The sequence below is a fragment of the Coffea arabica genome, chromosome 2e, assembly GCF_036785885.1.
Source record: "Coffea arabica cultivar ET-39 chromosome 2e, Coffea Arabica ET-39 HiFi, whole genome shotgun sequence".
In the NCBI taxonomy this organism is placed as follows: Eukaryota; Viridiplantae; Streptophyta; class Magnoliopsida; order Gentianales; family Rubiaceae; genus Coffea; species Coffea arabica.
The window spans coordinates 7,199,236-7,252,505 of NC_092313.1; the positions used below are offsets into that span (position 1 = coordinate 7,199,236).

At 36.0% G+C, this 53,270-nt stretch overlaps 5 protein-coding genes and 1 long non-coding RNA gene across 6 annotated transcripts; 3 read left to right on the forward strand and 3 right to left on the reverse strand.

The window, feature by feature from the left end:
• Positions 1-2,117: 2,117 nt before the first annotated feature.
• Positions 2,118-10,012, reverse strand: LOC113730557 (uncharacterized). Its single transcript, XM_027255300.2, has 18 exons — positions 9,616-10,012; positions 8,748-8,969; positions 8,385-8,480; positions 7,934-7,986; positions 7,703-7,799; positions 7,406-7,479; positions 7,118-7,235; positions 6,273-6,383; positions 5,690-5,766; positions 5,457-5,523; positions 5,158-5,223; positions 4,045-4,152; positions 3,700-3,830; positions 3,554-3,620; positions 3,353-3,420; positions 3,189-3,279; positions 2,876-2,946; positions 2,118-2,780 (listed from the first exon to the last, which is right to left on the reverse strand). The coding sequence occupies exons 1-18, from the start codon at positions 9,763-9,765 to the stop codon at positions 2,402-2,404; spliced, it is 2,046 nt and encodes a 681-aa protein (XP_027111101.1). The 5' UTR covers positions 9,766-10,012; the 3' UTR covers positions 2,118-2,401.
• A 4,796-nt stretch (positions 10,013-14,808) lies between these two features.
• On the forward strand, positions 14,809-17,130 carry LOC140036599 (chalcone--flavanone isomerase-like). The gene is made up of 4 exons (XM_072078556.1): positions 14,809-15,001; positions 15,271-15,429; positions 16,092-16,315; positions 16,716-17,130. Exons 1-4 carry the CDS (start codon positions 14,893-14,895, stop codon positions 16,983-16,985), a joined length of 762 nt encoding a protein of 253 aa, XP_071934657.1. The 5' UTR covers positions 14,809-14,892; the 3' UTR covers positions 16,986-17,130.
• A 2,154-nt stretch (positions 17,131-19,284) lies between these two features.
• LOC113730559 (receptor-like protein kinase HERK 1) lies at positions 19,285-22,532 on the forward strand. The gene has a single exon (XM_027255302.2). The coding sequence runs from the start codon at positions 19,777-19,779 to the stop codon at positions 22,252-22,254; it is 2,478 nt and encodes an 825-aa protein (XP_027111103.1). The 5' UTR covers positions 19,285-19,776; the 3' UTR covers positions 22,255-22,532.
• A 2,016-nt stretch (positions 22,533-24,548) lies between these two features.
• Positions 24,549-25,449, forward strand: LOC140037177 (uncharacterized). Its single transcript, XR_011841105.1, has 2 exons — positions 24,549-24,893; positions 25,100-25,449. It is a non-coding gene; the product is annotated as an uncharacterized lncRNA (long non-coding RNA).
• Positions 25,450-28,037: 2,588 nt separating this feature from the next.
• Positions 28,038-32,753, reverse strand: LOC140037178 (uncharacterized). The gene is made up of 5 exons (XM_072081367.1): positions 32,520-32,753; positions 31,268-31,323; positions 29,520-29,603; positions 29,125-29,215; positions 28,038-28,304 (listed from the first exon to the last, which is right to left on the reverse strand). The coding sequence occupies exons 2-5, from the start codon at positions 31,316-31,318 to the stop codon at positions 28,114-28,116; spliced, it is 417 nt and encodes a 138-aa protein (XP_071937468.1). The 5' UTR covers positions 31,319-31,323; positions 32,520-32,753; the 3' UTR covers positions 28,038-28,113.
• A 12,014-nt stretch (positions 32,754-44,767) lies between these two features.
• On the reverse strand, positions 44,768-52,974 carry LOC113730560 (uncharacterized). Its single transcript, XM_072078557.1, has 8 exons — positions 52,869-52,974; positions 52,375-52,734; positions 52,013-52,239; positions 50,772-50,831; positions 47,861-47,917; positions 46,353-46,551; positions 45,987-46,196; positions 44,768-44,964 (listed from the first exon to the last, which is right to left on the reverse strand). Exons 1-8 carry the CDS (start codon positions 52,869-52,871, stop codon positions 44,893-44,895), a joined length of 1,188 nt encoding a protein of 395 aa, XP_071934658.1. The 5' UTR covers positions 52,872-52,974; the 3' UTR covers positions 44,768-44,892.
• Positions 52,975-53,270: the final 296 nt, after the last annotated feature.

Genomic DNA, 53,270 nt, shown 5'->3' on the forward strand with positions numbered 1-53,270 from the left:
GACTTCGGTTTTGACATTTCTTTGGAAATCAAATCAAGCCACAATGTTTAATTCTCTGTTTTCTTCTTCACCATTTAGATTAACCCAATTTTTTTAAGAAAAAAAGACTAGAAGAAATGAAAAAAACTGAAGAGGGGGGGGGGGGGGGGGGGCGCATATCGTCAAACCTTTTAAGCAACTGGTACCAGATAATTTGTTTGTCTTGCTGGGACGTGTTCTCGAACTAACATACACGCAAGAAACATATCAGCCCATTGTTGTTTGAAAGCTACAAGGCTTTTCAGCCATCCCTGTGACATCTTCATGTGAGCTTCGATGTAATATGTCACCCATAGTACCGTACGTTAAATAGTTTTTGTTTTATGTTTGCTCAGATCCTGCTTTTGCTTTTTGTACAGGTAAATGGCTGTTAGGGTTTGAAACCTCGCATGAAATGCAGATATTTTCTTATTCACTTTTTGGCTTTTTGCAAATAGTAAATTTTTGTATGTTGTACTTGTACCCCAATGACAAAAAAAAGAGAGAGACAATTCCCAGTTACGTTAATCTTATTGAACTAGCTAGTTGATTAATGCAGTCAATTTCAGTTGCGCTTGATTAAGTCTAAGAGAGCTTTCTTTTCTTTTCGAAACCAACTCAGCCAGCTACTCGTATTAATTAAGCCCATAGATTTAGTTTTATGCCAGTTGTAATCTCATGTTCAGTCCCTTACCCTACACCCCATTCCTTTGCCTGGATTGGCTTGACAGACCCTGTTGATGGACAGAAGCTCGTTTTTGTAGGACTTTTCTGTTCTGGAAAGATGGATCATTTGTCAAATTGCATGTAAAGATTGACCTACCTCTAATAGTTGTTTGAACTTTTTGCTTGGTGCCAAATTTGAAGACCCTTAAACTGCTATTTTTAGGCTTGTTTGTCCCTTGGTTTTTTCTCTTTTTTCCAACATAGATCAATCTTCTCTGCCGAACCTTGAGATCAGAAACCCCAAGCCTTTCTTTTCACCGACCCTTGCAGAATCTAGTGTGTGTTCTTGAGTTGTTTACTGCTCAAAATGGAAGTCTTTTGTTTCAAGAACTTACCCTTGGATGAGAAAACATATATTTTTATGAACACTTGTCCATTTTAAACTGAAAGGATCTGCAAGAAACGGGGTATGAGCATGACCGTCCATGTCATTTGTACTGCTAATAATTCTAATACCACTAGAGCACTCCCTTTATCTACTTTTCTTCCTCTTCTCTGATCATATTTTAGGGTCTGGGAACCACAAACTTAGATTCACCCATCCAACTAAGTAATGAATTCAATCAATTTTCATCACAAACCAAACTTTGCGTTGTGTAACTGAAATTGGTGTGCATTCGGAGATGCCACAGGAGAAAATCTACCCCGGAATAGTTTGAGAAGCAAAAGGAAAAGAAGGCATCAAGCAACCATAGCCACAATACATGTCCCACCACACCAGAAAATCTGGATGTTTTTTTCGTTGGTACGTATCAATCAGCAGCAAGTAGAGCCACTGTCAGTCATTCGATTAAAGGGGCCTTCATTGCTGGGTATCCCACCAGCACCACACCCAGCAGATGGAATTACAGTTTCAAACAATGCTTATAGGATGTCCATTTTCCAGCTGCTTTCGGGGATTCCATATGGCTTTGGTTTCAAGTCCACCATTTTCTGCACCCTTGTACCGACAGCATTAGAGCCCACACAGTGATGATGGTGCTCATCAAAAGATAAGACAAATCCTACTTCTATATGAGGAAATGTTTTAGTCCATCCACTGAGGAGCATATATCTCCAACCCCACCATCGCACTCCTCCTTTTAGCTCTGCCTTCATCAGGTAGCATGACAGAGCCCTTTCCCTCTCGCCAACTGCCGGAATGGCCCTCCCTTACTGTTTGACGTTCTCTGCTGATCAGCATCTGCCATCACATGTCGACCATTAACCAGTCATTTTGAAGGAAGAGATCACGCTTACACCCTCCACGAATGCTATGCTAGCAAAATCTTTGTATCAAGGAAAACATTTATATCCACATGCTTGGACGGCACATAGTTACTCCACAAATACGATAAAAGTCCTCGCTTACACTTGTAGAAGACTTGCAATCATTTCCACAAAAGCAATAAGCTCAGACAATAACTTGTAATCAGATTACATGTTCCCCCAAATACACAAATTTTTGTGTTGATTTCATTAATCATACAAAGACCTTAACTAAAATGATACAATTTAGAGCATTTACACAAGAATTAACTTAAAATGGACAGTAACAGAAACTCCTTGGCTAAATATTGCTCGCGAGGAGTTCAGTGTAATCTATCTAAATCATACATGTGAGACCGCCAACCGTAGTAAGTTCAGCAGAAAGAAATGTCAAAATCTTTGGGTTTGCTTATTTCTTTGCCGCTGAGTCGCCAGATCTGAACTCTTTCTCAAGCTCGTCAAATTCCCAGTCACCAATTTCTTCACCAGAGTAATCCCTGTTAACCTTGCCAAATTCAGATTCCAGCTTTGCTAGTTCTGCCTCGGTGTCAAGCTGCTGCTCTGACTTGACTGCTGGTGCATCAGCAACTGGGATATCCACAGCCACAGTGTCCTTCGCAGACTGGCTTGTAGGATGAGATACACTTTCCTGTTGCTTCTCATGAGATGAAGACTCAGCCTCTTCAACAGGAATCTCCATTTCCAGATTTGGTCTCTCAATAGCTTCGAATTCTTCTCTTAGCTTTTCAAGCTTGTCAAATAACTCTTTCACCTTTTTGTCATCCTTGCTGGAATAACAGAGACCACTTAATCCAACTTAGGAAAAGAAGACATGGTTTCACAAGGAAAAGACAAATCAAATAGAACTGTCCATCAAACACACCTGGATACTTTCCCATGCTCTGAATAAAACTGCTCTCTCATGTTGTCAACTACGCTGAATGTGGTTATAATCTGCAGTTACAGTATGAAAGACAAACAAACTCAATCAAGTCTCAGGCATGGCACCAAACTAAAACTGATTAACCCCAGCATAAGGTCCACAAGAGGGATGGTCAGAGTACGCAAATATACCTACCTTCCTTAAATTAGAAGAGGAAAGTGGAATATCAATAAGAATATCATAATAATCCAGGAGGATGCCAAGTCTATTTCCAGCATTCTTTTTTTCAAACTTTGCCCAATTTAGATTGTACCTTAGCTTCGTAGCCCAGGTACTCCTCCTCTAGATTTTTCCTTGGACTTGATGCGCCAGAATTATCTTTATCACCTGATGCCACGACTGACCTGCTTAATGGCATGAAAAATTTTCAGAATGCAACAAGCATGCATAACAATGCCAATGCAAGAGAATCATTACCCTTCACTTAAACTCTTCAAGTTCTCAACATATTTCCCAATGCGATCAATGGAAGGCTTCAAATCTTTCTGTACAGAAAGCAAAAAAACAAATTCACTTTCTGTGCTCTTCTCCTTCGAGTGATTTTGGTTTGGTGCAGGATTATTTTATGAATTGCTAGTTTGCTGCTAAAGGATCATTGTAAAGAAAAAGTCTACCTACCTCATAAGAAGAGAGCAGCTGAATGACCAAATTCACAAAGTAGTGCTCATGTCTCTCCAATTCATCACTACAGGCCCCAACAAGCAATAAGCAACAATAGAATATCTAAATATGTTTTAAGTAATATAAACATTTTTTTGACATACTCGATCTCTTTATCCTTGGTCTCTGCACGTGAAGATTGAAGAACCCAGGTGTCTTCTAAAAAATTGATCCAAGTACCCAGAACATCCACTTCCACTCTGCATGACCCAATAGATCTCGAAAATTCGTCTTCCTAATGATTAACAGAGAGATCAAAAGGAAATAAATAAGTAAAAGAATGGCCAAAACAAAAATTTTGAACCAAAGAAAAAACTGGACACCTGATCCTAGTACATACCTGAGGAAAGATCTGGAAAAATAAAATCAAGACACCAAGGAAAAAGGTGGAAAATGACCAGAAAATTAACCAACAAAAGAAAGCTTAAGAGGACAAGGAGAAAGGAAACCTTAGATTTCAAATGGGCAACAATCTGATCATTAGCTTCATAAAATTGGTCTCTCTCCTCCCTAACATTACGGAGGCGTGCTTGAGCAGCAGCCAAGGAAATATTGACCTAACATGTTACATCAGAAAAATAATTTCAACAGTATAAGTTCAACTGAAACAGAACAGTCAATAATAAAAATTAAAGAACAACCTCCTGTGTTTCACGAACACAATCACTAATGACCAGTCAACATTTCATGAACACAATCACTAATGACCAGTCAACAAACACCTGAAAACCATTCATTTGACTGCTAACAGTTTTCATTTTCTTCACACAATTCTACATTTCACAGTTTCTCTTTTCAACCATTCTTGACCCATTGATACTCCAAAAATTCCCACGTAAAACAACTTAGAGAAAATAATCAAAACCACGCTTCCTTTTACTGTTATTACCAAACCACGTATAAATGGACAGATCCACTAACGATTTTAACACGAGAGCTCCTACAGTGTTTTCTTGCCAAATTATTTTATCATAATTAATAATTTACATTGAATATTGGAAGAAAGATAAAGCAATTAAAGTCTACAATATGCTCAACTGCTACTTGTTATGAACCCCATGTATACCATGCCAACATCACTTGATTGCAAACAGCAATTAATTGTGACTCTTGTATAATTAGCTAGCAGTCTTTTGTCGGTCAAGATCCAACAAGCCCTTAAGGACCAAAGAACATACATAACCATTCCAATGCCCCTCTATGATTCAACTGTTTTATACTGTTTACTAAGCCACAATCACATGATTCAAAGAAAAATTAAACAGATGACACTTATCCATCAAACAGTTTCCTCCCTAGGATACTCTTTCTTTGGAGGGTATAGAAGAGCAATAGCACCATTGTCTTTCTAAGATCTCCTTCCAAAGGAAGACCTTCACCAAAGGCCCAATGCTTAAAAAGGGCTTGAAGAAAAAGACAACAGAAAGGTGACCATGTCATATCCAGGTTGCTTATTAGAATCAATTAAAGATGCAACAGAACTTGAGTGATACCACATCATCAATTTGCAGAAGATAAATCATCACGTCTCAAACTCATAAACAGGAAAAGATGACAAAGACCTTTTTCAGTTCAGCTTCAAGTTGATTTCTTTGGGTCTCAAGCTCCGAAATCTCAGCAGATATTTCCTGGATATTTTATAGAAAGAAAAAATGAGACAGTATCTCTTTAGCAATCAAACTAAATGCGGTAAACACAGAAGGCATGTGCATATAATCATGGGGAACCAAAATAGGCAAACACCAAGAAAGTATCTTATAACTTTAAGATTTCCCAGATTGTTTTCACTGAAATAGATGTCTTTCTTTTCCATACAACTTCCTACATCAGTGCCAATCAATATAACTGTATGCATAAATACCTTTTCTATTTCACCGGTTTCACTTGCTTTTGTCACACGAAATTTTAATGCTTCCTCTTTTTGAAGTCTATAAAAAAAAAAAGTTACAGAGATTATAACTAAGAACAATACCAAATAATTAAAATTAAGAAAGACAATAACCATCTATCAAGGGATTGTTGTTAACTGCCTCTTCAATGATAAAAGCTAAAGACAGAGCACCTATGAACATCTAGCTATAAGAACTTCAATACCTGTTCTCCGAGATGCGCTTCTCAGTTTTTGAGGTTGAGCTAGATAGAGATTCAGACAAAACTTTCAACTTATCAACCTGCAAAAATTTAGAGGACGACAATAGCAACAGATATTCCTCCAGATTAGAGAAAAGCTAATGCATGTTCACCTTATAGCCCATGCAAATTTTTCTATACAAACCGTCTAGAAAAAGGAAAAGACAAAATAAAGCCCGAAAAAAATGGCCAGAAGAAAAGAAAAAAGTAGCAACAAAAAAAAAAGCTGAAGAGGTACAGAACTTGAATAATACAGCTTCCATATGCAGAGTCAATTGCTGCAAATGGAAGGTAAAACCTCCAATAGATTATCACAAACTGACAAGCATTAAATCAATATGCCATCTCGAGTAATGAATCAGAAATTCTGAAAATGAAAAATCCTCAAGTAATAAATTATCCAATCTCAAGTTATGAATCGCTATGAATTAAGTCAAAGGAATGAAAACCAACACGTGTAGAAACAAGCAAACAGTATATGTTTGACTAATTACCAAAAATGAAAGAATTCAGTAGCAAAAATGCAGCACAAACAGAAGAAAAATACCTTCTGAGCATGAACTTCTGGAGTGTCTCCGTATTTAATAAACTTTTTCTTCAGTAGAAGTCCTTCTAATCTGGAACAAACTCGGATATGCGAAAGTGCTTCTTTCAAAGCCTACTTGAAAAACTTAGAAGATCAGATCTCACCTTATCAAACTTATTGCATGTTTCAACAATATGCCACAAAAAAGTAATATATAACTAAAAAATGTACTAAAAATGCAATTATTATAATCTGCAATGACACATGTACACATATGCTCAGGCATGAAGCTCACAATAAAAGAAATATTTTCATGGATTAAATCTGTAACTTGTTAGTAAGCATGCATTACCACCGTACCAACCACATCTTCAGCTAAAAGCGATAAATCCATGCTTGTCTAGAGATGAAGACATTTGAGCTAAAAGTAAAAAATCAAGCAAATTATTTTTCAACCCACAGCCACCCTTTCCAGAGTTGAAAACTCAATTGAACTACATATTGGACCTCCCTTCCTCCCTCTGTGAGAAACATACCCAAAGGGATATTTAGAAACCATGTTTCACACAGAAACACACTCAAAGGGATATTTGGAAACCACACTTGATAGTAAGACAGTGATAAAACCAGTTCCCAATTTACACAAGCATGGTTTTTTTTTATGTGATTCAACACAAATATAATCACAATAACTCGATACAAAGAAAAAGGACACCAATAAAGTGAAAATAGGGAACCAGCTTTTAATCCCTGAGGCACGGAAGCAGTAACTTTTTTTTCTCTTTTTTTTTCTAGATAATGATTTACGCCTATAAAGTATCAAGAAAGTTAAAGAGGAGAAAAGATTAAAATGGTGCCAAACTTACCTCTATTTCTGGAACAATCGTCTCTTTTGAGCTTGTTTGATCAGTTTTGCCCACAAGATCCTTTGATACACTTCGTTCGTCAAGCTTTTTTTTCAATTTGGAGACCTCAGCATCAATTCTTTTGCAGACATGAAAATCAAATATCGTAAAAATGTAAACGTGTTGAATATAATAAGTATGCTTATGATATTCTCCATTCCTTTATTTCCTCTTATTGAACCAATAAATAGAGTGGAAAAGAACAATTGCAGATTTTGTGTCATATGTAGCAACAAATATATTAAAGACCTTTCAATATCAGCATTTATTTTCAACCCAGTGATTGCACCCTCAGCAAACTGGAGCAATTCCTCCCGCTTCACCTGCCCCAAAAAATTAAGCAACATCAATTTCAGCAGAAAAAATAAACAACAAAAAACTTGGCCTACAATTTTCCAGTAGCTATAAAGAAGAAACAACTATGCCTACAATTTAACAGCATTATTTTCTACTGATAGGAGAATTAGGTTCTTAAAGTCACTAAAACTTTGGAGTTTCTCGAGCTTGTTTACATAATGTAAAAGCATGTAAAATTTTCAGACCTACCAGCACTTCATCTTGGTAGCTTGAGAAAGCTTTAGCCAGATCCTGTATACTGCTTACTATTGCGTTATGAACTTCTTTTCCACCAGTAAGACAGAGCCTGCAGGCAACTAATTATTAGTGGAAAGCTTAGACACATTGCTTTGTGTACCACCAACCAAGCTGTATTGTCACTCAAGAAAATCTTCTAAACAGGATAAACTCACACTGAACCAAAGGGATGAACAAGCTTACCCAAATAATTCAAGCAGAAGAGAAACTTCCTCCTCATTTGGTGCTTCAAGAATCTAAATAACAGATAATAGTCAACCTCTGGATAAACTCTATCATAAGGAAGTAAACAGGCCTACAAGTAACTTTAGAACATCAGTGTGATTTTTAAGTTGAAAATATGACTATCCTCATGCAAAGTACAATACCCTAGCGACAATCAATTATCAAATCTAACTAAGCAACGTACAAAAGGAAAAAAGAAACATTGTTTCTGGATAAGGAAAAGAATCCTAAGATAGGATTCCATACAGCTAATTATGACCATTAGTAGTACTTCTTAAAATGTCAAATGCAGAAAGTAAAGCATAATTGCAACCCATAAAGGTGCAAAAATACATAGTGCTCTGAATAATGAGAGAATATAATTCTTTAGTTTGCTATAGGCTAATGTACAAAAGTTAAATTCACATACCATACATATCGTAATACCCTCCAGAGCTTGACTATAGAGAAAGACATCACGGAAATTCATTGGTTCAACCCCCATGTCAGGGTCATAGTATAGAACCTATCAATCACAAGACAGGGTCAGATCAAGCATAATTATCCAGAAAATGAGCATTTGAATGCCTAATCTTCCATGGGAGATCAGACATTTAAATGAAATCAATAGGGACATGATGGGTCATGCAAACTGTCTCCTGAACAGGAGGACCATCCAAAAAGTCAAAACAAATAACTCAAGAATGTACCAAATTGGCTAGAGCAAGATGAAAAATGCTTGTTCAATGAAAAGAAGACAGCTATAAGCAAACAAGAAGATTAGGTTGCTCACTAGAGACTGTTTCCTTGGACTGCCTTTAGGTTCTTCAGAAGGAAGATGTTGCTCAGTATCTTTTTCTCTTTCTTCAACAGGAGCCCCAGACAACTTTTCAACTTCATGAAGAGCTACTAACCATCTCCGCATCAACTGAACTCTTTCTGGTCCCCTACAAGAAACAGAAGCTTCTTCCAATCTTTTGACAGTCTGCTTGAAGCTTTTGAAATTTCGAGCCGCCTAACATGAATGAGCAAGAGAAATAAATTTTAAAGCAAAAAAATGTCAAGAAGTCTAATGGTTAATTTCCTCCAACATCTATAGTGAAAATTCAAAAAATCAACTCCTAGTTGCACCAGACTATGGTTCTCTAATCCTTCAGAAGTATTTCCAGCTCCGTGCTGGCCAGTTAAACAAATTCATGACAGAACAGATGCACATCAAACTTTACATTCTAGACAGAAATTGAGAAATTGAATCATTTATCCGAATCCTACCAGATGCCATGGCATCTTCTTATCTAATTCTCTCTATAACATCAGCTAATTTTCTCCTTCAGTTCAAATTTGTTTTTTGTTATTACTCCCAGAGCCAAATATTAAATTCAGGAATGAACCTGAACATTTAACGCAGTGTTGCATTCCTTGTCTTGACTCTTCCAATACCAGCAGCATCAAATGATAAAAACAAAAAAAAAAAAAAAAGGTACTAAATGCAACAAGTAGTTGCCAGCCGAAAATAATTAACAACAACTGATGATAATTATGAAGCTTATTACTATAAATTTTCCTCTGTAGCTGGCAAACCTCTATAGTGACAATCAAAAATCAGACGAGCGTTAAAAATAAATTTAAAAAAAAAAGGAAAAGCAAAGAGGAAATGTTACAATGCGGTCTTGGAGAATTTTGGCTCCCTCGGCAACGGCTTGACCGGCCTGTTGGACGACGGTGTCGGCATAGTTCTTGACGGTGCGAGTGAGGTTGTTCTTGTTCCCAACCTCAACGGCTTTGCTAACCGCCGATCTAAACCACGACATTTTGCCTCAAGAATCAGCAATTCAGCGGCCCTCTTTTCCAAATTAATTGCTCCAGTTAGGGTTAGTTCAAAAACTTTTTAATTTTTTTTTAATATATTTTGTTGTTGTTTGGTGAAGAGAGAGGAAAAAATAAAAAGGATGAACAAAGACTTGGAAAACGTATTAATTGGCTCATTTTTGTACAGTCAAGCAAAGGAAAGGAAACGAAGGGAAGGAGGCAAAGGGGTAATCAGGTAATGTCATGCATGCACCGCGAGTATCTGTTTTTTTTTTTATTTTTTTTGGGTAGTTTTTTCAATTCAGTTTTGGACGCTTCGCAATTGAAAAATGGCACCTGACAAATGAAATAAACGTCAGACTAGGATTAGGATCGGTAGTAGTAAATGGTAAGCACACTCATGGCCGTTCCATCCGGCGCCGACATTTATCAACGGGAAAAGAAAACTTCTACAAGCGAAGATAAAGAAGTTTTTATCAATGGGAATACACGTTTGAATGTGGAAGCACGTTAATGTTTACGCATTCTATAGATGAGCACAAAAATCTTGCACATAGAAATTTTTGTGTCGAGTCAATCTCTAACTTCGAATTTGGCTCAATTTGAATAAACATTTAAAGTTTACGTGTAAAAGGTTTTAAACTATTCGAATTGAGTTTAATAAAATCTCACTTACATTTAATTCGATGAATTCATATACAAATAAATTTGAACATTAGATTGTTAATTTGATTAATCTCGTTTTGCACTCTATTTAGGGTAAAGCACCTAGGGAACTATTAATTTATTCTCTTTGTCAAGTTTTAATCCTTAGTCTAAATTTTATCTTAAAGTATCTGTTGAATAATAAAAAATGTATAATTTAAGCATTTTTAGCCATTTTGATTATTAGTGTAGCTGGAATAAAGGGCATTTTTATTCAGTCATGTAAAGCCATACGGTTGGGACCAGAGTTAAAAGCCCTAAGGGAGGAAAACACTTCATTCTTGTCTTCCTAGTTTCACAATTAGATAGCTCCAAAAACATATATATACATAAAATTTCTTCTAAACTCTACCTACGTTCAATTAATTAGTTGACTAGGACAGCTGGAGGCTCCATGGGCTTCATCCTTGCTTTAGGGCTATACAAAGCCTCTAGTTTTCCTAGTCGACTAATTAATCGAGCAAAAATAGATGGTAGAAGAAATTTTACGAAAATATTTTGGAGCCATGTAATTGTGAAATTTGAAGGCAATTGGTCCAAACACTGGCGAAGTGGGAAATTGAATGTTGTCCCCTGCATTAATGGGATAGAGATTCGAAGGTTCTTTTTTTTTTTTTTTGCCCTTTTTTTTAGTAAAAATATGGGATAGAGATTCGAAGTTTTTTTTTTCCTTTTTTTTTTGGTTGTTTGGTTAAAAGATTCGAAAGGTAAGTAAGGTAATAGGTTACAGCATGAAGGGTGTTTGGTAGCTGTGGATTAGCTTTGAAGTTGTTTTTTTTTTTCTTTTTTTTTTAATCGTATATCAACATAACCCTCACAATAACAACATAATTCAAACGTACGACCTTATTGTAAAAAAGGTGGTTCATCCATATCAATTGAATCAACAGCCTATTCTTACTAATTAAGTTAACTTGCGTTGGCGAAGTTGTTTGGTAATACTTTAATGATGACCCCTTTAATTTTTCTTTTGGGCCTTCTTCCGTAATTGTTTTGTACTACATCGTACAAAATGCTAATCAACTACCAGCGACTATGCCAGATTTACTGTCGGTTTTTGTGGTTTCCTGTGGATTAAGGATTGTAAATTTATCAAAAGTCTTAATTGGCTTTGACAAAAAAAAAGACTATACCAGATTTACTAGGTCATTTGGTTCACGAACCGATTGCGATTCAACCCAGAATGTGATGCAGTCATGAAAGAGTAGCAGCTGCTCACTTTTCATATCCTGGAAGGAGGTCGTGTTTGAATTGCAATTTTCTAGAGTTGTTGTAAAAAATATTCTATAGCAATTTAATATACGTGAGATAAAAAAATAATTAAAAATGTGTTCACAAAAAACGCAGAATTTTTTGGTGGAAAATCCCTTTACAAACAAGGCCTAAGACCATTGCACATCTAACCCACTGTACAATGGATGTAAGCCTATTTGCTTGCTTAATTACTTAGTGTCACTCAAGGGCTCTTCTCGTTTGATAATTGAACCCACTTTTAGCTTTTCATTTTCAAAATTCATTATGGATCAATTGATTTTAGGAGTTTAAAATCTTGTACATCTATTCAACAATCGACATTTTAAGAGTAAATTTCAGCTTTAGTTTCATTCTAGCAATAATAATCTGTTGGCATTGCAAGATTTTGAGACTTGCGAAAATAGTCTATGATCTCGAGAGATGAATGAATTCCACACGGTGAAAGTTGGCTCAAGGGAGGAAAAAAAAAATCTGTTTCTTTCCTTTTTTTTTTAATAACTTTTCCTGCCATTCTAGTCATTTTTATCTTTAAATTAATAAAGATAATATAATGTTAGAACTACGAATTGATCCAGTTGGTAATAATATCTTCTCTTAACCCATTGCCTTAATATGACAACGGATGTCTGCTCTTAGTGTCTACATCCATCTCCATGTTGGACATACACAAACTCAATTTGACTTTGATAATGAGTGATGCGTGAAACTACGCCCTATTTTGCCCAAATTAGAAATAAAGGACGAGGCCAAAAGGAAATATAAGTAAGCAAGCTGAGATGATAATGATGGAACTTTTTTTTTTTTTTTTTTATAACACCCCCAACAATGATTTTGATAATGATTTTTATAAAGGACTTTGATAATGATTTTGAATATTTGTTCAAGACATTTTTAAGGATAAAATAGGTATTTTAAAAAAAATTTCACAAACTTCCTCCAACTTTCTCTCCACCAATTTGGGAGGAAAAATTTTGCCTACTATTCATCTTCTTAAATCCTTCCATTTTTTCCTTCTTTTCTTTTCCACTAAAAACTAACAAATGAAGGAAAACTTAACTTTCTCTTCTTTTACTTTCTTTTCTGTCCAAATCCTCCACCAAACGAACCCCAATTGCGGAACCTCTTTTCTTTTTCTGTAGCTTCATTGACGTCAATAAATCGAGCAACCTCAGATAGGGCTTTCCGCATCGCATCTATGAAACTTTTTATCAACACAGCATAAAGAATTTTTTTCTCAAATTGTTGCAAGACCCCTTTTCCGCCCCCAGCCTATCAATTATGAACAAAAAAGGTGAAAGGAAAATTAATTTGATGCAAAGGCGAAGACCAGAACTGGAGTTCTAATTGCTGCCCTTTTGGTACATGGACCCCAGGTACTGAATTTATGCGAAAATCAAATGTATCGTAAACTACTTAGACAGCCCTTGAATTATTTCCGTTGTTAAGTTTTGGCCCTAATATAAATTCTGTTTCAAAGTATTCCCCAAATGATAAAAAAGGTATACATTCCGCCCATTTTAGTCATGAGCGTAGTTAAAATTAAAGGGCATTTTTCTTCAACCATATAATACAGCAATCGAGACGAGAATTAGCAGCCCTAAAGAGAGAGAAGCACATTATTATTCTTTCAAAATCAAAAGAATCATAAAGAAGTTGAAATGGGTTAAGTTTCATGAATTTTGCCTTCCTTCAGGTTTTTAATGAACGGTGCGTGCGTACCATACTTTTTATTACATCCAAATTGAGTGATTAAACCCCCAGATTTAGTCTAAATTAAGTAATTAAACGTTAATATCCCTAGTTAATAAAAATCAAAACTTAAGGAATGAAATGCGTTTTACCTGAAACAATATAAATTTTGAATTGCCAAAACAATGGGGATGATAAGTGCCATTTTCTCTTCCTTACAAATTGTTTGACGTTTCGATCTAAACCAAGCCCAGGTGCGAAACCCAGGAAAGTTGCTCTGGACCAGTGGGCTAAACATAGCCCACTATCAACATCAACATCAAAAAAAAACAACATCAACATCAAAAAATCAAATCCCCCAAAAGACTTTGACCGACCTGGTTGGCGAACCCATGGCCACGTTTTAACACCTACCAAACTAAACCCCCTGCAACAGCTGAATCTACTCGTCACTCTCGCCTTCATTAATTTCCCCATCAAAATTTCCAAACTCCTACAGCGAGTTTTCGTGTGTTTGCATAACTTCGCCGGCAGTTTAGCGTCGGTGTCATGGTACTAGGCCATCCTACTCTCTGGGGAATTACTCTACTGCATTTTTTTTGGGTCCATACTCCCCAGCTATATATATACTCCCTCCCTTTTTTTATAACTGACGTTTAAGGTTTTGCACACCAATTAAGAAAAGTTTTTCATTGCTTAAATCTATACACTACTTTCCTTTTGTACCCTCATTAATTGTCCAATTCACCCATGTTTTCTCTCACTAGAGTACTAAATGGTGCTGTTTTACTAGGCCAAAAGCAATGCAAACTAACTCCCACCAAACTAATTACTAGGAGTAGTAATTAAGAACCCTGTATTAGAAAAGAGAGATAAAAGGGTAAAATTGTGAAAAAATAATTAATACTGTATAGGGATTATAAAACGACAGATAAAAGTACACTAGAACAAATTTCTTAAACGTCAGTTATAAAAAAAGGGAGGGAGTATATATAAGCCATAACCTGACCCTGCTCTTTTCCAATAACAAGAACATTTTATTGATGACAACAGATATCGTCCATTCCTCCTACTTTTTTTTTTTTTTTTTTTTTTTTTTTCTGACGGAGTTGGTGTCCGGGTCAAGTCCTTAAAGGCGGCGCGATTAATCCCACTTCGCCCCGGCCCAGCGCCCCAACCAGACATAGCACGTTAGATTGCCTACTTACTCTCCTAATTTCTCACTAACCAGTCCACCCATCTCCAATTCTCCACCACCCTTCGGTCAATTTTGCTTCTCTACCCAAAAAAAAAAAAAACCAAAAAAAAAAAAAAAGTTTCAATGTCCAAGGCTCCAAATTCTGCCCATCCCAACTAACCCCTTCGTTTTAAACGACTCTATATATAGCGTCATACCACCACTACCACTGCTACAAACTACAAAACTCACAGACTACCAATTCTTCAAAGGTGCCGCGAAATCTCTGAGTGCTAGTTACAATATGTCCCTCTCGCTCTCCGTTGGTGAAGTTCATGTTGACGGCCACGTTTTCCCTCCGGCCGCGAAGAAGCCTCCTGGCTCTGATCAAAACTTTTTTCTGGGAGGAGTAGGTTCGCTATTTTAAAGCTCTCTAATCGCTATTTTCACTACTCTCTTTTCAATGTCGTTGGAATGTAATTTTTTGCAATTTCTCTTCTTCTTCTTCCAAGGTTTGGGGGGGTAAGTGAAATATTGCTGTGCGGGATAAATGAACAATGGAGAGAGAGCAAAAATGGGGGAAGCAGTTGTGGGACTAATATATAATCACCTTGTCTAATGACATTGCACTTTTCGTTAATCAATTATTTAAAAATATTTTTTAATTTAATAATGTGGGCAGGGGCACGAGGATTGGAAATTGAAGGCAAGTTTATTAAATTCACGGCTATTGGAGTTTACTTGGAGGAGACCGCCATTCCGTCACTGGCCGTTAAGTGGAAGGGCAAGACTGCAGAGGAATTAACGGAATCCGTTGAGTTCTTCAGAGACATCGTTACAGGTGGCGACGCCTTCTATATCTAATTTCATCGTTGTCGCATGGTTGATATCGGCCTATCCCGGCCCAGCCTCAATTGCAAATCACCACCATTCCAAATCTATTAAACTATGTCGTTTTTGATAGTTTGGGATTAAAGGGTATTTATGTAATCTCACTGATGTTGAAACACTCGTAGTTAGTGTGGAGAGCTCACTTGGGCCTGGCTCAATGACTACCCAATACTAAGTATAAATTAGTTTGTCAACCCATGACGTGACGTCACGTGGGCGGGCAAATGATGGATCGGGCCAGCCTTTACCAATTGTTGCTGCAGATAGCCTGTTGGTCTTGGACAATCGGTCTATCTGACCAATTTCTCGAGTAGGATCTCTGTCTGCTGAAAAAGTGTACAGCTTTCGATCTGAAACAAGTTGAGCCCATGCCTAAGCTACTACTGTCGGATGACTTTGTCATCTCTTCCTTTGATTCCTCCCCTGCTTGCAGATTTGAACTAAGAAGAAAGTTAGATGTGCTCGTGAATAATTGATCGAGCATTATAGTTAATTTTCGTAGCGTTCAGTTGAATGAATTAGTCAACGTTCATTTATACTTTTGGAACTGTTGCATATTTAGAAGGTCTTGAAATTGATCATGACGGTAGTACTTTGCCTGTGTGCTTTTAGGTCCCTTTGAGAAATTTATAAGGGTGACGATGATCTTACCCTTAACGGGTAGGCAATACTCAGAGAAGGTTGCCGAAAATTGCGCTGCTTATTGGAAAGCAGTTGGAATTTACACTGATGCAGAGGATAAAGCCATTGAAATGTTCCTTGACATCTTCCAGAATGAGTCCTTCCCACCTGGAGCCTCTATTCTGTTCACCCAGTCACCTCTGGGATCATTAACGGTGTGTAGTTATAATTGCTGAACAAGGTTTCCTTTTTCGTTTCTTTCTGCCTTTCAGCTGATGTTAGACAGCAATAGACATATTATTATTTTCCATGTTATAAGTTTCCTCGTTGATGCTTGATGTGGTAACACGATGCTTGCTTTCCTGGAGATCTTGCCATGCTTGTTGAATTTAAGAACACTAGTAAGATCCACAAAGCTATATTTGCTGGTTCCGTGATGTGTGCATTGTTGGCAATGCCAAGTACAGTTGAATATCTGAAGAAACCAGGAGATGTTTAAACTGCTCAATCGGCATAGGGAAAAACTTTTACGGATGACCATTTTCTGATTTGCACTATGTACATCTTGCATCAAACTGGCTAAAAGCAAAGTTTGACTTCTTCTTGCAATTACAGATTAGCTTCTCGAAGGATAGTTCAATTCCTGAGGTCAGCAATGCAGTTGTAGAGAACAAGCTACTGTCAGAAGCGGTGTTGGAGTCCATAATTGGCAAAAATGGTGTTTCACCTGACACAAAGAAGAGTTTGGCAATACGTTTATCAGACTTACTGAAAGTGTTCGACAATAATAATAATAAGAAACTTGAGGCCGACGGGGCTATTGCTGCGGAAGCCCCGGACGAAAAGCAGGTTAATGGCGTGCAAGTTCCGGTACAAGTACCTTAAGCTGAATGTAATGTGGCCTACCTTTCTATTGCATTCTGCTTTGGAAGAGTATAAATGAACTCTCTTTCCACGTCTTCTTGTAGATCAGCTTCTACTATGTACTTGAATAATAGTTACAGAGTTGATATTGTCATGGTTTTACCTATCTTTAGCTTGCAGCCATATTGTCGCTGAAAGCCTCATGGCATAGTGTTCAATTGTCAACTAACATATCTGGGACATGCTCATATTTAACAAATTATATATATTAATTTTCAGTGTGCAAGTTGTTGATCCGGAAGTTCTCATCTACCTGTTGATCTGAAGGTTTTCATCTAATCATCGAAGAAGCTTGGTCTAATTGGCTCATTCATTAGAAAAAAATAAAATATTAACATGGTTATTTATTGGTTTATCAAATAAAAAACTAATTATTTTCTCTGGAGTTGTTAGCAGACATCTTTTCTATAATTTGGTCCCCCTAAAATTTAAATACGTGCTAGCTTAGTTTACTGACTCTTGGTTTGGTTAGCGTTTGACACTAGCCATCGTCGCGATAAGGCTGGTTCAACTAAAAGGAGGGGTACAGCTAGAATAGATGGGGAAAATACACAGGGAAGGGGGAAAAGACTAATGAAAAATTTGTGTGTTTTTATAAGCACACTATTTAATTATTTTTTTATCTCGCATTCATTAAATCGTTACGGTATACTCTCATACGAAATGCCCAAAATATATCAATTCAAACGACACAACCTTAGTGCCATCTTAGCCACTGAGTCATTCTCAAGCTAAAATCCAACCTTGCAATATATTAGAACCAATAATATAGAAGCTTGGTGCAACCAAAAAATTGTAAAAGAAGATGCGCAGTAGCGTAATGAGAGCAGACTATTTTCAAGTAGTAAAAAATTTCCGCAGATTTTTCTAATTGCAATAGCAACAATAATAATGAAAGACTGCATTTCTGTGAGATACGGAGTATAATTTCTGTCGTTTTGAGCAAAGACTGCATTTCTGTCTTACTAGTTACTGCTACTATGAACATAAAATTTTACCCCCTTTTTCTTTTCCCCTTTCCCTTGGGATTGTTTAGGCCAAAAAGTAGAAAAGGAAGAAAGAGGCCAAAAAAAAGAGCTCCCAGTCATCACTCATCACCATCAGGCATAAACGCGGTTCCCGCTATTCACGTTAAAGAGCGTGATAAAAGTCCAAATACTAGGGAGAAAACGCGTACACATCATCCATAACGATAGACAGTGCTGACAAATTTGCAGGTATGCACAGCTGCTGACCCCGCCGCTACAAAATTATGGTCCTCCAAGAAGCATCACGGAACGCCGGTCACTGCCCAGCCTTCTAAGGCTTGGGGCCGAACCCTTGACCTCTCATCAAAAATTGTCACAATATATCACGATTTTTGTGGCTCATTTTCGACAGAATTTCTACTCACGTCGAGTTCCCTTCCCTTTTCCCTTAATTAGGTTAATTTAAATTAGAGGAATCCTATCGTTGCGACAAAAAAAAAAAAAAAAAGCATCACGGAACAACCATTGCTCAATAGCCACTAAAAGGGGACAAGTTTCTTTTTGAATTGTAGATCGAAGTTCAAATCTCACTTACAATGAAAAAAATTTAAAAGTGATGTCAGAGCACTCCTTTGATCTTTATAAAAAAAGAAGCATCACGAAACCCTCCCCCTCCTTCCCCCAGTTTAACCTTACTGTTTAATTTAATGTTAATCACTCAAACCAAACCATTATGCTGCTTCTCTAACTTATTCACTTGCTCACTCTCATAGATCATTTCCAATGAGGTAGAATAATAGTGTGTGTATTTATCCTTTTAGAGATGATTGGATACAAATGTTAAAATTACAATTGAAAATTATTTTGCTTTCTTTTCTCTCTTATCTTGTCCAATTGAGATAGTGATGAAAGCCAAATTCCAACATATCAACCGCAGGAGGTTGGATTGATGCATATTACCGCAAGGGTTGACATTTCTTTTTCTTTTTTTTTAATGATTTTAGTGTACTAGGTTAAAGAATCTATTGTTGATATGTTATCGTTCAATTAGTAAGGTTATTGGCTAAAATTCAATGTCACTTTTCTTTTATCAACAGAAAAGTCTATGCGTGCCACCAACGTCGCCCCCACCCTCCAATATATATATATATATATAGTGTATCAAATCTCTCTGTCTTTCCAAACTTTTGATTCGTGCTTTGTTTAAGTCATCATGGTAATAGGAAGAAACATGTCAAGTGCCATATGGAACAGGTGACCCCCCATTCTCAATAGCTGTCTATCATTTTGGATTACTGTGGAAGGCAAAATCATACTACATGATGATGAGTTGAACCCTTGACTTTCGTTATCATTTAACAACTTTTGGTTCCTTAATTGTCTACTGACGAATTTGTCAAATAAAACATACTTGCCAGTTTAGTTTGAATGTCTAACCAAGTCAGTGAGAAAAATCAAGGGTTGTTATCAATGTCGACAAAAGTGATGTGAACACCATAAATGCTAGTCTTCCAGGGGTAACACTATTCTATGTACAAAGAGCAACGGTTTCCGTGCCTTTTTCTTCCTTTCTCCCTTTGTCAACTAAGTTGAACAACAAATTCTCTGTTTATGGTAATCTTTGTTCTTCTGTTCACCACCCCCGGTTTCAGAAATAAGATTTACTACTTGAATTTCTCTCTATCCATTGATGCTCAAGTGTGATCAAAGGCGACCCTTCTTTTGTCCTAAGATTTCTTTTTCTTGATTTGATTGCTTTCAGTTCATTGTGCACGTCTTTATGCATGATGAGAATCAGCACGTATCAATTCCTTATCAGAGTGTTGTTGCCTTTTTGTTTGGTTCTTACTTCGTTAGAATTTGATCCTGAGGATAAGTATTTAATTGACTGTGGATCACTTGATGATACATCTGTTGGTGATCGGGTTTTCTTGGCTGATAGCTTGAATTCCAGTACTCTTTCAACCCCAGAAAAGATATTCCTCAATGCAAGTTCAAATTCTATTCCATCCACCTATGGTAAAGCTTTGTATCAGACCGCAAGAATTTATAATGGAACCTCCCGCTACCCATTTACAATGAAGAAAAAAGGGAGGCACTGGATTCGTCTCTATTTCTTTCCCTTTGTTAATCAGTATCTCAATCTGAGCACTTCTAAATTCTCTGTTTCCGCTCAAAATTTCACTCTTTTGAAGGATTTCCAGCCATCAGGTGCCCCTACAGTTAAAGAATACTCACTGAACATGACTGACGACATTCTGGTCTTAACCTTTACTCCTTCGACCAATTCTTTTGCTTTTCTCAATGCTTTAGAAGTAATTTCACTCCCTAATGAGCTGATCCCTTCTGGTGCTAAAACTGTTGATTCAAATGGAGAGAACCGAAATCTAGAGAGACAAGCTCTGGAGACGGTGGCCCGGATAAATATGGGTAATGAAACAGTGCCTCCTCAAAATGATACCTTGTGGAGACTTTGGACATCTGATTCTACATATTTGGCAAGTTCTGCTCTTGTTGTGTTTGTATCGAATATTGGATTTGTCAATTACTCAAGCGGAAGAGTTAGTGAGAATATTGGTCCCTTTTCAGTCTATGGCACTGCCACGAAACTGAATACTGTCTCAGATGAAGGTTACATGATCAACGCAACCTGGCTGTTCCATGTAGATCATGGTTTTGATTACTTTGTCCGTTTCCATTTCTGTAATATATTGAATCCTGTTCCTGATAATTTATACTTCAATGTTTTCCTGAATTATGAGTTTGCTGCTAAAGATCTTAATCTGAGCACTTCTGGTGTCCCTTACTACATGGATGTTGTAACAAGGGCAGATAGTGTTGATCAGCTGAGCGTGAGCATTGGTCCATCAAGTGTGCTTAATACATTGCCAAATGGGATTCTTAATGGTCTGGAAATCATGAAAGTAAGCAATTCTAAGGACAGTCTTGATGCTTCAGATGCTGAAAGTCAGTTCAAGACGACCACTTCCAAGTCAAAAGTGTGGGTGTATGTCGGTTCTGCTCTAGGGTCGTCAGTTATTGTGATCGTCCTGGTTTTGGTTTTTGCTCTTCTTTGTAGAAGGAGAAGGCGCAAGCACATGGTTCACTCGACATTGGACCAGTATGCTATGACAGGAGTGAGTACAGAGGAGAAGGAACATTCCATTGAATCCTCTATCATTTCACAATCAAAGAGAGGCTACCGCTTCCCCTTTGCTGCAGTTCAGGTAGCAACAGACAACTTCAGTGAAAGTCAACTTATTGGTGTTGGGGGATTCGGAAAAGTTTACAAGGGAGCTTTGAGCGATGGCACAAAGGTGGCCGTTAAGAGAGGATTTCCTCAGTCCAGACAAGGTGTTGCAGAATTCAAGACAGAAATTGAGATGTTGTCCCAATTTCGTCACCGCCACCTTGTTTCACTGATTGGATATTGTGATGAAAGAAACGAGATGATCATAATTTACGAGTACATGGAGAATGGAACCCTCAAGGATCATTTGTACGGATCAGACCAACCAAAACTAAATTGGAGACACAGGCTTCAGATTTGCATCGGGTCGGCTAGAGGACTTCACTATCTGCATACTGGATCCAATAAGGCAATCATTCACCGTGATGTCAAGTCTGCAAACATCCTTCTTGATGAGAACCTAATGGCAAAAGTTGCTGATTTTGGAATATCCAAAACTGGACCTGAGTTTGACCAGACTCACGTTAGTACAGCCGTAAAAGGAAGTTTTGGTTATCTTGATCCCGAGTACTTGACCACACAACAATTGACTGACAAATCAGACGTCTACTCTTTTGGAGTTGTAATGATTGAAATTCTCTGTGGAAGGCCTGTTATTGATCCATCACAACCAAGGGAGAGGGTAAACTTGGTGGAATGGGCAATCAAGTGTTTCAGCATGGGAGGGATGGAAAAACTTGTAGATCCTCATATTGAAGGCCAAGCGAAACCTGAATCTTTAATGAAGTTTAAGGAGACAGCTCTAAAATGCTTGGCAGATCTTGGTGCTAACAGACCTCCAATAGGAGATGTGCTATGGAATTTGGAAGCTGCCCTTCAACTTCAAGGAAGTGATCAAAGGGAGGGCAATGAGCAATCAACTAATCTCTATTCAGAGACTAGAGTCTCTACAGCACAATTTAGCATGGGAAGTGTAGATGATCTTGCCGGGGTATCAATGGGGAGGGTGTTCTCCCAAATGGTCAGAGCTGAAAATGCTGTAGATCAAAGCCAGAAAGATACTAATATATGATCATTAAAAATGGGAAGCCTAAAACTCTAATATTCTTGCTTGAGGTATTGCGTAGGACTGTGTACAAAGAAAGAGATCGCCATGATCTTTATTTAGCTTATTCAAAAACCATGTCAATGGAGTGTCGCAGGTTTATTACAGCTTAATAGTGGAGTTTTTGTCTGATTATTCTAGAAGCTAGGTTGGCCTTTCCAACCATTTGTAAGCTTGTTTGCGATTTATTACAACAAATCATTGCCTGCGAGAATAAAAGCTTAGCCAAGCCCATTGGAGCAAAATTCCTTTCCTTTTTGACTCCTTGTTATCATGGCCACATTAATCGAGGATGAGTTTTAGATTGTATATTTTTATTATATGAAAACTACTGCATATTAATCCATCAATCAATCATAAAAATTGTAAATTCTCATACAAGTTTTTGCTCAGATAATCGACAAATTGCACCTACATTTAATCTATTATATATAGTTTTTATATTGATATAAGAAATAATTACTCTGCTACACTCAGTAATTTAACCAAATCTCTAGTTTCTAAATTCTAATTAGAGATGACCTATAGTGATCCAATCATGCAAAATTTTGACCGAATTAATTTGCCAGTAGTAATCTGAAAATAGTATTAAAAAAGTGTAGCTGTCATTTCTTTGATGTGACAATACAAATAATAAATTCTACAGAGAATGGAAGCAAACATACTTAGTTTTAAGTAATAACAGTCCCAACCTCAACTTCATTCATTTAAAAATTTCAATATAAATGTCAAATATAGCACCTGAAGCACCCACAAAAAAAAAAAATGAAAGAATGAACAGTAACTGCAGGAAAAGAGACTTGGAGAAAATTTTTCTTTGAATATGCTTTGGGACTTGGTATCTTATTTTCGTTTATTGACAATGCAAAGTCAAAGCTAATTTATTTGTTCATCATGGTATTGTTAATTTTTAAAAAATATCGTAAAAAAATTTTTAAACTTTAAAAATACCCCAAAATATATCCCAAAAACACCTTTAAAACGCCACCAATAAAAATTATATATTCCCAAATAACACTTGTGATGATGTCAGTAAATAACAATTCCAATAAATTGAGAGTCAAGAATTTGACAAGGCAATAAATCAGAAGCTAAAGTCTGATAAGAAAACAAGTCAGTTATTGCCCGATAACAAAACAAGAAGTAAAAGAGAAGTTTTTTGCGAAGTAAAAGAGAAGTTTAATGAAGAAAAGATATTTGGGAAACATAGGGAACATGCCAAAGACAAAGTTTATGAAATTCTCCTCTTCATGGCAACAAAAAAGGTCTGAGGAAACAAACAATTTTCAAGTGTGGTAAATCCAGTGAGTTTCGACTGATACTTTGGGAACATCATCGAATGAGTCCGCATAAACCTTATAACCTTCCCTTCTATCAAATTGAACAAATGAAGTTAGATAGTGAAACACACCTGAGGAAAGAAACAATGCTCAAGTATGGTAAATCTAGTGAGTTTCGATTGATACTTCGGGAACATCGTCAAATAAAACTGCATAAACCTTATAGCCTTCTCTCCTATCAAATTGAACAAATGAAGTTAGATAGCGAAACACACCAAAAAAATGGAATGAATACTTGCAACTTTAACCCTATCTCCTTCCATATGAATTTTAGAGCAATGCCAACCAATAGCAACCACAGCTTGTCCAGTTCTTACTAGATTTCCCTTAGAATCAAGCTCAAATGGATTAAAGCCTGTATAATTCCTAAAGGTATCCTGATAAAATGCACATGATATATAAAATACACCTACATCTAACCTATTATATATAATTTTTATTGATACAAGAATTAATGACTAACCTAAACTCAATAATTTATAACTTACCACCAATCTGCCGTCTAATTGGAGATGACACACTGTGATCATGCCATGAAAAGTGTTGGCCATCAGCAGCAATAAATTTGCCACGAATAAACTGAGAATAAGAAAAAAAATGAGGTAATGTAAGATAGACTAAATGCAATATTGGAGAGCAAATCTAATGTAAGTATTTACTTGTATCTTTATTGACTTTATTCATAAATTGCAAAATCTACTTGTATTTTCCTAACCACAGATTCTTCAACAATGTACATTTTTGAGTGATTATAATTGCAAAAGCAATCTAAAAATGTTGACGATGATAGTAACTTGTTACATTAGAGTTTAAGCTATGACATATAAAGTATTATGTTGTGACACGAATTTTGACAGCAATCCAACCATTTAGATGTCTTACCCCACTCGTGCTGTAGCAACGAGAGCCAGTCCAACCACAGGAGTTTATCCTTCCAGCAGGCTTTGAAACCAGCTGTGCAGTCATCTATACGAATAAAAGTATTAATAGTTCAACAAGTTCATCCATGATACATTAAATACACGGACACGCACATACAAAACATCTTGAGACCTTACCAATTAGGTTGAAAGAATTGGCTTAGTTGAACTTCTTTTCCAAAAATCTCTTGTCCAATGGTACCTGATGCTCCCTCCATCCCGTTGTCTTCCTCCATCTAAGAACTTTCATTCGCCACTGATAAACACCCACCACTTAGATCACAAGGATATAGTTTGTCCTATTTTTACATATGTTTTATTGCTACTTGAGAGTGTTCAAGTTGAGGTATGTCTTTTAGTTTCTTCAAATTTTTACTCCACTCCATTTTTTTCTTTACTTTCTTAAAATTTCTAGATATTTTGAGGGATTGAATGAAATATTTCATTAACTTCCATATTAATTTTGTATGTGGTAAATTCATATCAAAATTTGATTATCAATAATTGCAAGTTTGATTTGTGGTAACAAATAAGTTGTGCACAATTGTGCAGTTTTTTCAGTTAATCTGCCAACCCTCCGCAACCCTCCGTTGACTATTCCCCAACCCTCCGCAACTTGCTGGTAGCAAGGTTCGAACCAAGGACCTAAGCCTCATCTTCAGCAACCCTAGCCACCAGATCAAGTCCGGAGGGCCTCTATTTCTGTTAACTTGTTGGTTTTGAGTTTATCAATTTGGTGGTCATAATTGAAGGTCGCGTTAACATGGTTTGTTTGTAGTGCTGATATCTTTCGTTTTTATCATTAAGAGCTGTACGTTTTGGCAAGTCATTCAAACTTATATGATGTGCAAACCATGTATTCGCTTTATGTCCTTATTTAACATCTAAAATTATTGTGTGTTTGTTTTTCTCTGTTTCAGAAAATTGCTTGATGTTTTGGATTGGTTTAGTGTAATTTCATCCGTGCATGTTTCGATTGTGGTCTGCTATTTGCTTGTTATTTTATTTTTCGTAATTTGTTATGATATTCTGGGTCCTTCTCTGTGTTGAGCAATTTAAAATTAAGAAAGGATGCTAACATTTTTTCTCCTTGAGCATTGATGTTCAGGGAATAGAAAAGTAAAACAACTCCCATGTTTAGTTAAATAATTTAAGCAATTTAAAGTTAAGAAAGGATACTAACATATTGCTTTTGCTTAACATATTGCTTCCATGTTTAGTGCCGTTTCAACTGGCATTTGGATTATTAATTCAACAATAATCATCTCCAATGCAAGCACAATAATTTTTTTTGAATTTAATTATCCAATTAAATGGGTGTGCTGTCCAATTCATCATCATTATTAGTACTCTATTATAGTAGTTGGATCAGTTTTCATTAATCCCTAATGTAATTTAACTTTGCGAAAGACCTGCTGATTAATGGGACTTTATTTGCCATCAATCAGACCCATCGTTGGCTAACTCAGCCGTTATACCTATAGTGCCACCGTCTCCTCTAATTTTTCCTGCCCAAACCAGCTTTCCCAGCTTTCTTTCTTTTTAGATGTATTTGACCAAGTTTTAGTCATAGATTAACCTAGGGATTAAGGAAAGGATGAATTAGTGTAGACACCAAAAATTGCACTTATTCATTTCATTTTATTTCATTCAGAAAAAGAAAAGAAAGAAAACAAAAACATGATAAAAATGAATAATTAAAAAAATGTAGTTTTCCTAAAAAAAAAATTTCTCACACAACACGCGCACATTTTATCATTCTTCTCTTCTTCATTTTCGTACCAGAGCCAAGGCAACAATACAAAATGTGCAGGTAAAATTTTTGTGGAATTTTTATTCGATTTTCTTCTTTTCCTTTTTTTTCCAAGCATTGCCAGCACAAAGGCCACCTACACCAATCAAATTCTTATCGAAAAATCTCTGGAAGGAAGGCCATCAATTGGCCAAAAAAAGGCCAGCAAAACAGATTCTTTTCGAACCATTTGAGAGGAAGTTTTAGGATTTCTTAGCATCATTTAAATAGAAAACACGCAGCTTTAAGTAGGGGGGTGTAAGGGAAAAATAATGGAAAAAGAGAAAAGAAAGAAAAGAAGAAAAACAGAGAAAAAGAAAAGTTCTGTAAAAAAATTTTCAAGGAAAAATGCTGATTTTTCAGCCTCCTTGCGACCTAATTTTCTCCTCGGATATAGTTGCGTTTGGGGAGATTTCAATTTCTAGGCATTATACAAAGTTAGGAGAGTAAGTTTCATTTAAATTTTTTTTACAAAAAACATCTAGAGAGCCCTCGAATTCGGTCTCAACCACTGCACCAGCTCCAATTTCACGCCAAACTTCATCAAAATCCACTCCAGTCCGTGTTTTTTAGCTTCAATCTTACTCAAAATCATCTGCAGGTACTCCCATAAATGCTCGTTGTTTGATTCGACATTGATGCAAAAGATTTGAGAATGTTTTATGAAATTTTATGTTCAAGAGACTTTGATCCATTTTTTTTTGTAATTACATGATTTTTGGACCTTGTTTGATATTTATTTGAGTTTAAAATGACATGACTTTTGTGTACATGTAAAGATCCGATCTTAAAAGGTTAAAAAATATGATTTCGACGGGATTCTGACGGGTCAGTTTGACTGAAATTTTTATAGTTTCTGACGGGTCGATCCGTCGAAAAACTCAAATCTGCTAGGATACTCTTGATCTCTTTTCTTTATTTGTTTCTCCAAATTTTCTCTTGTTTGTTATATTTGGTTTTATCCGATTTGGCCCATAATTGGTTAATAAAACGTGTTTTGGGTTGAAAAAACTTGGGCCAAAATTTAATTTTTACTTGAATTCAAACATGGGCTTTATAACTCAAATCCAACGTTTTGTGTTGGATTGGCCTTGATAAAATGAAGGGATTGATCTGTTGGCCATGGGTGTTTGGCCCAGATCAAAATAAAGGAAAAGAAAGAAAATGGCCCGATGGCCTTATTGTCTTCCAAGATCAGAGATGTTCTATCTTCATGATAGTCCAATATATGAACACAGTAACTGGAATCAAAGAAAGTTTTATGTAGTTTTTGACATGACGTTTTTTTTTTTGATGATATTTTTTTAATTCATAGTATTGTTAATTTTTAAAAATTATCCTACAATATTTTTTAAACTTTAAAAATATCCCAAAATATATTCCAAAAACACCTTAAAACACCACCAAAAAAATCTCCACTAAAAGTTTTTCATATGCATTGTTATAGTAAAATATTTTAATATCTTATCCAGACAAAGCCATATGTTTTTGTATCTCAAGGTTGTGATGTTCCCATTTCTCTTAAATATGCGCGTGAAACTGAAGATTTTAAGCATTCTCAAGCGATAGAGCTAGAACTTTTTCATGGATGCATATATTCGTCCCAATAACACTTGTGATAGTGTCAGTAAATAACAATTTCAATAAATCGGGAGTCAAGAATCTAACTAGGCAATAAATCAGAAGGTAGAGTTTGATAAGAAAACAAGCCATTTATTGCCCAATAACAAAACAAGAAGTAAAAGAGAAGTTTTTTGTGAAGTAAAAGAGAAGTTTAATGAACACAAGATATTTGGGAAACATAGGGAATATGCCAAAGACAAAATTCATCAAATTCTCCTGGCAACCAAAAAGGTCTGAGGAAAGAAACAATGTTCAAGTGAAGTGTGGTAAATCCAGTGAGTTTCGACCGATACTTCGGGAACATCGTCAAATGAGTCTGCATAAACCTGGTATCCTTCCCTCCTATCAAATTGAACAAATGAAGTTAGATAGTGAAACGCATATAAGTATCATGTGCAAGTAATTTCTGCCAAAAAAAGTATGTTATACACTAATTTTCAATATATTCGATCACCATGAGTCATAGCTTTTGTATGATTCAGTATTTTTTTTGAGAATGATTAAAATGAAATTTTTACATTGTGGCTACCCTATAACTATAATTTTGTTGGTTTTATCTTGCAAACTTTCGGGAAGTCTACTGATAATCAATAGTTCAAAAAAAGTTAACTAGTTTTTCTTCAAATATTTATTTTAAGACCTATAAATGTAAACATTGCATTAAGACCTCTAAATATAAACATTTGTCAAATTTGATTTGGCAATATTTGCATTAGTATCCTATAGTCATCCGGCAACACCAACCCTCCATCCATCATAGCCCATGGCATTGCCTCGAAATGATTCATAAATAATCGAGTTTTACTCCCATCTTCAACTTCTGAGATGATCCATATTTAGACCCAAGGTCTACAAGGTACTGAGTCGACAACACAAGACGCTCACCAAAGTGAATCTGGTGAGCATATTCGACTATAGTAGTAATAGCATTAGGACCACATGTTCTTATCAAAAAACACAGCAAACACTATATGAGCTTTACATTGTATTTTTTATATAAAAACCATTGCATAATAACCCATTGATTGTAAAAATTAAAAAATTCTCATGACGTGTATTGTTTAGATAATTGGCAAAGTACACCTACATCTAACCTATTATATATAATTTTTATTGATACAAGAATTAATGACTAACCTAAACTCAATAATTTATAACTTACCACCAATCCGCCGTTTAATTGGAGATGACACACCGTGATCATGCCATGAAAAGTGTTGGCCATCAGCAGCAATAAATTTGCCACAAATAAACTGAGAATAAGAAAAAAAATGAGTAATGTAAGATAGACTAAATGCAATATTGGAGAGCAAATCTAGTGTAAGTATTTACTTGTATCTTTATTGACTTTGTTCAGAAATTCCAATGATTTATTTCCTAAGCACAGATTCTTCAACAATGTACATTTTTGAGTGATTATAATTGCAAAAGCAATCTGAAAATGTTGTCGATGATAGATTGATAGTAACTTGTTACATTAGAGCTTAAGTTATGACATATAAAGTATTATGTTGTGACACAAATTTTGACAGCAATCCAGCCATTTAGATGTCTTACCCCACTCGTGCTATAGCAGCGGGAGCCAGTCCAACCAGGGGAGTTTATCCTTCTAGCAGGCTTTGAAACTAGCTGTGCAGTCATCTATGCGAATAAAAGTATTAATAGTTCAACAAGTTCATCCATGATAAATTAAAAGTACGAAACAAAGACAAAAAGTACAACTACTGAAAATCTGAAATTTTTAAAAATTGAAAACAAATGCATCAAATCAGAGGAGTTAATCCTTCTCGCAGGCTCTGAAGCCAATCGTGCAAACATCTATATGAATAAAAGTCAAAGAAAGTAAACAACTTAATTCAAGGTGAGGTTTAATACAACCGAAATAGTTCAACAAGTTCATTCATGACAAACTAAAAGCATCAAACAAAGTTAAAAAAGTACTACTACTGAGAATCTAAAATTGGAAAAAAAAAAAGCATTAACTAAAAGTTTAAGAATATCATTTAAGAATACACACGAAAATTTGCAAAATTTAGGGTCTGTTTGTTTCGGGTGAAAATGTTTTCCAGGAAAATATTTTCCTAATTTTCCGTGTTTGGTTGCACAAAAGTTACTGAAAACATTTTCTTATGTAAAATATTTTCACTCATCTTATGGAAAACAACATCCCTTCCAAACTTACTGAAGTTATTTTTTGAAATGCATGCATCCCGCCTGTAGTATGTTCCAAACTTACTGAAAGCATCTTGTAGTATGTTCTTTTTTTTTTTTAGTGTAAACAGGAGGACTCGAACCCAAGATCACTTCCTTACACTCTCTCTCCCGTACCACCCAACCCAACCCAACCCTCCCTCTAGTATATTCAAAATAAAAAAAAAACCTCATCCTGCTCATCCTATGCTAGTAATTAATTATGTATAATAGGGACATTCTTTTCTAGAGAAACTTTCAGCAGTGAGAGTGCAAGATATATGTCACAATAAGCATTGCTTGTGATTGATATTTGACACTAAATGACCAGCAATTTGTTTATTGCTTAAGGAGATATTTTTTATTCATATATATATTTCTCCAAGATTTTTTAAAGTTAAACAATGAGATAAATTTTCTTATTTTGCATGGGAAGAAGTATGTAGTTATAATGTGTAGAAAGTAAAGATAGAGATAAAAGTGAAAAATATTTCAAAAGTTAAACAAACACCAGAAAAATGAAGTAAGAAAATATTTTCAATAAGCTAACCAAACACCTGAAAATGATGAAAGGGAAATGATTTTCATGGAAAATTACTTCCACGGAAAATATTTTCTCAAGGAAAACATTTTACTTCCAACCAAACAGACCCTTACAAGAATCAATTTTACTTCCAATGTATAATTAAAGTGCCCTCTAGTACACTCTAGAATGTGGAAAACAAGTAGTACAATCAATTATACTCCTTATAAAAAGTTTCTTAGAAAAGCTTGCCATTCAGCAATCGATTGCATTAACAGCGCTATACCTAGAAAGACACTGCAAATGAACAGGATATATGAATGAATGTAGAAGATATATCTAGTCAAAGAAACAATCACTGAACAATGTAAATGAACAGGATATATGAATGAATGTAGAAGATATATCTAGTCAAAGAAACAATCAGTGAACAATGTAGAACAAGAAAGCCATACATTGGAGCTTTAGCAGGAATCTAATGTATCATACTCAAACTCCAAGAAGAAGATGTGAGGATGATAAACTTCATTAATGGTAAATATCACAAAATCAATTGACGTAGGTAGGATTTGTAATACTATTAACCATATACCTGAGCCGATCTACGCACCAAACCAGGTAATTTCTTGAGAATGTATGCCATCTTACCTACATGCAATAAATTAACACGGTTAACTATTGCAATCAACTAAAGTTACAGTAGTCTCTTTTCATTTCTGTTTACAAGGAAGTTACAGACTTTTCTGCTGACAATCTTTACTTTCAGCCGTTAGTCATCTTGCTATTCACAGGGGATGGATCCATAAGGATTAACTTATCCCAATCACAAAAAGACGGATTTAATGATCCTCAAAATTAAGCTGTTCTATATCGGATAGACCAATATAGAGCTTTGAACAAAATATCAACACATTCTGGCCACAATGACAATTTAGGACAATCATTTCACTAAGATTGTTATATCACTGAGTTGTCATCCAGTTCCCAACATATAATTTGGTCAATCAAATGTACAAAAGGCAATTATGCTTGCCATTTTTCACGCCAAATTAATTGAAGAGGAAAGCAGCAAGAAAGCACCCCAAAAAAAAAGCTAGGAAATATAGAGAACTTTCATTTACAAAACTGAAATAAGATTCCCCTGGATGGTGTCTATGCATACTAGGTACTGCAGAAGTGAAGCAAATTCAAAGTTTCACTCCACGCTATCACTTAAGTTTTCATGTGTATCAATCATGTCTGCATATCTTCAAGTATATGTGCACAAGAACAAGTTGAATATCTGCAGCGTACTAAATCATGCCCTCAAATACAGAGATGTATGGATGCCCACAAATAAGAACATGTCCACTCAATTGAAACAGATTCAAGCATGTCATGATGCCAGTCGAATTACGGATAACTTCAAAAGGGGAAGGTTTTAGCACGGTCAAGCACTAAATAGTGTAGCGGTATTAATCGTAGTCCAAATTGAACAGAGCGTCCCCTGCAGGCATCCAATTATGCACTCCATTACTTGCTCCTAACTTGCTTTTGACCACCATGAACATGTAAATGCATGCATACTCACCAACATATACAGAGAGAGAGAGAGAGAGAGAGAGAGCAAGGACACACAACAATTGGCAAAGACAAGCATAATCGAAGAACTCGCAGACAGCAATAATGAATTTATCATAAAGCCAATTTGACTTTCTGTGTGAGAAACAATTTATCAATCACTAAAGACAACAATAAGCCCAACAATCTTCAGAGTAATTAATTTTTCGAGAAAAGAGACTAAGCAAAGGAAATATCAATTTATGAATCTCAAAAAGAAGCTCGGGACAAATTCAAACCGTAACTGGAAAGTAGTGTGTTGGGGTAGGAAATTATTTGGGATGATTGTTTGAAAAAAGAAAGGATTAGATTCCTGAAGTTAGCCTTTAGAATTCAGAAGTCAGAGCGCTTTTTTTTTATGCATTTCGGAAGTTATGAGCCATTTTTGGTATGGTCGGTGTGATCTCTGGTCACCGTGACGACTATCTGTTTTGGCGCTCCTCGCTGCAAGAAGATCTGCTTGGAGAGGATATGCGCAGGCTGGCCATGCACACAGGCTATGTGAAATAGGTATGATCGCAAGTTTTGTAGCTCGGGGTCCCACCACCACCTATCTCTTATTTTTGGAAACAACGGGAAGCATCACTAGGTTTTTTCTAATTTAAATTACACTAATTTCTTTTGTCACTGAAACAAAACAAATTCTTAATATGCGTGATTTTCTCATATTGCAAGATTTTAACATTGTTCATACATGTACCTTTTAGTCCGATATTTGAACAAAATAATCCGGTCTTCATATATACCCTTTTTTTCTTAATAAATATATACCTTAACTCACGATAGTCCAATATTTGAACAAAATAATCCAGATCAAAGAAGTGTAGTTTCTTAACATGACGGCCAATTGTATTTTTCTAATAAAATCTTCAGTGTCCGAAGTTCGATTGATCTAAGGTCGAGCACTATTGAATCTCTTTCGGCGATGGTTTGATTCACAAGACTAGAATTGCAAGATCCTGGGGCATATTAAACTCCTTATTACATGAACTAAGAATTGTTAGTACATCATTGCCAATTAGTGTAATTATAACTCTCTATTTCTTGACATGATTTTAATTATCACATTTAAGATAACCACATTTTAACATTTTGTTCAGTTACTATTCAAATACGCCGTTTGGAAAGCACTCCAAAAAAATTTTAGATTTTTCGTAAGCACTTATTTTAATTATCTTTTTATATTATATACATCAAATCATTACAATATTTTTTTTTGTACAAAAATTTCAAAAAGTAGCCTTTCCAAATGGGCTAATATGTGAATGGTTTTTAAAGAAAATCTAGCCCTTCGAATACCTTAAATTTAAAATAGTAGTCCAATACTCCTCGAGATTATACTAGCTCTACTATACAAGATTGAAAACCAAGCAAAATGGTGCAGATACGTTAACTGTTGTCCGATCATTCGTACGTGACTTGCTTTTTGTCCCGTTACCTTATTTATCACCTGACGCGCTGCAATGGGAGCCAACTTGTAAAAGATGTACCGGTAGGCAATAGCAGATAAAGCGCGTGAGTTGCCCGGCAATTCCTCAATTTGGGTACATTTCTCCAAAATTGGCTAAATTTTCATATTTGCCTGAAGTTTTAATTAATTTTTTTTACAAAAGTTAGATCAATAAGTAACTTTAAATTGCTTTTGGTATTAAGCAATTGTCTTGCCTTTGGAGTTCTTGTAAAATCACATATTGGTTAAAATTTTAAGGTTTTATAACAAAAAAGACCTATTTTGGAGTTAGTCTTAACCTTTTCTTTGCTAATCATACATCACGGGCAACATTTGTGCATTTTTTTAAAAAGAAATTGACGACTTGGAGATATTCATGAATTTAAAAAAATAAATAAATCGAGGTAGTGAGAAAATGATAATCTATCCATTAATAAAAAGAGTTGTATGATCAACTAAGTGTGTTTGTATAGCAGATTATTTGAGATAATTGTTTTTTTAAAAAACTATAATACTTTTTTTATGTAATGTATGTGAGATAAAAAAATTAAAAATTATGTTGATGATGTAAACAAATAAAATTTGAGAATAATTCTTGTAGCCACTTATTTGGCAGAAGTTAACTAATTCGGTGTAGGAATCTTATAATTGAATCACGTGTTTGAACTTAGATGGTCAAGTGTTTCATAGCTTAACAGATACTTAAAGAAATCAATAACAAAGTTGAGTTACATGTACAAGAACTAATCAAATAGAGTTTTTGGTCCGATAGTTAGAAAAAAAAATTTTAAGTATTTGCACCAACAACCATGACAATGATTAAAAAATGTAACAATACTAACCATTTAACGATCAAATGTAACTATGTCACCGTCTAAAGTGATATGATAAATCATTTTAGGATGAAAATATAAGGAAAAAAGGAGTAATTGACTTATTGGCATTTCTTGTCAATGAGTTCGCGTAATTAACTGGCCAACAAAGACACTGACAAGGCAGCGGGCTTGAATTTACTGATCAAGGTGAAATATTGTATTGAGAAGTCTATTCACTATAAATACCGCAAATTTCTCAGAATAATGTGAAAACAAGAAAACATCACAAAAATGGTGTGGTGTTGCTTGCAGTCGGGTTCCACTTTAAGAATCGCCGTAAATGGTGAATAAGGCTTCATAAAAAATTGATTTAAATCTTATTTTTTTATGCCGGAATGATGGATAAACTCCTCCTGACCCGAATGATAAAAGAGGTCTAATACCTAATCTAATTTTTCAACGCGATTATGGTTAACAGAGAGGAAGAAGGATGATGAATGTGTGTGAATTGTACCGATCTCAACAAAGCTTGCGTGAAAGATTGCTATCCCTTGCTAAGAATAAATGTTTTGGTCAACTCGGTTACAGGTCATGAGATCCTATAATTCATAGATGCTTTTAGAGATTATCATCAGATAGGGATGAGTGAGGAATATCAGGAGAAAATGGCTTTTATCACCGATCGAGACGTCTGCTGCTACACAACTATGCCCTTTGGATTAAACAATATCGGCGCCACATATTAACATCTTGTTAATCAAATCTTTCATGACCAAAACGGGTGGAACATGAAAGTTTATGTCGATGATATCCTTATTAAGAGTAATACCACTGATGTCTTTCTCTCAGACATACAAGAGATCGTCGGGATCTTACGAGAAAGCAAGATTATGCTTAACCCTAAAAAGTGCATATTCGGGATCATTTCGAAAAAGTTCTTGGGATATCTGATATCCCGCCAAGGTATTGAACCTAACCTCGACAAGGTTAGGGCAATCCAAGAGATGGCAGCTTCTGCCAACTTCCACGAGATCCAGAGATTGACAAGACAGCTTACTGCATTAAGCTGACTCCTCTCCCGATCTGTTCAAAAGGAATTACTCTTTCTTCAAGATTTTGAAGAAGGCAGACAAATTCTCTTGGACGAGGAACGTCAACAAGTCTTTGACCAAATGAAAAACTACCTCCATCACCTTCTAACTCCAAATGAGAAAAGTACTACTACTGAGAATCTAAAATTGGAAAAAAAAAAGCATTAACTAAAAGTTTAAGAATATCATTTAAGAATACACACGAAAATTTGCAAAATTTACAAGAATCAATTTTACTTCCAATGTATAATTAAAGTGCCCTCTAGTACACTCTAGAATGTGGAAAACAAGTAGTACAATCAATTATACTCCTTATAAAAAGTTTCTTAGAAAAGCTTGCCATTCAGCAATCGATTGCATTAACAGCGCTATACCTAGAAAGACACTGCAAATGAACAGGATATATGAATGAATGTAGAAGATATATCTAGTCAAAGAAACAATCACTGAACAATGTAAATGAACAGGATATATGAATGAATGTAGAAGATATATCTAGTCAAAGAAACAATCATTGAACAATGTAGAACAAGAAAGCCATACATTGGAGCTTTAGCAGGAATCTAATGTATCATACTCAAACTCCAAGAAGAAGATGTGAGGATGATAAACTTCATTAATGGTAAATATCACAAAATCAATTGACGTAGGTAGGATTTGTAATACTATTAACCATATACCTGAGCCGATCTACGCACCAAACCAGGTAATTTCTTGAGAATGTATGCCATCTTACCTACATGCAATAAATTAACACGGTTAACTATTGCAATCAACTAAAGTTACAGTAGTCTCTTTTCATTTCTGTTTACAAGGAAGTTACAGACTTTTCTGCTGACAATCTTTACTTTCAGCCGTTAGTCATCTTGCTATTCACAGGGGATGGATCCATAAGGATTAACTTATCCCAATCACAAAAAGACGGATTTAATGATCCTCAAAATTAAGCTGTTCTATATCGGATAGACCAATATAGAGCTTTGAACAAAATATCAACACATTCTGGCCACAATGACAATTTAGGACAATCATTTCACTAAGATTGTTATATCACTGAGTTGTCATCCAGTTCCCAACATATAATTTGGTCAATCAAATGTACAAAAGGCAATTATGCTTGCCATTTTTCACGCCAAATTAATTGAAGAGGAAAGCAGCAAGAAAGCACCCCAAAAAAAAAGCTAGGAAATATAGAGAACTTTCATTTACAAAACTGAAATAAGATTCCCCTGGATGGTGTCTATGCATACTAGGTACTGCAGAAGTGAAGCAAATTCAAAGTTTCACTCCACGCTATCACTTAAGTTTTCATGTGTATCAATCATGTCTGCATATCTTCAAGTATATGTGCACAAGAACAAGTTGAATATCTGCAGCGTACTAAATCATGCCCTCAAATACAGAGATGTATGGATGCCCACAAATAAGAACATGTCCACTCAATTGAAACAGATTCAAGCATGTCATGATGCCAGTCGAATTACGGATAACTTCAAAAGGGGAAGGTTTTAGCACGGTCAAGCACTAAATAGTGTAGCGGTATTAATCGTAGTCCAAATTGAACAGAGCGTCCCCTGCAGGCATCCAATTATGCACTCCATTACTTGCTCCTAACTTGCTTTTGACCACCATGAACATGTAAATGCATGCATACTCACCAACATATACAGAGAGAGAGAGAGAGAGAGAGAGCAAGGACACACAACAATTGGCAAAGACAAGCATAATCGAAGAACTCGCAGACAGCAATAATGAATTTATCATAAAGCCAATTTGACTTTCTGTGTGAGAAACAATTTATCAATCACTAAAGACAACAATAAGCCCAACAATCTTCAGAGTAATTAATTTTTCGAGAAAAGAGACTAAGCAAAGGAAATATCAATTTATGAATCTCAAAAAGAAGCTCGGGACAAATTCAAACCGTAACTGGAAAGTAGTGTGTTGGGGTAGGAAATTATTTGGGATGATTGTTTGAAAAAAGAAAGGATTAGATTCCTGAAGTTAGCCTTTAGAATTCAGAAGTCAGAGCGCTTTTTTTTTATGCATTTCGGAAGTTATGAGCCATTTTTGGTATGGTCGGTGTGATCTCTGGTCACCGTGACGACTATCTGTTTTGGCGCTCCTCGCTGCAAGAAGATCTGCTTGGAGAGGATATGCGCAGGCTGGCCATGCACACAGGCTATGTGAAATAGGTATGATCGCAAGTTTTGTAGCTCGGGGTCCCACCACCACCTATCTCTTATTTTTGGAAACAACGGGAAGCATCACTAGGTTTTTTCTAATTTAAATTACACTAATTTCTTTTGTCACTGAAACAAAACAAATTCTTAATATGCGTGATTTTCTCATATTGCAAGATTTTAACATTGTTCATACATGTACCTTTTAGTCCGATATTTGAACAAAATAATCCGGTCTTCATATATACCCTTTTTTTCTTAATAAATATATACCTTAACTCACGATAGTCCAATATTTGAACAAAATAATCCAGATCAAAGAAGTGTAGTTTCTTAACATGACGGCCAATTGTATTTTTCTAATAAAATCTTCAGTGTCCGAAGTTCGATTGATCTAAGGTCGAGCACTATTGAATCTCTTTCGGCGATGGTTTGATTCACAAGACTAGAATTGCAAGATCCTGGGGCATATTAAACTCCTTATTACATGAACTAAGAATTGTTAGTACATCATTGCCAATTAGTGTAATTATAACTCTCTATTTCTTGACATGATTTTAATTATCACATTTAAGATAACCACATTTTAACATTTTGTTCAGTTACTATTCAAATACGCCGTTTGGAAAGCACTCCAAAAAAATTTTAGATTTTTCGTAAGCACTTATTTTAATTATCTTTTTATATTATATACATCAAATCATTACAATATTTTTTTTTGTACAAAAATTTCAAAAAGTAGCCTTTCCAAATGGGCTAATATGTGAATGGTTTTTAAAGAAAATCTAGCCCTTCGAATACCTTAAATTTAAAATAGTAGTCCAATACTCCTCGAGATTATACTAGCTCTACTATACAAGATTGAAAACCAAGCAAAATGGTGCAGATACGTTAACTGTTGTCCGATCATTCGTACGTGACTTGCTTTTTGTCCCGTTACCTTATTTATCACCTGACGCGCTGCAATGGGAGCCAACTTGTAAAAGATGTACCGGTAGGCAATAGCAGATAAAGCGCGTGAGTTGCCCGGCAATTCCTCAATTTGGGTACATTTCTCCAAAATTGGCTAAATTTTCATATTTGCCTGAAGTTTTAATTAATTTTTTTTACAAAAGTTAGATCAATAAGTAACTTTAAATTGCTTTTGGTATTAAGCAATTGTCTTGCCTTTGGAGTTCTTGTAAAATCACATATTGGTTAAAATTTTAAGGTTTTATAACAAAAAAGACCTATTTTGGAGTTAGTCTTAACCTTTTCTTTGCTAATCATACATCACGGGCAACATTTGTGCATTTTTTTAAAAAGAAATTGACGACTTGGAGATATTCATGAATTTAAAAAAATAAATAAATCGAGGTAGTGAGAAAATGATAATCTATCCATTAATAAAAAGAGTTGTATGATCAACTAAGTGTGTTTGTATAGCAGATTATTTGAGATAATTGTTTTTTTTAAAAACTATAATACTTTTTTTATGTAATGTATGTGAGATAAAAAAATTAAAAATTATGTTGATGATGTAAACAAATAAAATTTGAGAATAATTCTTGTAGCCACTTATTTGGCAGAAGTTAACTAATTCGGTGTAGGAATCTTATAATTGAATCACGTGTTTGAACTTAGATGGTCAAGTGTTTCATAGCTTAACAGATACTTAAAGAAATCAATAACAAAGTTGAGTTACATGTACAAGAACTAATCAAATAGAGTTTTTGGTCCGATAGTTAGAAAAAAAAATTTTAAGTATTTGCACCAACAACCATGACAATGATTAAAAAATGTAACAATACTAACCATTTAACGATCAAATGTAACTATGTCACCGTCTAAAGTGATATGATAAATCATTTTAGGATGAAAATATAAGGAAAAAAGGAGTAATTGACTTATTGGCATTTCTTGTCAATGAGTTCGCGTAATTAACTGGCCAACAAAGACACTGACAAGGCAGCGGGCTTGAATTTACTGATCAAGGTGAAATATTGTATTGAGAAGTCTATTCACTATAAATACCGCAAATTTCTCAGAATAATGTGAAAACAAGAAAACATCACAAAAATGGTGTGGTGTTGCTTGCAGTCGGGTTCCACTTTAAGAATCGCCGTAAATGGTGAATAAGGCTTCATAAAAAATTGATTTAAATCTTATTTTTTTATGCCGGAATGATGGATAAACTCCTCCTGACCCGAATGATAAAAGAGGTCTAATACCTAATCTAATTTTTCAACGCGATTATGGTTAACAGAGAGGAAGAAGGATGATGAATGTGTGTGAATTGTACCGATCTCAACAAAGCTTGCGTGAAAGATTGCTATCCCTTGCTAAGAATAAATGTTTTGGTCAACTCGGTTACAGGTCATGAGATCCTATAATTCATAGATGCTTTTAGAGATTATCATCAGATAGGGATGAGTGAGGAATATCAGGAGAAAATGGCTTTTATCACCGATCGAGACGTCTGCTGCTACACAACTATGCCCTTTGGATTAAACAATATCGGCGCCACATATTAACATCTTGTTAATCAAATCTTTCATGACCAAAACGGGTGGAACATGAAAGTTTATGTCGATGATATCCTTATTAAGAGTAATACCACTGATGTCTTTCTCTCAGACATACAAGAGATCGTCGGGATCTTACGAGAAAGCAAGATTATGCTTAACCCTAAAAAGTGCATATTCGGGATCATTTCGAAAAAGTTCTTGGGATATCTGATATCCCGCCAAGGTATTGAACCTAACCTCGACAAGGTTAGGGCAATCCAAGAGATGGCAGCTTCTGCCAACTTCCACGAGATCCAGAGATTGACAAGACAGCTTACTGCATTAAGCTGACTTCTCTCCCGATCTGTTCAAAAGGAATTACTCTTTCTTTAAGATTTTGAAGAAGGCAGAGAAATTCTCTTGGACGAGGAACGTCAACAAGTCTTTGACCAAATGAAAAACTACCTCCATCACCTTCTAACTCTTACCTCGCCTAGACCAAGGGAGATTTTCTACATTTATCTCATCTCAACTAAGAAAGCTGTCAGCACGGTGTTGGTGCAGGAGGAAGGGCTCCAGCGGCTGGTTTATTACGTCAGCCAAGCCCTTTGGGGGCTCGAGACGTAATACCCACAGGTGAAAAAAATTGGTCTTTTACTTAGTGCATGCTGCTCGATGGTTGAAACATTGCTTTCTCACTCATCCAGTCTATGTCCGAACGGATCAGCCTATATGTCAGTTCTTAATCCGACCTTAGGTTTTGGGGTGGCTAACGAAATAAGTCATTGAGTTGGGAGAGTACGATCTAACCTAGGAACTTCGAATTGCAATCAAAGCACAAACCTTAGCCAATTTTTTCAGCCGAGTTCACTCCCATGGTGAACCAAACACTCCCCATGAAGTTTTGACGCCCTTACCTTGGGCTCTTTATGTGGACGGATCTTCTAATAATGAAGGCAGTATGGCCGGACTACTTCTTGTTGGATCCAATGGGAAAGTGTGCTCATATACCTTGCGTTTTGATTTTCCAACCTCTAACAATGATGCCGAATATGAAGTGCTGATAGCCAGTTTGTGTTTGTTCTGAAAATTGGGAGCTCGGCATATTCGAGTGTATTGCGACTCTCAACTGGTGGTTCGACAAGTCCAGGGAGAATTTGAGGCTAGAGAAGAGACCATGCAGAGGTATCTTTCTCGAGTTAAGAGACTGGCTAATCTTTTTGAATCGTTAAAGATCCATTGCATACCTCGATCCCAAAATAAATGAGCACATGCCCTCTCCAAGTTAGCCTCCACCTCATTTTTTTAGTTAAACAAAACGGTCTTACTCGAAATCCTAACTAAGCTCGGGTACCATGAGGAAACAGTACATCCCGTACACCTAAAAAATAAAATTGGATGGATCTCATTGCTAGGTTTCTGGACCAAAGAATTCTGCACGAGAATCAATCCGAGGTAAAGAGAATCCAACGCCAATCGGCTCAATATGCCTTACAGAATGGATCGTTGTACAAGAGATCCTATATCGGGCAATGGCTGAGGTGCATCTCCACAAAAATAAGAGGGCAAATACTCAAAGATATTCACGAAGGACTCTGTGGGTCTCACATCGGAGTTCGGATGTCGGCTAAAAAAATCATATTGCACATGTATTTCTGGCCAATGATTTAACGGAATTTCCAAATCTTTGTACTAAGCTATCCTTCTTACCAATTTCATATCCCCGAGCACCATTAGCTTGCTAATCCCAGGGTGCCTATAACGTTCTTATGATCTTTTGAGCAGTGGGGAATAGACATAGTCAGACCCCTGTCTAGGGTCTCGGGTAACCACACTTATCTAGTAGTGGCTATCGACTATTTTATCAAATGGGTAGAGACCGAACCATTGAGCGTCATAACAGGTTGAGCTGTCTAGAAATTCTTTGGGAAGAATGTAATCTGTCTATTTAGTGTACCCCGGGTTGTTATCTCAAACAATCGATAATAATTTGCTGACAACTCGTTCAAGAAATGGTGTGACGATCTTAACATTAAACAAATTTCATCTTGATAGACCATCTGCAAGCTAATGGACAAACTGAAAATTTCAATAGAACCCTTTTGGATGCCCTCAAGACACACCTACATCGAGTTGGAACATCTCGGATGGATGAATTACCAAGCATCCGATGGATCTATCAAACTACCCCAAGATCGATGACTCAAGAAACACCTTTTTTTCCTAACTTATGGATCCAAGACCGTACTCCCAGTTGAGTTCCTCACTCCAAGTCCTCAGATGGCGGCTTATGTGAGGCAAATGACGAGGAACGGCAAGCTGACTTGAATCTATTAGAAAGAAAAGTGAAGTCTCCGCAGCAAGGGTCAACTTGTATAAAAATATCCTAACCCATTGAATCTATTAGTTTGTTGCTTGTAATCACTATAATTTATAGTGAGTTGATGAATGAATAACATAAACTTATTTTCAATTTCAATGCAACTCTCTTATAAGTTTTTTTTGCAACACTAAATTATTATTTCTTAGTTTATACCCAAAAAAAATAATAAAGTGATATCAAGAGCCTATATCTGAAGGCCTGTGTTTTTTGAAAGTGAGTGCATTAGTGAGAATCTTTTATAAGTTCAAAATCATGAAAAGAATGAACTTTTTGTCAAACATTTTAACTTTTAGTGGTGAAACTTACAAAATTTGGGCCATTAAATTTTCGACTTGTTTGGTAGTCAATGATCTACAAGATATGACGGAGATAAATTTTGCATTGTCAATATTTGAAAAATTGATGGATACACAAATTAGATACCACAGAGTTGCAGTTAGATAGAGATCTAAAGTCAGCATTCACATATCATTTGATGCCATTTTCACAGGGATAATGGCTAATGATTTGATTGAGATTAAATTATTCTCAATTAACATGAAAAGAAAAAGTTTCACTATAAATTAGTCGAATTTTGACAATTCTGAAATGAATCATAATGAAATCAAGAATTTAAATCCTGAAGAAAATTCAGGAGGAGATCATTGATGATTCAGGAGGTATCAAATTAATTCCTGATATTTATCAAAATTATAATATTGATGTTTTTAAATCTACAGGTTTTGATGGTGATAACAAATTTATGACGAATCATTCAGAATTTCATATTCTCTGGACAAGTTCAAATATCATCGAAGGGTGTTCCACTTAAAACTTATGAGAAGGTTATTTGGAAACATAAAAAAAATCATCTTTTATTTGAAATTTGGCATGAGAAGGCAAAAGAAGTGGTTGGTTGCAAGATTAATCTTTAGCTTGCATAAAAATCTAAAAGAAGAAGTTCATTGCAAGCCTAATTATCAGTTGCAGAGTTTCTTACAAAAATCTTGTCCAAAACGAGATTAAAAAATTTGAGAAGATAATTCAAAATCTGACGCAAAAGTGGCAAACAGGAGTGTTGAGATATGCTAACTTTTCCTACAAATTTTGCCAAATTATGTTTAGTATTAGAATAATTTAGTTAGCAGAAGAATAAAAATATTTATTAACTAGAGCTCAATATGTTGACAAATATTTTACTTAAGATTTTCTAGTTGAAAATTATGTTTTGTTAAGATTTTTTCAGATAATTGTTAGTTGAATATTCTGTTAATTTGTTACTTGTATTCACTATAAAAAGTGAGTTAATGAATGAATTATATAAAATTATTTTAAATTTCAATACAAAATTTCTTGCAAGCATTTTTTATAACACCAAGAGGTCATTTTTTAATTTATGCCCCCAAAAAAATCAACACTTTTCATTAATCATTTGTTGGCACTTTACAGCTGAATTGCTAATCTTGCATCTTTTGACACAATATTGACATCCATTACGAATCTATCCTATCGCACAACTTAATGGATCTCAATATTTGATATTTAGTAATTGTAACTTATCATTGCACTTCATATTAGACAATCAACATGTCATTTTCCATCCCTGGAAGACTAACTTGCACTTGAAGACAATTGTTTGTAAAACTACTTGCCAATCTTCTGTTATCTTCTACAATGCTAATGATTTTCTAGTTTGGCTTGGTCTTATATTGTTAAGCACATGCTTGATTGGTAATTTATGATTTTAGGAATGATATTTTACAAATATTACTGTTAATCTTATACGAAAAATATAACAGATTTTTATTTATCCTAAATAGAGGAAAAAGCATCTTTCTATTCATTTGATTTCATCACTACCGGGGCCTAGGCTGTGCTAAGCTCCTAGTTGTCATATTCTTGAATACAAACGTGATCCTCAGTACCTTCCTGAGGGGGACATGAAGGGACTAGGGGCTAATGTCACAAGTATCGCATTACCCGTGCTAATTCCTTTTTTGACGACCCTTGCCCCTGGTCCTGAAGACCCTTGATGGGGTTGGGGAGGGGCTAGGAAGGTGTACAAGACTCGCGAAGTTGGCCATGCACTTTCAGAGCATCACAAGATTAGGTAAATATAATTAAGACGTGATTAGATAAACATTGTAAATGAAAGAAAATACATTGCCAAACTTACACATGCACTGCTGATTATACAGTAGAATCCAGTGGCACGGCGGTACAATACAATTCTAATCATATATTTCCGGTGTCTCCGCAAGTATAGGCGGGGGTTCATAATTCGGTTCATCAAATCTTTTCTCCTGTCCACAAACAAGAATCAATCGTATGAGTTCCGAGTTCCACCTTACTTGCAGTAGTTAGCTAAATTTTATCGGGCGAGCAACATTTGCCAAGAAATGACAATGAAGAGAAAAAAGCAACCTTGAAATCATGTGAATTTTATGCCAGATAACGTCTAATGCGCATTTATTCAACTTGCTGAGTGCGTATATATCATTCTTCGCAACAAAATACAGTAGCAGAAAATTACTGACTATGCTTTTTACCCAAAACTGCGCCGCTGATTAAAACACTGAATCTCAACTCATTGGGAAGTAGGGAGATTAGCAGCAGAGATTACATTATGAATGTAACCCATTCTCCAAGGCAGAATAGCGAATTGTATATCGTTTCTCAAGAACCAAATTATCAGACTAAAGGAGGAAAACAGACTTATTGGAAGTGGGCTTGATATAAGAAAATTGTCTTCTTCATGTATTGAATTGCAATGGAAGATCATCATACATGTACGCAGATGAGATTAAACGAAAAAAGTATTTAACAGGCCATCTAGTGAGCAAATCTTTCTTAAAAAGAATAATTAATCTTCTATAAATTGACAGTGTATATACTTTCACCATTAGATGGACGACACATAATTTGAATTTGAATTTGAAATCCAAATTTTGTACATGTGTCGTACATCCAACTGTGATAGTGTATACGCTGTCAGTGCAAATAAGATTTATTCTAAAAAGAAAGGCAAAAAAGATATCTAGTTTATATTATAAACAAAAGTAACAAAAACAACAAGTTTCATAAACATTATACTTCTCCCTTCTCGACAAGATGCCCAGCTAGATTGGATAAATAGGATTTGTTTTCATCTAAAGACAATTTTAAGCGTGAAGATAATACTACAGTATGGATATCAGTTCAAAACCTTTAACAAACAAAAACCTACTTCTGGATTCAGGTTCAGTCGTATCCTTGAGAATGTTAAATGAAGACAACATTGCAGAGAACATGCAAACGTATATAAGGGTGACTTGCGAATAAATACCTCTTCCTCATCAGGGCAGCGCAAAGATTCACCAATCTGATGCCATTTGATCAACTCTAACTGCCTCATGGGGGATGCTTTAACTATGGCATAGTAAAAGTCCAGCTCGCTTTTCCCATTTATAGCTTCTAAAACTATATGATAGACCCAGCCATTATTGTCCTTGGATTTGCTTGCCCACAACACGTCCTTAAGGTGAACTCGCTCATCCTACCACAATGATAGCATCAATTATAAACTCTCACTAAATCTCACATATTAATAAAAGGAAAAAAATAAATTGGGCAGCTGCCCATACACAAGCTTAGAGCATTACATTAGTTAGACAAAACGCATAACCATTCTTAAGAGAGACAAGAGAGTGACCTCATTCTTAAATTGAGCCCCTATTGCAAACATAGCATACTCGTAGACCATTTCATAAGTTTTAATGTCAAAAACTGGGACGATACCGAGGGTGAAAGTAGCCCAAAGATAAAAAGTTTCAGGTGGAGTAGGTGGACCATCATCAATGTTCAGCATCCCAGGTCCCCAATTTTGTTGGAATTTTGCTTCAGAATATCTGCTGAAAATGCAATAGTTTCACTAATGATTAGACATAATGAATGAAGTAATGGTACATACTGCTACAAGCGTGCATGTACAGAGACCATATGTTTTAGCACATTCCAACCAAAAGCAAACCTAAAAAGGCGACTAAATCAAAATGCCCCATTCCTGACTAATTAAGCTGTGCAGAGGACTGATAATGCATCTACCGCTAAGACACAAAATCTGGCTCTTTGCAAATCTTTCTTCCATGCCAGACATGTCACATGTTAACATGTTTTCACGCACAGCTTCCAAAGCAAAAAAAGCTTTATTTCTGTGGCACATAAGTTTTCTGACCTTCTCTCCTGGAAACTAACGTGCTTCAAACGGGTTGAGAAAAATTGTTCATTATTACCTGAGACAACTATAACCGTTTTAAAGAATTATTAACTTATCGAAAAGTCCATTTTTACTTTTATTTCCATCCCCGAGAGACAGGAATTCTGCGTGAGAAGTTCAAAGCTTCATTGTTATGGGCCTTGATCCACAACAATATACTGGCTGATGACTCTTCTACGCATAGCGCACCCTGCTTATTCATAAATCTCCTTCACTATTGCTCCAGGAGCGCTTTATCAAACTCCGTTAAATCTCCTCACTGCCAGAACCCCAGAGTTTGATGACTAACATACCATTGCTAAATTGCATCATTGCAGTCACAAAAATGTACAGAAAGGTTGGTTGTTGCTCCATAACTTTCATGCAACATGTGTGTAGTAGTAACGTAGCACGGATGAACAAAACAGACAATACATGACTCGTCCAGTCCCACTTTAAAATCAAAAAGGGGGAAAATGATTTGGATATTAAAAAAAACCTCCATGAAGACTGTGCTTTGCATCTTTCTCCAAATGTCCTCAAAATAAGTAAAAATCCATTTCATAACCACCAAATCTACTACTTAATACCCATGACCTAGGGAGGAAATACAATGACTTGCAAAGGAAAAAGCTAAAAGGAACAGAGAAGGAGAGCAAAACCATACAAACACATGTAATTATCCACGAACTGTGATGTTCTCCTTCAAGGCCCACTATTATATTATCTACATGACATGTTGACTAAACCTAAAGCAGCGATCCGGCCCCAGGCACACATGAGAAATTTACGTGGACCTATTCACTCAATCAATTACATAAACCAGAGTATTGTCTTCTATTCTATAATTCTTTTACCAGATGGCAACAACACAGCTTCTAAAGATTAAATCCATCTAACATACAAAATTGCAAGCATTTCATGCATTGTTGAAAAAATAAATAAACAGTGCTAACCCCACTTACTTGGCGCCCTCAGGGATTCTACATCGTAGTTCCAGTTCTTCAAGCAATGTGCTCACTCTGAGAGGGGGCAAAAAATCATAAAAAACAATAAACAAGAAGCTACGATTGGAAGCAACCGAATATGAGAAAAAAAGGAATTTCAGGAATATAAATACAAAAAGGATAACATTTATCTCAAATCAGTCTCAGTGAACAGCCCTAGGTGCATGTTCAACTTTACAATTTAATGATGACAAGGGAATAACATGTCTCTCCAAATAGAGTTCCCTAACAACCAGCACAATCGTGGCTCCAAAATTCTCAGAGACTCTGTACAATATATTTATACATGAAAGGCAACCCCAGCACATGAAGTTCAGCCAGACCTTTAAACTGTACATGGCCTAGTCATTACTCCAAGTTGTGCTCTCTTGCAAACCAAATTGAAAAAGGCATACCTTGAAATTCCATTTCAGAAATGACCCATCCCAGAGATGGAAAACCTCACTCCTCGGATATTAGAAAACAGCTTATGACTTCTTTAGAAGTTCAAAACTGGAAAAAATTTAAATGTGAGCAAACAGGTAATATTTTCTCAATTCTAACCTAAAACCTCAAGGCCACCTCAAACCAGCTCTCCCACTAAAAAGAATGAAAGCACTACATGTTAGTGTAAAATATACTCATTCCATCCTCCAACAAAAGTTCCTGGTGATTATACTGAATGAAACTCCAGAAGTCCAAATGATGTAAGCTGGAAAACTGATGTAATGGAATGGAAGCAATAAGCAGAATCATCACAAGAATGGGAAAAAAAAGGAGTTCTATTTCAATAACTGATGTCCAACAGAAAGAAGCAACTTGATCAATTTACACATGCTCATTGTGGATGACTGTATATGTAAACCACAAGAATACCTAATTCAAGCAATCAAAACAGTCCTTTATTTTCCTTAAGCTAACTCAAGCTTATGACAATGCAACAAATAGCTATTTGATAGCTTTCCACAATGTACATGGCATGCAGACATATTAAGCTGCAGTTTTCAATCTCTTCTAATCTCCTACGGTGAACAACAAATTAGGAGCTAAGCACAAAACAAAGGAGTCACGGCATGCAGTCATTTAAACAATGGAACAGAACTTCGCAACTTGGATAAGAGGGTAGTCATCGAGAAAAGTATTGGTAATCTTCTCATTATCTTTCTCCAATTCCAATCCCAGAAGTATAGTAAACAGGATAGTCAAGGGTGTAAGAGGTTTTCACACCAACGGTCCAACCGGGGAGCTGATTTTCTTGTAGACTGGACCAAGACTTCTTGGCCCTTTGACCTATGGAATCATGAGTATCAGAACTTCACTGATTTCAACAATGCACTAAGGGGCAAATGTTGGTTAAAGAACACCGTAAAGGACAGCTCATGGAAATGATCTAGCAGGCAGTAAGTGAACAACACTCACCATCACCACTACCTATACACCAGATCATGGAAAAGTACTAACAGAGGATGGGAGGAGGTTGTAAAATGTTATTTTCAATTGTCGATGGTTCAACAAACAGATCATGGAAAGAAATTTCATGTGGAAATGCAGGCTCCGAATATATATCCTTAAAAAACCAATGTTTCTAATGACTTAATGCTCAAGAGCAAACTGCAATTACGTGGCAGCGTTCCCCTCCTTGTCGTCCAATCCAGTTTCCACTCATTTTGCAGAACTTCCTGAATCATTGGCACTGCAGTCTACAAGTATCAACACCTCCTTTCTTTACTATGCAACAAGACCAGCATTATCCAACATACTACTATCAAACCAGCTCAGAAGTAGAGGAAGAAGGGAACGGGAAAGGGAGCAGAGAGTGGAGATCTTGCAGGGAATGGGGAAAGGGCAGGGAAGGAGCAAAAGAAAGGCAAAGAAGAGGGGATGCGGACAGCAGGAAAAAGACAGGAGGTGGTGATGGAGTAGGACAGATAGCCACAGAGATAGAAAAGAGGAGAAAAACATAGCAAAAACTGTTTTCAGCTGTTATTTCTTGCCCTTTGCTTTTCTTCCAAAATTCAACACCAGACACCAATATGAAAAATCCGTTAATATGAATGAACGCATACTTCAGGGACTAGAGTACGACCATATAAAAAATAGAAGGAAGAGATGACAATTCACGCACAAGAAAGATCATCTCAAGCTCACAAAATGTAAACCACAATCAACTTAAGCACACTACAGTTTTCCTCTCAAGAAACAAGTTAACACAATCAAGAAATGCATGTAAACAAAACACTTTCTCTCATACATCTTAATCCCAGAAGAAGCTTCTTGATTTTGTGATAGTTCACTACAACAGAGATCAATAGTTACAGCTGCCATGTGATCTTCCCTAATTAGTCACTTTTTTAACTTTGATCGTTTGTAGAGCTTAGATCTCACAAACATCAAAGTTTGCTCCTCTGGCAAAACTAACCCAAAACAAGAAAGAAAAAAAACTCCAAAATTTCTTATTGTCACCTATCATTGCCATAATGACATCATCACTTTTGCTACTACATTTTCAAGAAATGTCATCAATTTGTGAGACAAATTTCAAATAAGAACAAAGAAGCTATCAGAGAATAACAAATTTCTTTAAACTATGAAAGGAAAAAATTTGAAGCCCATAAAAATGGCCAAAATGCTATGAATTATACATCCCTCAAAATATCTCACATTATGAGCACCACTCAAGAGTCCCATGAGTATCAATACACGAAGACTGGCTTCTAAAGACTTTCCAAGGAATTAGGTGGGGTAGGTGAAGAAGAGAGACAGGACAAAATGTACATTACGGTATACAGGCACACAGATGATGAACCTCAAAAACAAAAATATAACAGTGGAGAGTGAGCATATATAGATGAATAAATAATGAATTCGCAAAAACAGCAACCACACTTACAGATAGTTCTTGGCAGCTGCTCTCTCGCGTCGGTACTTTTTCTCAAGAAACTTGCTCAATCTAGAGGAGGAACAGTTTACATAAACTCTACTAAATCAAACAGAAAATTCTTATTGAAGTTTAAACAACTCATTCAAGAATCAAGAAGCAAAGAAAAGACCATCACAAATTGTTGCTGCATATAGAAATCCATCCACATACCCATACATTAGGGATGCACTCATTGCACCCCAAAAGAAGCATCCGCACTCGCACACACACACCCACATACTTATATACAGGGATCTATAATTTTTTTTAACTCTTGTATTAAACAAGCTTAGGTCGTTTGTCTTATAGAAAGACTTAGTTAACTCCAGAAGCTCTGCTGTTTGATTTTAACCAAAATCTACATTAGAACCAAAGGACCAAGTGGCCTGGCTTTTTTTCTCTTTTTTTGGGCCTTGGGTTTGTGATTGATTATTAGAAGATGGGTTGCATCCATCTGTAATTACAGAGATAAAGCATTACATCCTTCTCCAGTTTTTCTGTATTAACTATCCTATGCTATCCCAAATAGTGAAAATATCAAGATGGTTGAATACAGGTCAAATAGCTGGAGTGCATGGTAAATTACTATTTTGTTCAAAAGCTAAAGTTATTGAAGATGAAAGACGTTTATTCTGTACGATCCATTTGTCTAACATGGCTACTCGTGCAGCAGCCAGATCCTTGAGGATGACCAAAGCACATGAAATGACCTAGGACCTTTTCTTGGTCTAAGGGTATTAAATTACTCTCAACTCCAGGAATTTCAAAAAAACATGTGTTCTCCAATTGCCAAAAAAAATTAAATTCCCCAATAAAATTGGGAGGATTACGGATCCAAATAAATCTTGGATCTTTGGTTCCAATGCCAAAAGAAAACTAAGGTCCAGAAGAAATGATATCACAAAAATCAACATGCTTGTACTGGGGAAAGAAGAAATGACATCAGGCGCTTCACCTCTCATTGATTTCAAGAAACCATAATAAAAGCATGAATATCATAAATATGCCACGAGAATAGTGACATCTAGCAATTTCTTAAAAAAGAAAATTCTTTCACTAAAAATCCAGACTATAACATAAATAAGCAAAGCCAAACACTGGAATTTCATCTTCTTCTGTCGTACCTTTGAGTTTGAAGCGAAGCAGAGAAGACAATACCCAAAGGTTTGGCTATTTTAATATGGAACAACACAGAAAGACTTTTTTTTTACCTTATTTCTTCGAAGGGGTAGGAGAATGACTCATTGACCTGCTCCCACTTGATCAATTTCAACAGATTTTGGTCAGGGCAGTCGAGAACTTCCGCATAGTAGACATTCATGTCGGCTTTTCCACGAAGTGCCTCGAGCGTTATGTAGTAGATAAGGCCCATCGAAAGCTTAAAGCTTGCTCTCACCGGCCTCACAAACTGAATTTCCACTCCACCATCAACACCATCCTAAAACAAACTCAACAGTAGCAACCATCCACAGTATGGGTACTTGTCAGTTGTTTAGGGGAACAAGGAAGAAGAAGAGGAAGAAATAGCACAAACAAAAAGACCCTTTTTTCGTTTTAATTAAACAACACAAACCTGGGCGGAGCCCTGATTGCGAGCCTTGACTGCAAATTCACCCAATTTTCTGACCCTATCGTCGGTCTCGGCATCGTGGACACGACGAACGCCAGCAACAGTCGGGAAATCGAGAACTCTTACGGCCGGAGGAGATGGTAGAAAATAGTAGTGACGACACCAGCAATTCGAGGAAGGTAGATGAGTATCATTATTGTTATTTGAGCGTGAAGAATTGTGGCCGACGATGGAGTGCTGGCAGCCACTGCTGATTGCACCCAAAAACCCTAGCTTGCCTCCTTTGAGTTGACGACCCACGGCTTTGTTAAGAACCACGCGCAACGTCATTGCCATTTTGCTCTTACTAATACCAACTTGCAACTAAAGAAGAGAGAGACAACAGAGACACCGACACCGACACAGGAACTTCAGAGAGGAAGGAACAATAGGCAGACAACAACAGATGCGTCGCCCGACACAGGAACATCAGTAAAGAAAAAGGAACAACCACAGACCATACAGAAGTCTTGCCGAGGCAGGAGTGCTATTTCACCCGATGGTGGTTCAGCTGTTGTTCGCTTCCTCCGCAGGTCCACCTGGACCTCTCTAGAGTAGGTTAAGGCAATGTTTTAAAACTCTGTAGGAGCAGGGGTTTACTTGAAAAACTATAAAACTGAAAGGGGCTATTAGTGCAATTACCGCGTGGAGCCAAAAGTGGTTAGAGGAAGTTGTAACAGAATTTGGAAAAGTTAGTCAGTTGGCCATGCTTGGATTGCTTGTTTCCGTTGAAAAATATTGTCGTTTTTCGTGATCAAATTTTCCTATCACCTTTTTTCCTCACATATATCAAATCGCTATAGTAATTTTCCCATGAAAAATGACGGAAAATGCAATCCAAACACAACCTAATGCAGTGT

Coding starts and splice junctions, on each gene's coding strand:
- LOC140037178 (XM_072081367.1), bottom strand. CDS start 31,318: ATGGCATACATTCTCAAGAAATTACCTGGTTTGGTGCGTAGATCGGCT. Junction 29,216..29,519: donor GCTGCTATAGCACGAGTGGG/GTAAGACATCTA, acceptor TCTTATTCTCAG/TTTATTTGTGGCAAATTTAT. Junction 28,305..29,124: donor AATTAAACGGCGGATTGGTG/GTAAGTTATAAA, acceptor TCAATTTGATAG/GAGGGAAGGATACCAGGTTT.
- LOC113730560 (XM_072078557.1), bottom strand. Junction 47,918..50,771: donor GCAGCTGCCAAGAACTATCT/GTAAGTGTGGTT, acceptor GCCCCCTCTCAG/AGTGAGCACATTGCTTGAAG. Junction 44,965..45,986: donor GCTGCCCTGATGAGGAAGAG/GTATTTATTCGC, acceptor GTTTGTGGACAG/GAGAAAAGATTTGATGAACC.
- LOC113730557 (XM_027255300.2), bottom strand. CDS start 9,765: ATGTCGTGGTTTAGATCGGCGGTTAGCAAAGCCGTTGAGGTTGGGAAC. Junction 7,800..7,933: donor CTTCTGCTTGAATTATTTGG/GTAAGCTTGTTC, acceptor AGTTGCCTGCAG/GCTCTGTCTTACTGGTGGAA. Junction 4,153..5,157: donor TTGAAGCTGAACTGAAAAAG/GTCTTTGTCATC, acceptor GTAACATGTTAG/GTCAATATTTCCTTGGCTGC.
- LOC113730559 (XM_027255302.2), top strand. CDS start 19,777: ATGATGAGAATCAGCACGTATCAATTCCTTATCAGAGTGTTGTTGCCT.
- LOC140036599 (XM_072078556.1), top strand. CDS start 14,893: ATGTCCCTCTCGCTCTCCGTTGGTGAAGTTCATGTTGACGGCCACGTT. Junction 15,002..15,270: donor CTTTTTTCTGGGAGGAGTAG/GTTCGCTATTTT, acceptor TAATGTGGGCAG/GGGCACGAGGATTGGAAATT. Junction 15,430..16,091: donor CTTCAGAGACATCGTTACAG/GTGGCGACGCCT, acceptor GTGTGCTTTTAG/GTCCCTTTGAGAAATTTATA.